This window comes from Leiobunum rupestre, chromosome 8, assembly GCF_980474605.1.
Source record: "Leiobunum rupestre chromosome 8, qqLeiRupe1.1.hap1, whole genome shotgun sequence".
NCBI classification, from domain to species: Eukaryota; Metazoa; Arthropoda; class Arachnida; order Opiliones; family Sclerosomatidae; genus Leiobunum; species Leiobunum rupestre.
The window spans coordinates 10971622-11043710 of NC_143391.1; the positions used below are offsets into that span (position 1 = coordinate 10971622).

At 36.1% G+C, this 72089-nt stretch overlaps 1 protein-coding gene across 2 annotated transcripts; it reads right to left on the reverse strand.

Moving 5' to 3' along the window:
• Window positions 1-18932: 18932 nt before the first annotated feature.
• On the reverse strand, window positions 18933-54279 carry LOC149932375 (glutamate receptor ionotropic, kainate 2-like). 2 transcript variants are annotated; one of them, XM_090157521.1, is made up of 15 exons: window positions 53570-54279; window positions 37567-37722; window positions 24534-24785; window positions 24040-24218; window positions 23881-23934; window positions 23646-23810; window positions 22792-22950; window positions 22613-22717; window positions 22436-22549; window positions 21873-22076; window positions 21109-21470; window positions 20625-20823; window positions 20204-20429; window positions 19819-20081; window positions 18933-19619 (listed from the first exon to the last, which is right to left on the reverse strand). In XM_090157521.1, exons 1-15 carry the CDS (start codon window positions 53649-53651, stop codon window positions 19455-19457), a joined length of 2685 nt encoding a protein of 894 aa, XP_090013647.1. In that variant the 5' UTR covers window positions 53652-54279; the 3' UTR covers window positions 18933-19454. The 2 variants fall into 2 exon arrangements, with proteins under 2 accessions (XP_090013647.1, XP_090013648.1); XM_090157522.1 differs by lacking the exons at window positions 37567-37722; window positions 53570-54279 and adding an exon at window positions 24857-25391.
• Between the last annotated feature and the right edge of the window lie 17810 nt (window positions 54280-72089).

A 72089-nucleotide genomic window follows, 5' to 3' on the forward strand; every position in this document is an offset into this window, starting at 1 on the left:
ATATTTGAGAAATTTGAAACATTTAAGATTTTACAAAACTTGATCAGGAATTTAAGTTTAGAAATTTTCAAATCACTGGGGTGTACGAAATTTCAAAGAGTGTCGGACCCCTCGAAAATTATATTATTATAGTTCTACTTAACCTCTTTGTAAAGCTTGGTGTCTAATTTAAAATACTCCCCCGCTAATAATTCAATGACATTGAACCATGTCTTCAAGCTCATTCAAAAAAAAATGTGCGCCTCACATTTTGGATATAAGTGGATTAATACTGATGTGAATTGACCAACAGGAAGCCAAGAAAATTAATATAAAAACACCAAGGTCATTAAGTAAAAATATTCAAGATGTCACGCTTAGGTGTTAATGGTTTAGAAAGTACTTGTGCTACGTCATTGGAAATTTCAAGACAAACTCATCCTGGTAAGGGGTATTTTGCTATGGACGTTCTGTTGACCTTGAACCATGTCTTTTAGGTCATTCAATATTTATTCGGATAATCTTCCGGTTTAGAAGGTCGTTTCTCAATTAAAAAGTGTGCACTTTCACTTTTCAGATACAAATTGCTCTGAATATCCAAGCTTAACCTATTCTTCATTTTATTTATTTAATTTTAAGTGAATATGAACTAAATTGTAAAATCTTCTGCTAAACGTAACTACCACCAACCATCCAAAGAATATTCCTTTTGAAGTTTCCCTTTCTAGCCTCAGTTAAACATTTAGCGACAGAAATTGGTACAGGAATTTGGTACCTCCAGAAATTCTTCCAAATGAAAATTCACGAGACAGTATTTGAATCGTTTTAATTTTGTGAAGACATACGTGTTAGAGTGAAATAATCTCGAAAAATATTATTTATTTAATAACTTTACTTTTCGTTCTCAAGTATAGTACTTTCTACCTGTATTTTCTGAAAAATTGAAACTAAAGATTTACAATGGTAGGAGTTCTACTACAGAGAAAGCAAGGATTTTAACAGTGAGTTGACATTTTAAATTGGACCTTTTTACTAATGATCTAGAGCCCGGTATTATTTCAAAGTGATAAAAATCTTAATATTGCAAAACCACGTTTAGTTGTACTACATTTAATACTACATTCTCATATACAAAACGTTTTCCACAAATTTAAATTTAATCAGGATATGAGGTTAATATTCTAATAGTTTTTTGTACTATCCCAAACATTGACAGCCTGTGTCATAAACGTCGTAATTTTTTTTCTAACTGACACTCTTGGGTATATGTTAAACTAAAATAATGAGGAGACTAGTTAAGCTCTTCCAACGAAAGATGGTGCTACGCAACGCTATTGATCTTTGTGTTTTATGTATAGTCTTAGAACCGTGCTCCGAAAGCTGCTGGACAAACGGGCAGGGTTAAAACTACGTCGAATGTAAGAAGTAGTACGTTTTTTATAATTTATTGTCTGGCGCCTCTGGAAGAAAATTTAGGAGACTCGTTCAGAAAATAGACTTACTAACAAATTAATTTGAGAAACTCCAATTTGTTCTGGCAATGAAGATCTTTATTTTCTTCACAAAACTGATCTAGTTACGCGTAAAATAACGTATTTAAATGGTTTTAAAAGAGCATAGATGGTAAGTAAACTTCTATTCGAGACGGGGCTTAATGTCGACTACGCGTCGAGTCTATAGCTTCATCATTGCCTATGTCATTATAATGGCCCGTGCACGGACAATTTCTTTAATTCATTTTTGGCTTTTTAGTTCGAAGTTCTGTCAACTAGGCTCTCTCGTATCAGCAAGGTTTCAATTTTCATTGTCAGGGAACACGACAAAAATGTCGTTGCGAAGTACAAACTGTTGCATTATTTCAATTTTGGAATGTAATTTAAATTTTTATCTTCATCAATTTAATGGGTTGTAATATAAATTGTTTTGTTAAGCCAAACGTTTTGAAAATCCCTTCTTCGTTCCAGATCAGAGAGCCATCTTTCGTGAATCCGAAGTCCAAAGAAACAAGTCTTAAAATGTACGACCCTTGTCGCGGGAGGCGTGCACGTCCCTTTATAATAACGTAAGCAACGACTTCATAGATTTAATAAAAATTGATACTCCTATGTGTTTCCAATGGACGCTTAAATAAAACCTGTTCAGCGATTAGCCTAGAAGTAGTGGTAGCCAGGACTTTCTTGTAAAAACTTTATACATGTATTTTAAAGAGCGCGCTGCTTAATATTTCCATATATTAGGCTTCGTTCAATTTCGCACGCGTCTCCTGAACGAAAAAAATGCGCGCGCGCTATCAACTTTAGCCTATAAAATAATTCTAACATAAACACGTGACTTTTTTATTCAGTAATCCACGCATGCGCGTAGGGGAGGACAGGAAAACAGAACGGCATTTATTGAAGAGAGTATTATGATCTGATAGAGCTTTCACTTACTCATACATGTCATTTGGACTAACAACTATATTAAACGTTATTCCGTTATGTTGAACCAAAAGTTATGACTAATTTTGTCCGGCATTTTCCAAGATGTCTAAGAACCTCAAGGATTTCAATTTTAATATAATTTAAAATTTTGTTCAGGGATCCTATTCTGTAACACAATCTACCATTATAAAATAAATATAAAAATATGTTAATTGTTTTACGACATGTATTGGATTTGTGGTCAAACATCCTTAATATATTTCCGAATTTAACGTTATCGTATTAAACGGTACAGGTTCCATAAAGGTAAAAAATAATAAATAGTTTTTTAATATAAAGTTTAAAAAAAATTATATATTATTATTAAGGATTGTACTAAAAACAAGGCTGGATTAACCATTAAACGAGATAAACGGCCGTATTCTGCATGACCCCGCAAGTAAGAAGGGAACCGCCTACTTACTTCGGCGCTACCATTCGACGAGAGCTCACTGATTTCCCTCTTCTTCCCCTCTTGCTTGGCCAATTGAAGGGCTGCAGTCACGTCACTAGTGTGACGTGACTCTTGATGACCCATGTTCCGGAAATAACGTTAAAACGCCCCCTACACCAAAATTAAGCGGACAGTGTCATCTAGTGTTATTTTAGGGAAGATAATTTGCAATGCCATCTATTTTTCATTTTTTATTCAAAAATTTTGTAATGCCATCTTCTTACAAACCCAAAAGTAATAGCCCTAAAACAATGCCATCTACTTTAAATTTCATTAACTTTAGAACAATATCTTTTAGGATAATATTAATAATTAAAAATAGCTTTCCATAGTAATCTGAATCTTGTTTGAAATTAAAACAATATATAATTATTTTTTACAATATTTTTATTACATATTCAGCTTTAGTGTAAAATTTATTGAATAAAATTTACATAAAAGTACAGCCAACTTTGACCACTCAGTTGCGCGGGAAAAACGAATGAAGAGCTTCGTGAAGTTACCAACAAGTGACGAATATTCTTTAGTTCGTTTACTTTATGTAATTAAATTCTAGCAAGAATTATGAACCTGTAGGCCATAAAAAATTATGCACCTATAAGCCATGTCGAAATAGGAACCTGAGGGAGTAGCGAACTAGCAATTGTATTATCAGTAGCTAGTAAGCGGCTGGAGCTCTGTTCCAACAGCGAAATGTAGGCGGTGTTGATCATTACACCTTTTATGTTGCTGTAATTATTTGTATTCAAATAGGGATGGCTCTTAAATCCACTTATGGAAATAACTGCTCACCTATTCGCCATCCCTACAGGTTTTTTTCCCAATCACCAAAATAAATAAAGTTTTTTAGTATTGTTTGGAATATGTGTAGAAATTTGTGAAATAAATATTTGACTCAATTCGGTTTTGTGAAATATTTTCGTAAGCACTAAGCAATTGTTTAAAAATGGGTAATGAAGACCCTTCATATACTGCGGAGGAAGTGGAAGCCTCTATTCCCCATCTTAAGGAACCCAAATGTGAAGAGCTTCAGCGCCAAAAAATCAGTGCTCATAACTATAAGCAGAATAATCGATGGGAAACAGTTGCACTCGTGGTTAATCTGCTTTTCTAGCCCCCAAAATTTCCTCATCTGATTTTAAAATAATGGAACAACCTAAAAACTGATGCAAGAAATAACATACTGGTGGCAGACATACTTAAAAATGAACCACTTAAAAGAAAACACTTGTACATATTATTGCATAAGTGTCGTACGCAGGAGTACCTTGTAGTATTTAAATCTGAATAGGGGCTTTCTGTGAAAAACCTGCAATATATAAAGAGTGGTAATGATGCGAGGAGATAATAGTTAATTGTTACATTCAGCCTTCTGACTGCATCCAGAGATAGTGAGACGTTCGGAAGATTAATGAAGCTTCTGGAGAAGGGAAATTTTTTAAGTAAAAAGCAATTGTGATAAAATAAATATTACCTTTAAGTATATTGCTAAGGAATTAACTGAGTTTAGTGCTATTGGTTGAAAAATATTCTTGCCAATTGTAACAGGACTTGGGGAATTTTTCAAAGCTCGAAAAATTATGCAAGAGACAGCAGGATAAAATTATATTCCATCGACACATCAGCCCTAACAGTAAATAAAAAAACATTACAGTACATATCATTCGTATTGACGTATTTTTAAGCCCCGGCCCTTGTGGGTTAGGACACTAAGCCAACGTCCAAAGATATCACCCAAATATACATGCGAATGTGTATTATTGATGTGCGCAGAGTTCATTCGGTAGTATGCATCTGCAAATAAAAATATTTGTATTTCCAAATTAATAAGGTAATCATAATATACAAAGAGTATTGTACCATTGGCTCTCCAATTGTATAATTTTGTACCGGAAAGTCGCATGTGATGATGAGCGTTACTGAACGTCGCCCAGTTTCGTGGTTACTAGACAAAACACGTTGAAAAGAGCCTAAGGTGTAAAAAATAACGCCAATTAAAACCTTATGTTCAATGATTGTAACGTACATATTAAATACCTGCTTCTCCAATGATGCGCTTAGCTAAACATTCTCAATTCTCTGCTACCTTCGTTAAAAATTTCTACTTCTTCCGCTAAGCCTATCGCTTCAATTCTCACGACAGCAGCAATAACTCCCATTGCAGTTTCGGCAAAATTCACTTTACAAATGATATTAAAAATGTCGGAAAATTTTAACCGGAAGTTGGGAATTCAAAACAAGTAATACGTCACACTAAAGCAGCCCTTCAATTGGCCAAGCAAGAGGGGAAAGAAGAGGGAAATCGGTGAGCTCTCGTCGAATGGTAGGGCTGAAGCAAGTAGGCGTTTCCCTTCTTACTTGCGGGGTCACGCAGAATACGGCCGAAACAATTGCTTAGGGCAACAAGAGAATTGGGGGCAACAAAAAAGTTTCTATTAAAAACAATTCCCAAAGTTACATAATCAAAATTTAAGAAAATAGAGATAATTTATATTCTCAAACATTGGCAACACTGTCTTCGAGGTTGAAGTTCGAGCAGTGGGGAGTAATCACTGTGTTTTCTACCTTCATATCCCGTCGCTCGTTTTCGCTGGGTGGCCAGGGCTAACGATTTCCACCATAGTCTCCATAGCGGTTTCAGCTGAGTCAGGATCCATTCCCTTTGTTCAGATGGCTTTTGGTATTACCCTGATTCTTTTAGTCGTTATTTTTGACTAAAGGATACTTGTAAGTACTTTTTCTTTCCTTCGTTTAAATATTTCATGATTTAAATCTCAACTTTCGTAAGTGACTGACAAAAATTCAATACAAGGACAGTGAGGGACTAATTTAGTAATTTTATCAACTTCATCATAGTTGGGGCACAGCCGTGGTTGAGGCTATAGCAAAAATCATGTATATGTTTTTTTGTTTAGACAATACTAAAGTAATGGATTAAATTTTTTTTAATAATGAAACAGGTGCGGGGTACATCAAATGCAGGATTTGGATTTAGTTGAACTAGTTGTTCCGGGAATACGGTTTTCTAAAGTCATTTAAAAAATTAAAATATAATTTTACTGTTTACTATTGTTTTCATTATTCCATAGGGGCATCAAAATGTTCAAAGTGCTTAGGGCAGAAAAAGGGGTTTATCCGCCTCTGACTAAAAATAAATATTTCATAGTATCGGAAGGATTGAATTACCTCCGAACTTCATAATGTGTCGACTGAGCGTCTATTTACAAGGGCAGACTTCATTTTCCGTTATTAAGTAATTCTTTTATCTTCCGCGAAATTTAAGGCTGGTCTACCCCCTCCCCCCGCGTTCCCCGTAGTACAGATATCCGTGAAATGAAGAGCAGAGTTTGTGTTGGCGCGGAAGTTCTGAACAAGCTCAGTATAGGCCCCGTCTGGGGATTGATAGTCCTTTTAAAATTTCTGGGACTTATAAGATAAAAGGGTCGCCTCTAACGACTTTACAGTAATGCCGGGCTAAAAAATGAGCTAAAATTGAGGAAATTCGGATGACTTTTGCGCGATAAATGATTACCGCGGGGAGAAGAATTCCAATGCCCGGAAAATGCTGGTCATTCGAATAAATCTTTGTTGCCTGGCCGCCTTCTCTTTTGTTTACGACTGGAAAAGCGGCAAACGTTTCAAAATGAAAATGGACTTTCCTCCGGAGGATTTACCTTTTGTTTTACGGTATCCATTTAAAACGAGCTCGTATCTTTTATATCGTATATGAATATCGTAATATGGTTTATTTAATTTCAGCTCCCAAAATTGTTTTTTAATATTTTTCTCCTTAAGGGGGCAAAGATTTTTACGAAATACTTCGATCTCTTATCGTTGCCTACGTTATTATAAAGGGTCGTGCATGGTAAATTTCTTCATTTAATTTCTTTCATTTTATTGCGACAATCCTGATCACTAGGTTATTTCGAATTCGGACCCCATTCCCTAAGCAACAGCAAGGTTTCAGATTTCAAAAAATTGGGATTTAAGAAAATTAAAGGTGGTTACACATTTCTATTTAAAAGATTTTAATACAATTTTTTTTGTTTTAATAGAAAATGTGAAGCCTATTTTTTGAAAACCTCTTATAAGGTATAGATCAGAGAGCCATCTTTCGTGAATCAGAAGCAAAGAAACAACTCGTCGCATCGGTAAAATGTACACCCCTCCCTTGTTGGGTTAGAATAAATCGATTAGTACCGGTATTAACATTTTACATTTGTTAATTTTAAAATTAATGTACTTGAAAATGTAATGGATTACGCAGTTAGGATTGAAACTATGTTCTCGGATAAGAATTCTTCAACATGTTGAAAAATAATTCGATTTGTAAATAATCTGTAAAGATCGAACGATGCCTTTATAAACGTAGCACTCCACTAACTCCATCTGTACGCCAACCAAATAAATACTCACGGTTTTATTTATTTGGTATTTAATCTGGTGTATGCTCCATAGGTGAATTAAACTATTTATTTTGGAAGTCAAACTTTGTGTTCTCTTTTAATTAAGATAACGTTTAACTGATTTCGCTCTTTTGGATCGATTCTGGCAAATGGAGTATTTAAACCTCGCGCGCTCGTATATTTTCGCTCGATATATTGACTCTTTAGCCTCTGCTTCTGGTTTCACTAGTGACATCTATGAACTATAACGGTTTATTTCGTTACATGTATAGTTTCTGTATATTTTCCGTTTTTAGCGTGTATTTAAATTGACTAATTTCAGCACTAAAATGATTTAGTTAAATAAGTAAAAAATAGTTACAAGGAAACTTTCAGGGTAATACTTGCAATAGATGGCCGTGCGGAGAGAATAGGCTCTAAAATGTCTTGGTTGCTGAAATATCTTAATTTAATTTTGAAATTGAAAAATAACTCAAAAATGCATTTAATCATAGACAGACAATTTACATTGAAATCGTTCGTCACAAAATTACAATAACTATTTTCACACTTGGGAGGAAAGTGTAGTTCGCATTTTCTAGTTTTTTCCTACTGATAGTTTATTTGCTCAAAATTCAAGTGTAATAAAAGCAAGGATGAACTTTTATTTGGTCTAATTTTGGTTATAAATACTATTATTACAGAATGTGTGTTATTTAATGAAAGTTAACCACGTTAAAGTCAATATTTATAGTTTAAATACGTTAACAAGATGCAAATAACTTGAGTAAGTGATGAAAGGATCGTTTTGAAACCTCATCGGACTTCGCTCGTCGTTTTATGAGCCACGGCGCAAAATGTATGTTCCACATTTCCAAAAACTGACCATTAGATTACAGTTTTCACTTAGCCTTTTCCGCGGTAATATAAAACCACTACAGGGGAATAAAATGGCTATTTTTAAAAGTTATTTAATCCTAAATTGTGTATCAAGTAGGTTACGCTTTAATTTGAAAATTACTAAATTATTTAAAAACTTTTCAAGATTTTGAAAATTTTAATTGTTCATCGGTAGATCTATGAAAGTTTTCAAAGATAATTTTGAAGAGCATGCTTAAAAACCTAAAAATAAAATTGGTTTCCACTAAAATATTAGGTTATGGAAAATACCAGTTTATACAAGAATGTCATAGCACAGCGAGTCGTTTTCATTGAGTTGGGAATAAATAGAGGTACAACTAAATCTGGCTGGCGCGGGACCAATTTCTTTCAATAAGAAAACTTTATCAACTTTATCGTTCTACCGTGGCGGCATCTGTCTCTGGTGGTGGCCACTATATGGCAATTGAATTTTTGCGCGAATCTGACGCGAAATTAAAATGTATGATTTCTCGTAACAAACAAATCTTTGAAGTTGTTTAAAACTAATTTTATTCTGTCAACACGATCCTTTTTAACACAAGTTACGGTGAGTTAGTTAATAATTATTTATTTTTAGCTAAATAACTTTACAAAATATAGATGGCGCGACCGCCTAATTATAAAGATGAATTTCGTACAGTCTTCTCAGAACAGGTCCCGCGTAACCATGGCAACCGAAATCGTAATTGTATTTCTAGCAGTATTATTTTAGAGTCGGGCTGTAGTCGAAAAGTCGGTTTTACGTTCAAGACCAAAAGCCGACTTAAAATGTCCTAAAATCGTTAGCAACGTATTTAGGACTTTTTAGAGTCGGTATGCCGACCCAAATTCGAGTTCAAATTACGGTCCATTTACCGACTTTAAAAAGGTTTATTTTTGAAAAATGCGCCTTTTACAAGCGCAGCGCCATCTAGGGTCCAGTTTCGTAACTATTACCCACTGTAGCACAAGGGAGTCGTTTTATGGTTAGATAGTGTTCGAATAGTCGTATTCCGTATTCGGGTCCACAACCGAAAAATGGCTCCAAAAGACCTTCAGATTTTAGAGGCGGAAAATGTAATGCACGTTTTAAACACTATTTAGTGTCGGGATTCTGACCTTTCGGTTCTTAAGTTCACATAACTGTGTTTTATGTCGTTCGTCTTGATTCTCGCACAATAGGTGTTTAAAACCTTCTTTACCAGTCAATGAATTATTATTATATAAGAACAAATTTACTCGTGACTTCCCTATGCTTCAACTTTTCTCCGTTTAATTGGATTATTAAAAGCCAAAGAATACGATTTTTGTATTATTCCCTCTATTAGAAAAGTCTTTATATTTCTTGTAATTAGACTCAGGTGATAATGTATGGGATTGTTTATACAGGGTGTTTCAAAAGGTTATGAAAAAGAGTGCCAGAGAGCTTCAAAGTGTGGCCTACTAGCCCATGGAAGTAGGCTGCAACCAGCGCAAAACCAAGCAGCAGGGACTTTAAATACCGTTTAAGTTTACTTTTTTTACGCTGGTTACCTCGATTCGTTTACAAAGTCCTTTTTTACCTATCACACGAACCCAAACCTTAATTTAAATTTACGACTATAAGTGGTCATTTCTCAGTCAGGTATGATAACATATGGAAAACCAGCCCGACGTCGTTCGGACCAGTTTACCGCTAAGACATTTCAACCCTTATTGGCCGACCTTGCTGTTTGACGAGTATTTTCGACGTCGGTCTTAATTTTAAGCATAGCATAATTCGGTATTTGGCAATATACTCAAAGAAATAGGGGTGTTTAAATGGTGTTCAGAAAGTGTTACACCTCGTTAACACCGTTTTAACACTTCCAAAAAGGAGTTTCTTTTTAAAGGTGTAAAAATAGTGTGACTTGACACTATACAAATGTTTAAATAAGATAAATATTCCAAGAAATTGGGATTCGTTTCACACCGTTCTAACACCATTAACACTCAATTTGATGAGTCAAACCCAGATTCAACACCTTAACCAAACAATTAAACCCGTTTTAAGCACTGTCCACAGTTTGTGAAACAATATATCCAATAACATGTAAACGCACTTTTAATCAGTTATGATGCGTCTTTTAAGCGTTAAATCACACCTTTAAAAGTGTTAATACGCCCTTTATTAAGAGTTAAATCACACGTTTATAAGTGTTACTAAGCCCTTTTGTTAGAGTTAAATAGCACTTTTCAAAGTGTTAATACGTCCTTTTTAAGAGTTAAATCACACCTTTAAAGTGTTAATACGCCCCTTTTTAAGAGTTAAATCACACCTTTAAAAGTGTTTATACGCCCTTTATTAAGAGTTAAATCACACCTTTCAAAGTGTTAATAAGCCCTTTTGTAAGAGTTCAATCACACCTTTCAAAGTGTTTATACGCCCTTTATTAAGAGTTAAATCACACCTTTATAAGTGTTACTAAGCCCTTTTGTTAGAGTTAAATAGCACTTTTCAAAGTGTTAATACGTACTTTTTAAGAGTTAAATCGCACCTTTAAAAGTGTTAATACGCCCCTTTTTAAGAGTTAAAGCACACCTTTAAAAGTGTTTATACGCCCTTTATTAAGAGTTAAATCACACCTTTATAAGTGTTAATAAGCCCTTTTGTAAGAGTTCAATCACACCTTTAAAAGTGTTAATACGCCCCTTTTTAAGTTTTAAATCACACCTTTAAAAGTGTTTATACGCCCTTTATTAAGAGTTAAATCACACCTTTCAAAGTGTTAATAAGCCCTTTTGTAAGAGTTCAATCACACCTTTAAAAGTGTTAATACGATCCTTTTAAGAGTTAAATCATACCTTTAAAAGTGTTTATACGCCCTTTATTGAGAGTTAAATCACACCTTTAAAAGTGTTTATACGCCCTTTGTTAAGAGTTAAATCACACCTTTATAAGTGTTAATAAGCCCTTTTGTTAGAGTTAAATCACACCTTTAAAAGTGTTTATACGCCCTTTATTAAGAGTTAAATCACACCTTTATAAGTGTTACCAAGCCCTTTTGTTAAATTTAAATCACACCTTTAAAAGTGTTAATACGCCCATTTTTAAGAGTTAAATCACACTTTTAAAGTGTTAATACGCCCTTTTTAAGAGTTAAATAACACCTTTAAAGGTCTTAATATGCCCGTTTGTTAGAGTTAAATAACACCTTGAAAATTGTTAATACGCCCTTTTGTTAGAGTGAAATCCCCCCTTTAAAAGTATTAATACGCCCTTTTTAATAGTTAAATCTACAACGCCTTGGCCAATGAAATTATCCATAACCCCGAATTTCACCATCGGTCGAAGCGTATCAACATCCGTGAATTCTATATAACAGAGCTGGTCTGAGACGATCAGTCATTACACCTTAAGTAATGTCTTCATCGAGGGTGATCACTTAAGAAAAATGCGATGAAGGTATTTTTTGTTTTAAAGCTATCAGAAAGGTTTTTTAAACATAAATTATCTCTCCGTCATTTTGTTTTTTAGCAGATAAGAATATTTTTTGTCGCGCTTGGTTTTCGGTATAAAACACCCCGACATTATTGCTTTTTGTCGCCGTTAAAATTACGTCTCAGGTGTAGCCGGTTCATTGTTGCGTTTTTTTTTTTAAACGTCTATTAGTAAATTGTCTCTATCATTTTACGGCTGCGCCCGGTTTGCCGTGCTGTAAACTTCAACACTTGTTTCAATAGTTTTTTTAACTAATAAAAGGTTTTTTTTAACACTTCAAAAATGACATAGTAACACCATTAAAATTGTTATTGAGCTCTTATAGGTGCAATGTACCTTTCAAAAGTGCATTTACACCTTTAAAAGTGTGAGTTTACACTTATAAAGAGTAAAATCACACTTTTAAAGGTGTAATTGCGCACTTAAAAAGATAAAAATTGCACCTGATGAGAGTTCAATCACACTTCTAGAGGTGTAAATAGGTTCTTTTAAAGAGTAAAATCACACTTTTAAAGGTGTAAATGCGCACTTTAAAAGATAAAAATTGCACCTGATGAGAGTTTAATCACACTTCTAGAAGTGTAAATATGTTCTTATAAAGAGTAAAATCACACTTTTAAAGGTGTAATTGCGCACTTAAAAAGATAAAAATTGCACCTGATGAGAGTTCAATCACACTTCTAGAGGTGTAAATAGGTTCTTTTAAAGAGTAAAATCACACTTTTAAAGGTGTAAATGCGCACTTTAAAAGATAAAAATTGCACCTGATGAGAGTTCAATCACACTTCTAGAGGTGTAAATAGGTTCTTTTAAAGAGTAAAATCGCACTTTTAAAGGTGTAAATGTGCACTTTAAAAGATAAAAATTGCACCTGATGAGAGTTTAATCACACATCTAGAGGTGTAAATAGGTTCTTATAAAAATTAAAATCACACTTTTAAAGGTGTAAATGTGCACTTTAAAAGAAAAAAATTGCACCTGATGAGAGTTCAATCACACTTCTAGAAGTGTAAATAGGTTCTTATAAAGAGTAAAATCACACTTTTAAAAGAACCTATTTACATCTCTAGAAGAGTGTGATTCAACCCTCATCAGGTGCAATTTTTATCTTTTAAAGTGCGCATTTACATCTTTAAAATTGTGATTTTATTCTTTAAAATGGGTTATTCACACCTTAAGGTGATATTAAACTCTTACCGGGTGCACTCTCACTTTTTAAAGTGCGCATTTACACCTTTAAAAGTGTAATTTTAATATTTAAAGGTTTTATATAACTCTTTAAAAGGGCTTTGAACTCCTTCACGGGTGTGATTTTACTCATGAAAAGGGCTCTGAACTCCTTCACGGGTGTGATTTAACGCTTCCAAGTTACAAAAGGACTCTTTAAAGGTGTGTTATTACACGGTTATTGTAAATATTTTGGTCACAAACAAAGAATGTTTAAAAAGTGTTTAAATAGTATGGAAAAGGAGTTTTAAATCTCAATTTTTACACCGTATTTTAAAGAAAAAAATTGTGCCGGTGTTAATACGGGGTTTGATAGCACCAAAAAGTGGGTGATAAAACATCCCTAACAGTGTCAAATTTAGACTCATGAAAAAGTCTACAAATAGTGTTAAAACGGTTTGAAACAACACCCCAATTTCTTAGAGTGTATTTTCCTATTGAATGATTTGCACAAAGGCCAGTTTTCATTTGGTATAAAATCTAAAACGTTCATCATTTAAAATCATTTTTGCTTGTTCCTCATTGAAATCAGTTTATGCAGTTTATTGGTATACTTTTTTTTTGATGAAGCTAATGGTAACGCTACTATAGAATCAGCCTCTGTGTAACATTTCCATAAAAAAATTTCAATGAGACCTTGTTTCACGTGGAACAAAAATCTTGTGATCGCGAGGCAAGAGCTAAACACTGCTATATTTTAGAATAGCGCGAGGAATTCTGCGTGTTTTCAAAGTGCCAATCGTATAGATTACTTGGAGTAGGACGTCAACACATTGACATGGAAGACAACGGCCGCAGGCTACGTTGTTGCATACTACCGTACAAGCATTAGGAGAGCGATGAACTAGGTATGGTGGATCCTTTGTGATCACAACTTTCATCCGGGCAGCCGAACTACCCCACTTCAAACTCATCATGATTGTGATAGTGCTTTTTCCGATTGATTTTTTCGTAAGAATTCATCGAGGAGAAAGTAGAAGAGCCTGATGATTTTCGCTCTGGAATGGTTGATGTCTTCCATCTTGTCACTCTCGATATGATCCAGTATTCATTTCGATTCATTTCGATACATTCTTTATAGGAAGACGGCGATGGTGTTAAAATACCGAATTATACTACGCTTAAATTAAAAACACATATGGTACATTTCCATCAGTTATGATCAAAGCTCCGTAAAAGCTATTGTAAAATATACCTTTTCCATACATTTAACTTAATTTTTACGTTTTCGAGTAGTGTGTTAATTTTCCGGAAAAATAAAATGCGGAAAAATTTTCGGAACCTTTTTTCCTCATATCGGAAAAATAAAAAATTTAAACATAAATTACTTTTTAAGAGTTTTAATTTTTTTAACTTTTTATCGATATAAAATGTCTAATATCAGTAAACATACTACAAAACATTAATAGCGTTACATTGTTAATCAGTTTAAATAATAATAATAATAATCAGCTAAGCTAATACCCAAGGCACCACCTTAGGCCTAAGTCATCAAGCGACTTTTGAAGCCATTAATTCAGGTGGCCGGGTTACAATGCGTAAAGTCTAGAGGTTTAGTTTTACTTTCATATTCGAAAAAATGAGGCGAAAATTCCGGTTTATATAAATTTGCAAACAATATATTAGACTAATCATGGAATGAAAAGTTTTTTATTTTTATTCGGAAAAAGGGCCTCAGTCATTTTGCGGAAAATGTTTCGACTTACAACACTATTTTCGATTATGCTCTTTAACTTTCTCTTTATCTTCTTTCAAAATCGTTAAACTTTCCTTAAATTTCCAAATTGAAGAGAAACCTACCTATTAAGTTTACCCGGAAATTTTCATAAGTTTAGGTTAAACACTTTTTAATCTCAATTTAAAAGTACCAAAATTAGTTACTTATAACAGTGATGATCAACTGGTTTTAATTTTGAAAAAAATAACTTTTTAATTATAGAAACGAAATAGATTTTTAAATTTGCGGGAGCTGTATAATACCAATATTGAAGGAAAGTCTCGAAAAACATCTTTTGAAGTTTCACTTCCATCCTAGGAAAGGGTACAGCTCGTAATTTCTTTGCTATAGTGGCTGCTTCGACTTTTTACAACATCCCACGCTAACATCTTTTGAAATTTGACGAAATAGTAATAGACAATTTTTTTTCGAAAGACTTTCCTTTTGGTAGCCTGTAGCACACTTTTTTATTTTTTTTCCTTCTTTTCGTGTTTTTGAGTACGTTACCGTGTTGGCCCAGGCGTGTATGAGAGAGAGAGAGAGAGAGGGAAAGAAGTTGAACATTTCTTTTTCCATTTATTTTTATTTTGTTGAGGGATGAAGAGGTTGAAGATATGGGGCGGATTTATAATGGGAAATTTTTCATCTTTTATACTTAACGTTTTCCTCTCGGATTTTGGACGTATCGCGGAGGCCAAAGAGACACACTCTCCACTTCCTTTATACGAACCATGTAGCGTTATTCACCAGCTACCGAAATATTGTCAATCGTACGAAAGGTCTTCTCCAAGTTACAGACACGAAAAAAAAATAAAACTTCTATTTAGTCGGATACCGAAATTTCACGGAAGACCCGGCAAAAAAGTTTGAAAAGTGGTCGAAACCCGGACCGCCCCTCGCATTTTTCGAGTTGTGACACCGAAAATAAGATTTTTTCTTCTTCTTTATCATTTTACAACTTCGTGAATAATTCATTTCTGTGTAGGATTGTAGGTCTCTCCCAGATTGATATTTTCATTTTTCTTATACTTTTAAGCCATGTTTTTTTGCTTCGTTCAGTGTATTTTTACAGTCTGTATTTAAAAAGTAAGATAGCAATGATAACCGTAATTCTTAAAACTCGTGTCAACTTTATATTGGAGGATTTTTCATTATGAGACGACGTATGAGAGTTTTAAAGATGAACAAGTTAAATATTTTTTGAAAGTATAAATCAATATCTAATCGCAGCGCTGGAGCTTTTCTCTTTATATCGATATTTTAAGATCTCTATCGATATCTTTATATGTCAATTAATAATTAATAATATCTGTGGATATCTATAGATACCAATTGATTCTTATTCATCTTTATCGATATCTATAGATCACAGTAGATACTTAATATTCTTTATCGGTACCCTGCAATATTAATTGATGTATGAAAATTTTAAAGAGAATCAAGTTAAATATTTTGTTTGGAAAGTATAAATTAATATTTAGTCTCATCGCTGGAGCTTTTATCGTTATATCAACACGTTAAGATCTCTATCAATAGCTATAGATCTCATTCGATACTTGAAGATCTCTGTCGATCACTATAGTTACCCTGTGATATTTATTGATACCTTATGTTCCATATCGATATCTTTAGATCACAGTAGATTCTTGATAATCGTTATCGATATACGTTGCTATATTTATGGATAACATATGATCTCTATCGATATCTATAGATCTAAATCGATACTTAATCATCTCTATCGATCCCCTGCTATAATTTTTCATACCATATCATCCCTATCGATATCTTTAAATCCCAATCGATACTTAATAATATCGATCAATCCCCTGCTATATTTATTGACACAATATTATCTCTATCGATATCTATAGATCCCAATCGTTACTTAATCATCTCAATTGATCCCCTGCTATAATTCATAACATATGATCTCTATCGATATCTATAGACTTTTAATGATACCTTATAACATTTATCGAAACATTATGATCTCTATCGATAGCTAACTACCTATATACATACCTGAAGGTGTCTAGCGTTTTTCATGATCCCAATGTTTTCGTGACAATATAATAATAATAAATAATCAGCTAGGCTAATACCCTAGGCACCTTCTAACGCCTAAGTCATCAAACGAATTTTAAAGCCATTAATTCAGGTGGCCGGGTTACAACGCGTAGGAGGGACAAAGTTATCTCTAATCAGTAAAGTTATACTATAATTATATTGTCGTTATGTTAAAACATTAAGTGATCTTGCATCTGGAAGGAGAGTTAAAAACCTGCAACTAACTTTCAAATATGTTTGTCGTATAGTTTATTTAACGTTTTATTTTAAGATCGATGCGTCGAATGAAGTTAAACAATTTTAAATTGCTCCGCCTGAGCTAAATTACTTTTTCGGAGAACTGCTTTGAAATTAAATAATGAAAGAAGCGATCAATAACGCTGGCTCTTGAAAGTGGCTCCTTTTCTTTTCCAAGAAAGTAAATACGTAATATTTGAACTATTTTCAACGTCCAATAAATATTTAAGGCATCTGGATTGGTCGTAATAAATAGTTTAATAATATGTAAGGCCAAAAAGAAACTTAGGAAGTCATTCTAGCGTAAGTAGATTTCGTAAGAAAACCCCTTCCATTTCGTAACGAGTTAAGATACAGCTCTCTTTCTCTAGCAAGATGCGAGTTTCCCCAACAGAAAGAGAGACTCGGTGGAAATGTTACGCGGCTATTTATCAAAAGGATTCGAGATTAATTCCCTCGCGAATAGGCCCCCTTTTTGTTCCGCTAGACTGAGGGTACGTTTTCTGCTTTCTTAATATCGGGATTACCGGCTTATCACCTGCAAACGCCATACGTTTCCTCGAAAGAGTATTTGTTATTCAAATGAAAGAAATGAAGATGTTAAACTGAAAAATAAAATTAAAGAATGTCTATATCCGCGTGTTTTCTGGTAAAAAGAATAATTAACAGATCGTAACTCAAATCGGCACCCTTTATCTAAATTCAAATTAATTTCAACCAATTTTTCGCTTCATTTATTTTCTTCCCTCATACGGTGTAAAATCGCGGATGCGTAACATAAATTCTAGTGCAAAGCACGTTTCGATGATTTTAAATTTAAATTACTGTTGCGCTTAGCTTATTGCGATGACTAGCTTTCAGCGAATGCATTATTTAAATGGAAAAGATCCGGTTTATAATGCTATTCGGAAGATGGAAGCGCTTTCTCCATTAGGTTTCACTTTTATCTCTCTTATCCAACGAAATCACGCGTTACCTTTATGATTATAGTTTTGAAATTAAAATTATTTAATAATTTGTTTTTACTAAATACGGGCTTAATTTTAATTTAAAGTACGTTGTAATGTACGTTATATTCACGACTTCCTGATATGGATCTAGGCCTCGCACGGTGTTACCGAGAGTCAAAAATAAGCAAATACAATTAATTAATTTAGTTTGCTCTCCGGCTATCTGCGCGTTTGATAAAATGGATGCTAATGCGATGCTAATTCGCTTCCGATTCGGTTCTGAAGCTAGTCCGTGCGCTTACCGATAATTCTCTTACCCTAATATATACATATCCCTATCTCGCTGAAGGCTTTCCTAGAAACCCAGATGATTTATCATAATTATAGAGGAAAATATACTCGCTCTTGATTTACTGTTGCTTTATTCGGGGTCTAAAAAACTGGCTTTCACGTGAGAGCACGGAAGATATATCTGGCGATTTTATTAGGAAATCTCCATTGCTGTCGGAGAGACGTTTTCCGCTCCAATGACCACCTCGTCGTCTACCCTCGGAATAAGTTTCGGCTACTGTATACAGGGTGGAAGCTTTAGCCGTGGTTCAGCCTCGGTACTTCTCCTAGTAGACCAGAGTGCTGCGGGTCGAACACTTCTACAGGCGCTGGTATTCCAAAAATAGACCAAATGGGATAACTAGAAGCGCATCTTTATCCAATCGCCCAAAAAAACCTTTGGAAGATGCGCTTCTAATTCTCCCATTGGTCTATTTTTAGACTAGGAAAAGTACCGAGGCTGGACCAAAGCTGAGGCTTCCAATTCTCTCATTGGTCTATTTATGGCCTACCAGCGCCTGTGGAAGTGTTCAACCGCAGCACTCTGGTGTACTAGGAGAAGTACTGAGGCTGGACCACGGCTGAGGCTTCCACCCGGTATGATTATCGATTGCTTTTCCCGTTGCTAACTTACAACGAATCAAATACGCTAATGTTGAATCGAGATGATAACGAAATAATACACATTATAATAACCGGTTCATCACTTAGATAAAATAAAGAAAAAAAACGCTATTTTTTTAATTTTTTATTTACAATCTTCTAACGTGGATTTTACCAACAACTTGTTTTTTCCCCGCTAAATACAAAACACTTATATACAACGTTTTAAATCTTTTTTATTAGCAATTATATATCGAAAATAGAGTTGGCTGTCTATTTAATTTGATTTCGAGGCATCTGTGTTATATTATCTCAATTGTTAACGACTGGTTTAAGCACTTATCGGCGATTTGAGTCAGTTTTTCTTGAGTTTTATTATTGTTTTCTCATCTTTTGTTTTATTCCGAGGGTGAGATTTATTGAGTGGAAGACATCGATTAGTCCTCTTTGTTTTAGCTGGGTGTCGATAGGGGTCGCTTCGTAGTCTCTACTGTTTTCTTATTGGGGTTTGTTTTTGTTGCGCGTTTTTAAAAATACAATTTTTTAATTTTTCATTTCTTCAAAACGCGGTATCTATGATCTATTGATTTCCTTCGCGTCGTTGTTTGTCCCTTCATTTTTTTAATACGAGCGACGGCGTTAGTGTGATTAAAAAAATCTGCTATTTTAATCAATTTTTTTTACGTAACGCGGTTAATGGTGTTCGCGTTGGTGTTGATTTTCATAGGCAACATTTTAACACTTTCGGTGACGGAGGCACTTTCCGATTTCGGGATGGGTCTTTCGGAGCCACGGAAGGTCATCACGAACTTGAGCTCTTTGAAGAATTCCGTACATATAGAGTCCTTTAAAAAAGGTGTAATTGAATTAAAAATTTTAACGTTTTTATTGATTTTCGATAGATTTGCTTTTAAGTTAGTAGCTATAATGTATTATCAAAGTTAGTAGCTACTTTATACCTAAGACGTGGATAAGCGTGGCGTTTTAGGACGGAATATTGAAGGATGAAAGAACGGGAAGGATTAAAAAATGTGATAAACTGACTCGAAATTCTCTGGGGATCTTGTGCGTCTTCCAGACGAATTCGCCAATGACGATGAAAATGGCCAGAACGACCCCGAATATTAGCACTACAAAGACGCCGCCGACGTTGGAAATTCCCAGCTCAGCCGTCGAAGTGGACTTGGCGCCGGTGTCGCATTTACCCCCTCCTTGGCCCTTCCACCACTTCTCTTTCAACATGTGCAACTTCCCGGCCTCCTGGAGTTTGATGATTGCCCGAGAGAGCGGAATACGATAAGGCGAACCTATCCATTTGGGACATTCACGCGCGGAAAAGGGAAAGAGAGTGAAAAACCTCATTAGCTCCCTTAAAGAACGGTCATTTCCACGGACTAGCGAGTCCGTACGAGAGAAAAGGACTTTTCACCTCGAGGCGTGGCTATTCCGTATCCTTTGTTGTCGAGAAGGCCCCCAATTTTTGTCAGCCGGCAGTCTCGTTCCATCTGGTAGTCGATGGTCGTCGACTCCATCAAGAAAGCGTAATTCCCTTTTAAAACCCTTTCTATTCCCTTGGGATTGTTATCAACAAAAACGGTCGGCCGCATCGACTCCATCGCTGACCACATCCTCTTAAAAGGTTCGTTTTTGGCGTTCTATAGAGATCAACGGGGAAATAACAAAAAAATGCTGAAATTGAGACTAATCCGTTTATACGAGAGCTTTTTTTGGGACTTATAACAGATTCATTCGGATAAAGAGTAAGCGGAGGCGAGATAGGCCCCGTCCGATACTTTCAATTGATCGTATCGAGCGAGCGAGGGAGTTTTCTTAAAGACTACTTTTCGTACCTTGAAGAACATTTTAGTTGATCCGGATGTGACGCAACCGTATTGGATTTTGTTCTGCTTGGCCAAGTCGTTGGCGTTCTCGATAGGCGTCGCCATCATACCGGCCGTCAAGAAAGCGGCCAAGTTGGCCGTGTACGTCGCTATCATGATGAGCGTAAAGAAATACCAAAAGAGGCCCAACAGACGGGTGGTCATTGACCTGGAAGAAGAAAACCCATTCGCGGCCTTCCCGTTAATGATATCGCTTTTCGGCCGCTCGACGCTATCCCAGGCGCCGATAACGAACGATTTCCGATTGAAGGCTTTCATCGGGCGACCCTCCCGTCGTTCTTGTATCAGAATGGCTCTTCGTATAATATTAAAGGGTCGGCCCGATCCACTTTGTACGCGAGAGCCGATTCTATAAAGCGATGACATCAAAAATCGTTCGCGACGGGAGCCGATGTTCGCGACCGAAGAACGGCGTACTAAAGAAAGCTCGTACCTGGGCGCGAGATCGGATCCCTGTTGCATAAGGGCGCCGATGGTGAACCAAAGACTGTTTTGTAAGTTGAATTGATTCTCCAGCTCTTCGGCTTCTTCCTCGCAGGGATGCGGATTGACCCATTCGTAAGGTGTGAATCGGGCCAAAAGGTACAGGAACAAACTAATGCCCAGGTACGCGGTGGCCATGTAGAACCAAACGTCGATAGAAAACGGCAGCAAGAAAGAAAAGATGTTGGGTGGCTTCTCGTCGGGTTTCTTGAAGAGAATCGTTATTCCCAGCGTCATGAACGGCATGGTAAAGTCCACCGTGTCGGCTCTCCCCGAAGTGATAGTCAGATCCGCGATGGCCACGTCCGCTTCCTGAAAACGTATAACGGAGAGTATATTGAAACGACCACGTTTGATCGCCCAAGCGGGATCATCGCGCGATCAATAAGAACGCTCGTTATTAGCTCCGCGAACAGCGAGACGTAAGATATCCGAGTTTTCCATTATTCAATCCAAACAACCGACGTGTACGCCATTAAATCTACTAGGAAAGTATTCGCTCGCACTTTGCGTCATTTTATATAGCGCGCCTTAAGTTGTAAGATTAATGACTGTTTTAAGAGAGCCGCCAAGATCAGTCCGGCCGATATTCCGCGTGAAAAGGGAATTTTCGATGACCTCTCGACGATTCCAACGGATAAGGGGGATACTTCGATCAGTTATTCGCGGGCAAGCACGCGTATCTGAGAATGAAAATTATCAGCCGGCCCTTACTCTGGTAATGAGCTCCTTGATCATTCCATTCCACTCTTGTTGGTCGTTCGGCGACCCGTAATTGCCGTCGCCAACCAGGTGAAACTCGTATTTGAAATTGAGTTCGTTGGCGATAGCCTCCATCAAATCCAAGTTGTATCCTTCGTAGCGAGCGTTGCCAGTCAGGTTCTCGGCGTCAGGCTTAACGATGGTGTAAGGGTGGTTCTGAGCGAGGGTTACGGGAGCGGAAAAGAGAAGAAGAAAAATATTTTGTATTTTCCCATCGAACGAAGCTATCCTATTAGCGTGCGTCGAAAGAGATCAAAAACTGTCTAGCCGAACAACGCCTCTGCTTAATTCTCATTCACTCTATAGATCCGAAGACTCGTCGCATCGCGAACCGATTCAAATCTGTTCCGGTCTAACGCGGAATTTTGCAATTGGGAACGATCATATTTTTGCGCGCCTTCGAATCGCCTAATTATTTCTCTTTTAAGCAAAAGACGACACATCTGCTCTAATTCTTACGTCACAAACGCAATTGTGATTGGTAGACGAGGCGCTGTCGCTGTCGTGACACTCACGACAAGGGTGGTCACTCGCAGAGTCTTGTTCTCCAGCGTCTTGACGACCTCGCTGTACACATCCGAGTACGACTGGGTTAAGTTCACCTTCCTCTCCGGGTCCCACGATCCAACCTGCGCCACCCGAGTTAGATTATTTTTAAGTTCTAATCGCGAATTTTTTCCCGAAGCACTCGCCTTTATCAGTCCTTCTTTTTTCAAATCAACCAGGTCGAGTTCGAAATACGTCCTCCTGCCCGTCCCGTTGAAAAGAACCAGACCCGTTAGTCCTTCGATGTTCGTCTACGTAAGAAAAAAATCGTCTTTAGGCTTAACGAGCGCGCGGAAAATTAAACGTAATCTGGCGTACGCGGTACCATGGACATATAATTGATAATGGAGTTTCCAGGAGTGCGGCCATCCTGTTGTCCTTCGGAGCAAGAAAAGGGTCTCAAGTTAATCGTCTGGCTTTTATCCAGGTCGTGCAGCGTTTTGGCCAGCATGTGGAGTGCGTCGAAGACTAAGGCAACGTTGGTCTGTCGGAATGAGCAGATGAGAAACGAGAGAAAAAAATCAAAAGGGCCGCCAGAATAAAAGAACGGTGACCGCTCATTCCTTTTTAGTTGATCTGGATAATGGGAAGTTCCCCTATATATTGTGGCCGTCCGCCCTTGGCCACGGTTGCCTTCGGTGTCCCTTTATTGAGACCCGCGCCTCCGATTAAAAATGATTGATGGCAGCCACCACTGTCCAGAAGTTTATTTTTTGCCTTCCCTCTCTATGGCTTTCTCCTTTTTCCGAGAGACTCTTCTCTCGGGTGTAACGTCTACACTCGCGGTTTCCTTTTCTACTTTTTGGGCCATTGCTCACTAAACTCTGTCTCGCTCGGGGTCAATGCAATAAGAAAACGATTAGTCGGCCCCTCGCATTTCGACAAAGCTGAGGAATCAATCCTTTAACCCACGCCGATTTCTTTTCTATTTTAAATGTTCCCCATCTTTTGTTTCCAAATAGCTTCCTTTGACCCCGTCTTTCGCGAGGCAAAACCCGAAAGGATATTAATTAGGCGCTCAACCGTTCTTGGCGTTGTTGGTGAAATACAATAGTTTTCGTCATCTTTTCTTCCGCGAACGAATTACCGGGAATCCCGGCGGAAAAATATATAGGTCAACCAGTCGTAGTAGGCTTAACGCGGCGGTCCTTTCCAAATGGAAAAATCCCCGAAGCTTACCTTAAGTTGTTTGTTTTCTTTCGGTCTTTGGCCGTGCTGAAGCATCGAGAACTCCCTATAGCTGACGACGTCTTTGACAAGCGGATTTTCGGGGTCGACTAATCTCAAGCCCGTGATATTGCTGAGAACCGGGCCAAGCCGATCGAAGCGCAGCGTATGGAAATCCTATCGTCAAAAAAAATTACGGTGAAAAGGCTCTCCCGGTTTAGAACGCATTCGCGTTAAGGCCACTCACCAGGGAGGTTACGAAGTAGTTGTTGTACTCAGAAAGCATGTCCACATCACCTGCCTTCGATTTGTAAAAAGATATTAATCGAGTTTCATCCGCATTGGATTAATTAACAGCCGTAAAAAGAGACACGTCGGCACGTGACTAAAGCGAAGGTATACTGACCTCCCTCAGTACGTCGATGATTTTGTCCGTTGGTATGTTGAGGACGACGTTCGTCTCTCCACTTTTGCCGATATCTTTGATAAGCTTCTTGTACGTTTGGTCCTGCTGCCGTTGGCGCAGCGAAATTTTCACCTTGGAAAGCGACGGCGCTTTTAGAAGATCTTGAATCTTGATGAGGTCTGTGGGTACAAAGTTTTATTTCATCAAGATGAAATAAACGACGCGTTTCTAGTATTTAATATTTCTAAAAAGGGCTTATAGCGTTAAAATAATCCCGAGGGGACAAAAGATTTAAACTAAGATTGTAGGAATTAGGAAGATTACGCGGGCAGGAGGAGGGTCTCTTTCGCGGGTTGTTTTCATAGCTAGCCTTTGTGGGAACCTAATTGTTTTCGTTCCATCCGAAAGACTAGACTAACTCCCTGTTTCCGGGACGATAAGGAAAGAGGTCGTTTTTCGGCAGAGGGTCTAAACTCCTTTTATCGACGTTTTACCTTCGCTTTCCTCGTAGACGATGGTGAAGGACTTCCATCCCTTGTTATTGACGACGTCCAAGTAGGCCATGCTGAGAGTGGCGGCGTCCGGATAAAGGTTAATGGTGCGAATGTTCCCGTTGGGCCGGTACTTCCAGTGTCCTTCCAAATGAGGAAAGTTGAAAGTCTGGCACGTCGATTCCACGAGCGAGCTACTGGACGGAGTATATGGCCCAAAAATCGCCACCACGCCATCTTCGAACATTTTACACACTGCGGGAAATATTCAAATTGAACGCGTTAATAAAACGTTATTATAGGTATCTAAAAATGCTACGTCGTACATTAATTTGGGCGTACGCGTGTGAAAACGCGTTGGCTCTCGTCCCAAATCCTGTATAACATTTAAGCCGTGATGAGCGGAGTGGAGAGAGGGAAAAATCGATAACCCCTCTTTGTGGTTGTACAAAGATAGCTTTAATAACTTTCCTTCGTTTAAAGGCGGCCCACCAGAAACAAAAGAGGAGATAAATGGATGAGAAAAGTAGTCAGTTGTTTTATTGGTTACGCAACGCCGGAATGATAGCCAACAAGAAGATCTCCCGAGTTTCGGATCCCAAATGGGGCGTCCTATAAGCCAACTAGTCTCACATGGCTCAAGCACGTCTTTAAACGCGGCCTACTCGTATTATCTTTACGACAAAGCATCAGCCGCCTGTAGGAAAGGATATTAAGCTCTAGTATCCCGTTGAAACTTCTTTACGTCGCCGTTTTGGGACTCGCACTTTCGCAAAATATCGTAGCTCCTGCCGACTTTCTTTTACGAAACAAATTTTAGCATCGTACCTCTGTACAGTCACCCGGCTCGGAGATCTCTCAAGCGGAAACTACTATCATTTCACGCGGGCCCTCCTCGAAGACTAAAAATATCACTTTTCAGAGAAACGTTCTTTCAATTCCCAACATTCCAAAAAAAGGTACGAAAATAACGGCATACATTTCGTCGAGTTATATCCGCGCGTCAGTTGCCCTGGTTTTACAATTACCAATTCCAGTTTTCGTACTCGCACGCGCTGTTATTTCTTCCGCTTATCTCGTTTCTCATCGGCGCCGCGTTTTCGGAATTCAAGGAATAGCGTTATTTTCGTCGTTCTCTATTTTTACGCGGATACGCGTAGACCTCGAAATAACACTCGAAACATTAGCATTTAGAAGACTGGCCGATCTTTCTTCTTTGTTGAAGCGGGAGTATCGTATTTGCCCTTGTTCAAATATTGAATTTCGAAGACACTTGTCGAGTCAACGTGGTCGCCCGTCTTCTTTCAATCCGCTTCGACGATGGTTTCGCGGAACCGATATGATGTTTCCGACTGAACTTTATTCGTTGCCTTATCAAACATTGTACCTATAGTTAACTACACGTCCAACAATATAAATTGCCACGAAAAACGAGTGTACCGTTAGATTGTTCGCTGAAGAAAGTATTAACCCTTTCTATTGCTCTAACTGAACTTTATTTTCCCTCGTACATGATTGTATGTTATTTTTCGCAGTTTAACCAACCGCTAGCTCCGTATTGGTTTCGGATTGAGACTTTATACGATTCTACGGTTCTCTTAGGAGGATCTAGCTATATATGTATTTCATTCTCTTAAACATATATATCTCTCGGCTATATATATGTTTCAAAAGTATATATTTCGACTCTTTCTTCTAGTTCAAAGAGTCCGGTTATAAAAGGGGCGACCCATTTTTTTCTTTCATTGCCTTAGAATTTCATATTTGGTGAACGGGATAAAAGTATATATAGTTTTAGGGAGTTTCGAAGCCCCTTTGCTCACCGCTCAAAATTTATCCCGCGCTTTCATTTTGCGAACTAGGTGGTTGCGTATTAAATTAGCACGTACGTTAGTACAGTCGACGCTGCTTTAAACAAATCAAGATAAATAATATCTTTATTAATCGCTTACTCGGGTGGAAGAGTGATATTCATTTTGGTGGTTCGATAAACCCGCACTGAACCCGGGCTAGAGGATTTAAGTTAAACCCTATCACTTCCAGAGATTGAAACTCTTATCACGCGTCTTACACCTCTTGTTTTTTTCTCTCGGTTCCCCCCCCCCCCCCCCGCGTTTATTTTGCACGAGCATTCTCCCTTCGTCCATCTCAAAATGTTTTAAACTCTCTCTCTCGAGGCTCGTCAAAAATTCGGCAAACTCTCTTTAATGTATGTAAAATGAATGTCGTCGTGAACGGGCCAGGACCTCGTGACAAGGCGCTTAGCTTGCCACTTTCGCGTCTTGGGGGGATATCGCTCCGTCGCCATCCGAAAAGAGATTCGCCAGAAGACGAAGGCTCACCAACAGACTACGCGCCGAATTCTAAAGATAGTTGTTTTAGGCGGGAGAGGAAAAAAAAGGTAGATCCGTTCTGTTTTTTATACTTTTTGGGTCCATCCCGCTGCAACTTTTAAAGCTTTGGAATAAAAAAAATAGTACGTGAGTTATTTATTTAAAAAGGGTACGTGGCTAGGTTTAGGCCAAAAAATTCCAATTTTGCCGCGTCGTATTTGAAATTTGATGTATTCTTTATACCCTCGAAACAAACCAAAATATGTCCTTATTTTTCTTTTCGGTGCGTATCCTTAGGGGGAATGGGGCGCGTATTATTCCCGCCCATTTCAGTCGGTGACCCTTTGAATACAAACGTTAACTATTTAGTGAAAAGCCCCGGAAAACCCTTGATCCCAATTTCCGGGAATTCCTCTATCGTTCGATATATATCCCGACGCCGCGAAATTTTGACCGGCGGCGGCGTTGATCCAAAATTTAGCGGCGGCGGAGTGGAGCGGCGTTTTAAGGAAATTTCGCTTTCATTGTAGGACGTTATAGAAATCCCTTTTCTAGGTCCTGATCCAATCGGGCGATTACGAAACACGAAGCCACAGACGCGATCAAGAAAGAACTAGACCTTTTTGGTAAAGCTGCAAAGAGACTGATATCAACGGAAAAACTGGTAGCCCTGTTTAAAAATATTATAAACCATCGGCGGCGCAAAACAAAACAATCGGCGTCGGGGTCTAGTTAGATAAACCGAGGGGCTAACCACTCTTAGAAAGTCTGTACACCGGACTACGCTTAGATTACTACTACCAAAGGCAGGGACTTCAAAGATTACGCGTAGTCCCATTAGTACAGTCAAAGGTACGGCTCTGTACACCGATTACGCGGAGTGATCAGCCCCTCGAGATAAACATTACACAGTGTAGGTCATTTTACAAATATTTGACCTCACTTTGGATAACGTATTTTATCGAAGTCAGGAATCCATACCTCTACTTGGAATGCTTATCGTGGCAGATTTTCGTCTCGATGTGGCCGACGGTTTTTTTGACATAACTATGTTAACTCAACAAGCAACTACCAGTAGCGGTGCCAGCATTAGGCCGGGGTAGGCCTGGGCCTACTTGAAATTTTGGTAGGGCCCTCCAAAATTTAATATATGGGCCTCCAAATTATTTAATATCAGAAAATTCTGTAATTTATTTGCGAAATAATTTATTTATTTATTAATTTTTTAATATTCAATGTGAGTGATTCGCTTAACGACACTGCTGTTTTTATTCCTTTCAAAGGTACGAGTAACTTTTCTCTGACAGTAGTTTATTTTTTAGTTTTAAGTTTTCGCGAGCGCTACAATATCCAAATTGTTTCTTTAATTTTATCGTTACAAATAAATGGTTCTTAAACTTACTTTACTTGGTGTACCTACGTTCATTCATTTTCGTAAAGTTGTAAGTTCTGATGTAAGGGATGAACATGCGAAGAACCGAAGGAATTAATGTATATTGATAGACTGGAATTCAGTAAACAACCACTCAAAAAAAGGATCATAATTAGTTGTAATTTTTTCGTCGCGTACGCATTTTACCCAAAAATAGCACCACTTGCTAAAAAAAAAATTAAATAATCCACGTGGACGGTTTGAAAAAATTGTGGTGGAGGAGGCTCCATAATTTTGTAGGGGGGGGGGGCTCCAAATAGTTGGCCTACCTCCCCAAAAATCCTGGCGCCGCTACTAACAACTGCGTGAGAGGGGAGCAGATGAGATTTTTTCTCTCGTAGGCGAAGCCAAAGCCGTCAGTGTGATCTTACCATAGGCGATACCGCAGGATAGGCATTCCAAGTAGAGTTATGAATTCCTGTCGAAGTATGTTTTAACGAAATTGTTTCTCGGGTGTAGCTAGCTGCCAACCCGTTCGAAAACCCTGAAACAAATGTCAAAGTTTATTAGGGTTATTTGAGATGTCCTTGGAAGCGTCATTTCGTTGCCCAAAGGAAGGGTTGTTTACGCGGGGATCAAATTCATGTTTTATTTCGAGAATCTATTTGGTCCGAGATTCGCGTCTTTTGGTTTGCTCGGAGACCTATTGGTACAAGCTTTTTGTAAGTTTTTAAATTTCTTCAAATTTGTTTAGGTTTTAGCTTTTTTATCCTTTTTCATTATGGACTATTCTACTTAAGCCTGGTTTTCACTTGGCGGAAAATCACCGACAGAAAGTTTGACGTCGGCGATATGGTTTTCGACGTTTCGCTCACTGTCGGCATTTTAGCATTTTCACTTGGCGTTTTTTAGGGGGGAAATAAAGCGTTTTTTTCTGGCAGCGAGTTCGTCGGTTTTCGTCTGAGACTGATAGTGGAGATTTAAGCCTAGGCCTAAAAATGGATGATTTATCTAATCATAATAGTGAACTATTGATTAAAGATCATGTAAGCATTTTAAATTTTATGTTATTATACATGAACTATCGTGTTCAAAGAGTTATGAAAGATCGGTTTGGGTGAAAGAAACATTCAGGAAAAGAAGGCAACAAGGGTATCAAGAAAAAAAACACGTTCCAAAATTAACACAAAAGCACGTGGCCGAGTTCCGGATGCTAGAGGCAGGAAATTAACCATCCACCGTGACGTCACAGTGCCCTTTCGATAATGATTTTTGATTGGTTGAAAAAGAGCGAAATCGCCCAACTGAGCGAAAAAATAGAAATGAAAATCGCCACACAAAACCGAAAACCGACGGAATTTCCGCCCGGCGTCGACGGAAATTTTCGCCGATTTTCCGTCGACGCCGGGTTTTTTCGCCCAAAAACCGCCAAGTGAAAACCAGGCTTAATTCGCGTTTTATATAACGGTTTGTTGTAGGCTTTTCACTTGGTGTAAATCACGGCCTTATTTCCCGACGTAAAGCGACAACCGAAAAAAATGGCAGTTACGACGGGCCGAAATTCGGTTTAGCACAGCAATATTGGATTTATTTTTGCTCGCGGACGACGATAAAGCTAGGTTTCCAAGGCGCTTGAAATACGCAAATCGCGACCTTCTGCCGAGTGTCGATCCAAGTCGCTGCTGCTATACAAAATCTCCATAGAAAAAGCTCAGCAAACTACCCAAGAACACTTTTTTCCGAGTATTCAAGCGCCTTTGGAAACCCCGCTTCAGGCTTCGTGCTATGGAATCAGCAATTATCGCTAGTAGTTTGAATTTAAGTTTGAATTTCATTTTTTATTTCATTTTGAATATCATTTTTAATTTCATTTTTAATTTCATTTTTAATTTCATTTTTAATTTCATTTTTAATTTCATTTTGAATTTCATTTTGAATTTCATTTTTAATTTCATTTTTAATTTCATTTTTAATTTCATTTTTAATTTCATTTTTGATTTCATTTTTGATTTCATTTTTAATTTCATTTTTAATTTCATTTTTAATTTCATTTTTAATTTCATTTTTAATTTCATTTTTGATTTCATTTTTAATTTCATTTTTATTTTCATTTTTAATTTCATTTTTAATTTCATTTTTGATTTCATTTTTAATTTCATTTTTAATTTCATTTTTAATTTCATTTTTAATTTCATTTTTAATTTCATTTTTAATTTCATTTTTAATTTCATTTTTAATTTCATTTTTAATTTCATTTTTAATTTCATTTTTAATTTCATTTTTAATTTAATTTTTAATTTAATTTTTAATTTAATTTTTAATTTCATTTTTAATTTAATTTTTAATTTCATTTTTAATTTCATTTTTAATTTCATTTTTAATTTCATTTTTAATTTAATTTTTAATTTAATTTTTAATTTCATTTTTGATTTCATTTTTAATTTCATTTTTAATTTCATTTTTAATTTCATTTTTAATTTCATTTTTAATTTCATTTTTAATTTCATTTTTAATTTCATTTTTAATTTAATTTTTAATTTAATTTTTAATTTCATTTTTGATTTCATTTTTAATTTCATTTTTAATTTCATTTTTAATTTCATTTTTAATTTCATTTTTAATTTCATTTTTAATTTCATTTTTAATTTCATTTTTAATTTCATTTTTAATTTCATTTTTAATTTCATTTTTAATTTCATTTTTAATTTAATTTTTAATTTCATTTTTAATTTCATTTTTAATTTAATTTTTATTTTCATTTTTAATTTCATTTTTAATTTCATTTTTAATTTCATTTTTAATTTCATTTTTAATTTCATTTTAAGTAGTGAACGTCCTTCGACGATGTTTCGATAATGACCGATTTGAAAATTACGTTTTTGAGCGCGACGAAAACCAGTGTTTCTAAAAAGCTACCTTTTTGAGAGAAAAGTCCAGGCCAGTGGCAAATAGTGTAAAATTGGAAAATAGTGGTAAATAATGGAAAATTGGCCAAAAAGGGCTAATAAAGAAAAATTGCATTTCAAAGCTTAAAAATGTAATTGGAATTAAATTTTTAAGACGTTTATTGTAAAAATGTTTTAGTTTACACTGAACTTACAATGTTATATTTTATTATTCCATAAAATCAACAGACTATGCTAACGTTAATCAGAATCCGACCATTCATATGCATATATATTTGCCTTAAGTAGCCCAAATCTGAAATTTCTGTGTAAAAATATTAATTTATTATTATTTTATAATTTTCTGTGGTAAAAATATTTACTGGCCACTTTTGGCCAGATTGGCCACTAAATTCACCTTTGTCCAGGCCAGAATTTTCCACTATTTTCTACATTATTGTCCACCTGGAGTTTTTCACCTCGTAACACTGATGAAAAGTCAACTTAAAGGAGAACTGTCACTAAAACCAAAATTTACGAGGTTTTTTTACAGAAAGATAGAAAATATATTAATAATTATGTCCCTAAAATTTTATAGTTGTTGTAAAAGTATTTAAAAAGTTACGCTACTTTTTCCGCAACCTGCATCAAAAATTTCAGAAATCGCGGTTGAACCTACGTGCAGCGCCAAAAGAATGAAGCGGCAAAAATTTGAGAAAGGGCGGCGCGTAAGTCTTATTAAAAAGACGATTAACTACAATCTACCAATATAACTAGGTTAAAAAGCCAAGGAGAATGTCGTAGCACACGGCATTTCCGACCGAAAAACGATAAAACCGGTGGAAAAATATTTCATTCACGAGATGGCGCTGCAGGTAGGTTCAACCAAGCGGTTCTGAGATTCTCGAGTCGGGGGGGGGGGGGGATAAAACACGAAATTTGGTTGCTAATAATAAATCAAATACTGACAATATTAACATGAAATTTTTTGTATAACCATTAACGGACGTCCTCTATCCATTTAAATGGTTTTTAACCAATTTTAGGGTGGTGACAGTTCTCCTTAATCTCTCTAACTCAATTGCCATCCTCTTCGGCGAATCGTGTCCTTCAAATATGACGCGCGTCCCCCAAAGGGAGGGAAGAATCATTCCTCTGGATCAAAAGTGGACAGTCGTCTTTCGCTGTCCTCGAAGCTGCTACGACGAGAGTGAAAGAGAGAAACGGCGCGCGTTTCATTGTAATCTGACGCGAGAAGAACAGTTAAACTGCTTCCATTTTCCAAATCGAATAAATCTTCGTTTTCGGGATTTTCCAGCAATCTTTCTTCTTTACTTTCGCGTCTGGCCTTAGCTCACCACGCGCTCTTTCCTGACATTCGCTCTTCGTCTCTAAAGCTATTGTCTAGATGAAATCAGCCCAATAATAGCGCCGGCCTTCGCTCCCGTTCGAAAAATGATCCCTTTAACCCCTTTCTTCGAGTTCTCTCCTTCTCCCAATTTTGTTTTATTTTTACCAAGAATTTCGAGATTTACGACGCGTCAATGCGAACGGGACGTTATTTACGAGCTGCCTACCTAATTTAAAATCTTCGCACCTCCCCACAAGCCCTTTTTGGTTTATGGAGAAGAAAATATGGCGTGAGCAGCGTTTTTATTCCTTGACAACCTATAGGCTATGTCACTGGGTTCATAAACTTAGGTAAATTCCAACGTCAACAATCGTTTATGACGTCATTTTTACACGGTTCTTTAAAGTAGGTTCTATTTTGCTGGTGGTCATCATTTAAGGAAAATCTGTATAAATCGTAACGTTCTTCGTATAGATTTTCTTTGAAGGAAAAATCTTCTCCGAAAATCTTTGACGTTTTAGATATTAGATAATACGGATTAGACCAAGTATGTAATTATATATTTATTAAGGGAGAACGACTATGCCGGTAGTATTTTACCCTAAGAAATTTCAAGAATGACTCTCTCGAATAATTTCTACATTTTAATTCTCCTTAATAATAAATAAATACATAAATGGTTAAACTAACTCTTTGTTTTATTTACTATCGAAACATGACAGAATATGATCCAGTAGATCAAAAAAATAGACCTGCCCCTGTAGAAGTGTTCCAACCGCCGAGCCCCGGTGTTCAGGGTTAAGTAACCCACATGTGGTACGGTATGACCAAATACTATTTTGAGAGATACAGTTATACATATTTTTAAACTCTTGAGAATGCAATTAAGTTGTAATTAAATGAAATCTTCTTAAAAGGAACGAATAAATAAAGAAGATTCTCTTTCATAACGAGAAAAACATTATTAATGATAAAACAATTTCAAAGTTTCTTTGACATTTAGTTTTGGCAAAGTATTCTGAGACACCGGTTTACTTTTTAAATTTTTAACGTACTCCTATATTATCTATAAGTTTCGAGGGATTTTAATTATTTCATGTTTCTTGACTTACTAATGCGTTTTTAACAGAAACTCAAATAAGGTCGGGGATTTTCCTATATGAAGAAAATGCGACTTGCCTAGTATTAATTTTTCACTTTCTATCTATATGTTCGTACGTGCCATTAAAATTTAAAGAGCATACACTAGAAGATTATTTGCTATAAAATTTTACGTTTTTATTTTTGACGAATTTGACCGATTATTTTTACCTCTCCGAGGGGACTAGTACATAGGAGGGGTATTACAATCACCGTGTCTAGCGGTCTGTCTGTGGGTCTGCGAACGCTTACGCATTTTCGGGGCAAAGAAATCACCGCGTTCGCAGATTCTTGGAATTAGGGAGATGGTTTTTCCAAAAGAGCCCTCTTTTTGTCATTGGGTGTAGTAAAATTTTATTTTTCGAATTGCGATTGTACGTGATAAATATTTGACTTATGGGACAGACTGAGTGCCGAAGATTACTGTAAACGTCTCAACGTCCAAATGGCAGGGTTTCCACCAAATGTTCACAGTATACGTCATAGTATCATCTGGCAATCGTATCGGGCGGGTTTCGAGCCCTCCAGCATGACAGGCGAGTGTTCTACCACAGAACTACCGATTCTTGTTACGTTAGACTGAAAATTAGAAACTCAGCTTAAGTGGAAGAGTATATTAATAATTTTAAAGTCTTACATTTTTTTATGTATGAAATTGTAAAGTTCAAATCTTGTTTTAGCGCAGTCAGCAGAGATAAGAGGGTTAAAGGGTAGAACCCGTCGGTGGTCCACATAGTTAGTTTTTTGGCTATCGGTACTTTTGAACCTTTAAGGGCCATTTATGAATACAATTTTAAGTGGTATACAACGCGCTTTTTTCGTTTTGCTTAATTTACTCGTTACTTCGTAATTTACTTTACGTGTTTTCTTATCGGCTTTAAATGTGTGATACATTTTCATTAATGAGATTACGTTGGTTTTATTTATTTTGAGATATGCGCTGTTGTTTAGCCTTCACTATTCAGTTAAGGGTTTTTTTGTATGCGTTATAAGCCGGGAATTGTTAACGGTAAGGTGTTTTTGGTTTTTCTATTACAATTTTCATTACCGTGGGTATATGGATTGACTTTTTCTGGTTTTCTAAGTATTGATTGGGTTATTATTATTTATTTTTTATTGCATATTTCTGCTAATATGTAATGTTTATTACTGTGCGTATTTAGATTGACTTTTTCTTGATTCCTAAGTATTTTAATTAACTTGTTACTTGGTTGGGTTATTATTATATATTTTTCTATTGGTTATTTTTCTTGTTTTATTTCGTCTATCGAAAGTGTTGATAATGTGGGGTAGAATTCATTTCTACGATTTTTTATTTGCATTGATTTTTATCGGCTTCGTTGGGTTGTCGTCATGAGCCCACGCAGTTTTTATTAGTGCTTTAACTTATAGTTTTGGATTTCGCTTTATCTTCTGTTTTCCATATTAATTTGATGCTTTGAATATGGTGAAATATCGTTGAGTGCCGTGGCCAGTAGTTAATACGCTCAATGGCAAATTCTTCCGAGGAGAGGTATATTTTGGCCGGCTTGCCAACTTGTTTAATAGAGCACGCGTTTTTTCTGTTATTTGATTTTACACCGTGTTTACTTTCAATGTGTCGTTGTCAAAAATGAAATGACCAAAAGGGTATTTCATAATTTATACTAATTTAACCTAAATCAGCGAATTACAAACTAAATTTATTCGTGATAATAAACGATAATCCCGCTATTAAGGATGGGTATGTTAATTGAGTCGTAGTAGCTTGGTCAAACTCTGATAAACCTTTCATAATATGTTTAGTTTAGGGTCGAAACTAGGAGTCTTAATTCTTTAGGGTCCAGGGAGACTGAAAACTGTCGGCTTAGACGCTGGAATTAAGAGCGAATGTGGGCTTTCGTTGACGATTTGTTATCGATCTTTGGCGATATTGCCCTAAATGGGATTAGCGTGAATCTGGTCGGGAATATCATCTTGGCCGCGTACTCGTCGCTAGAAAGCGCTGGTGCGCGCCCGGAGTTCCAATTTCATTGACGCCGCATTCGAGTTTAAGCCTCGGTTCAAACTTAATGGAATTATATTATTAATGAGTTAGTCGGAAAGTCTAACGAGGAAGTCTCTCTTCGCTTAACAATGTATTCTAATCGGCTTCGTATAAAGCTCCAGATCATTTAGAAATTCCAATTTAACTCTCTTTTCGATCACTGCTCATTTGATATTAACAAATGCAAAATTTCAGTTACCCGGTGACTTTTACATAACGTTCTAGCAGAAGCTTATAATATGTTTCTTATAGATAAGTCTTCATTGTCCTATACTGCTAGTATTCATTTTCCTATACTGCTAGTATTCATTTTCCTATACTGCTAGTATTTATTTTCCTATACTGCTAGTATTTATTTTCCTATACTGCTAGTATTCGTTTTCCTATACTGCTAGTATTCATTTTCCTATACTGCTAGTCTTCCTTTTCCTATACTGCTAGTATTCATTTACCTATAGTGCTAATATTCATTTACCTATAGTGCTAATATTCATTTTCCTATACTGATAGTATTCATTTCACTATACTGCTAGTATTCATTTTCCTATACTGCTAGTATTCATTTTCCTATAGTGCTAGTGTAATTCACTTTGATATTTCGTAAGCTCCCGTATATCAAAATACGTTTCGGATTAAAAAATAATGTGGAGAAAATCTTCATTATATATTAAATTTTATAAAACTATAACGTAGCAAAAATGTGGTTAATAAATAAGTAACTATCCCTACTAAATGTAATTTTAAATTTAACATTTTATTTATTTCTTCTTTATATATTAAATTCTTTTAACTCTAGTATACTATATAACCTGCCGGCTTTTATCAGAGATATTAATTTGAAGACTGCTATAGCTTTTTACGTTCAATATAGGATTTGAAAAGTTGGTTTTACCATTTGACCTTTTAGATATAAGCTTAGCAACTTTCGTAAATACTTAATTTCATTCGGAACTACAGCCTTTGCTCGAATGAGCCCTGAATTTACGATCCCACTAAGATTCTCCGTACGGTGCTTTCATTAATATTTCAAGAAGCATATTACGTTTAAGGGTTTAAAGCATCCTCTTTCATGATATACGTCAACATAAACAATTCAATAACTATATCTTCGTACTTCTTTTCAATCGCCCTTTCCGCGGCTCATTATCTCGCGAGTGTATCCCTCCGCCGCAGCTTCTCGAGTTTGAAGACGCGATGATTGAAGCAGCTTTAAATGACCCTCAAGTATGCACGCGCGCGTGTAATTTATATTCAAACTGCGAGCGTATAGTAGCGAGCGGAAGCGCCGAGGTATACGATTTATAACTCCTCCGATGCGAATGATATAGCCCAATCTTCTAGGTGGTATACAGCTGCCGTACCTGATCATTTTCTTGGTAGTGTTTCGTTAATTCGACACTGTCTCCGTTTCTATTCGCGCTTTGTTCTCCCGGGAAATCTCCTTTCATTATGTCTTACTATTTTCGGTTTTCCATTTCGCTGGATTTCGAGTGAAGAAGCTTCCCCTTCCAGCAACTCCGCAACGAGTCCTTCCTACTTCCGCGCGCACCTGGGCCCCTCTTCTAAGACGAAGGACCAGTTCCGGATTGGCTCCGTTCGCGTATCCGTATTACAACCCCCGATAACGCCCCTTCTCCGACATAAACCGAAGCTACTTTGTCGAGATTAATCTTGACAAGCGAGCTCTCGTTGTTTGACTAAATTTCGAGCAATCTTCTTGGTCGAAATTACGTGATTCGGGTCGTTTTCGCGGTTTGCGGTCTGCCTCTGGATGTACGACACGCGTTTTCCAACATTAGCTCCGTAAGGAAAACGAGCCGTGTTAATTCATCGGCTTATTGCGTGTGAATTTTACGAGACAAGTTGAACCTCGTAAATTTAGGAATCGGGAAGGCGGCTATGGTGGTATAGTTAATTCCAGCGACTTACCGACTTTCGAAGCCTGAAAGCTGTTGTGAGGTCTGAGCACTTCGATCCTGGCTTTCAAGCGGGATTTCGGCAGGAGGGAATCGTCGGCGTTGATTCTGTCTATGGCTTCTCGGAAAGCGTCGACGACTTCGTTGTCTGAATTGTCGAATAATCCTCCTGCCAATATAAACAAAGGGAAATTGCGTTAGCTTTACATTGTTAGAAATAAAGGTTTTATTTTAGACCTCTAAAGTGATTAACACTTTTTACAATATTTAAGACCATTCAGGGCATTGCCACATAACATATTTAAACCTTCTGCTCTCCAATTTCAGTCCTTTGGTGGAGTGTAAAGTTCCTATTTTACACTTTTTAATCCATTTTACTGCATAAACAGTAAGAAGTTAGAACTTTTAAACTCTATTTTTAGTACTTTTAGGCCCTTATTTATTTCCATTTTTTAAATTATTTAATTCGGCTCAATATATTAAATATTAACATGGATAGATTAAGCTGAATTTTGCCCGGGGGCGGTAGTCGAATTGGCGTCCCTGAAGTCGTGGAACAAAGGAGGGTTGCAAAACGTAAATTATCATTTAAGTATTTCTGTATTCAATATAGATATAACCATAATTCTTTGGCGTCCCTATTTGGGTACGCGTATAGTTTGATTCAATTATTAATATTCCCTATATTTAAAATCTGTGAAAGTATTCAAAAAGGGAAAAACGTAGTACTTCAAATACTAGTCTCGAAATTGGAAATTTAATGGGTATTCAAAAGGATTAAATGTAAGAACATAACTTGTATATACCTTTACCAGAAAGACGGGAAAAGGTTAATCTTAGGGCTACTTCCCTTTCATTACCCCAAAAGGTATTGTATTAAACTAAAATAAATTATTCGACATTTTTTAGTAGTTAAAGTGTCGGTTGCACGAAATATTAGCTATGGCTAATTAATGATTCATTAGAAAGAGCAAACATTTTATAGCAAGTACAGAAAATTTCATCAAAATCGGTTAAGTGGTCTTTGAATTATTATAAAAAGAAGTTGAAATGGTGGAAATCGAGTTTTTCGGCGAATTTCCAGACTTCTAAAATTCTTCTCGGCACCCATGACGTCAGAAAATGCGAAGCGTATCATTGGCTAATTGTCTGTAATACATTTCTTTACATCTGGGATTAAAAGCAGGTTGATTTAACACCCAGGAAAAAGTCCTACGCAGTAGTAATTGAAATAGGCATACACAAGCCTACGTAGTAGAAAAACGATATGAAACCGAAGGCTCCTCGTAAATTCTTCTCAAAACGTCTAATATTCTGATTAAAAACCTCTGGTTTGAAAACTTCTACAAGTAAACAGAATCCCTCCACTTCAGTTCCTTCTATTTTAGGAATAAAACTACAGCTTTGATTTGCCCCAAATTGCTCGTGCTACGGAGGAGAGAAATTCGCGGAATATTTCAGGATTTTGGGGAGCGAAAAATGTCAGTTTCGGACTCAAAGTTATTACACTTAGGCTTGGAAATTTTTTTCGACAATGACAATTTTGGTAAGAGAACGTCCTGGGCTTCAAAACAAGCCCGCATTCATTCGTTTTTATTACTATCGATTTTTCGTGCAACCAACAATTTAAATGATTCGAAATAAATTAAAAGTCCAATTTTAGTCGTTCTATAAACCTTTATTTTTAACGGTGTTTTAATAATAATAATAATCAGCTAGTCTATTACCCAAGGCACCATCTTAGGCCTAAGTCATCAAGCAACTTTTGAAGCCATTAACGGGATATGGCGGTTCGTGGAAGCTATTACGAAGTTGGATAACGCAAATAATGTTTCGATTGAAAAAAACACGTTGAAATCTTCCATTTTAGTCTGAGTAATGGTTTGTTAAATGACGTAAGAATCCATCGATCCAGCGTACAAATTCGGATGCAAGACACATTCAGATGGAATCCTATTATTTTTGGACCAAATAATTTTGATCAAAAGCTGAATTTTATACATTGTAATCGGATGAATTATAACACATTTTCGATTGAATTCTGAATTAAAGTCGAATAGCTGCTAGCATAAATTCTTATGTCCTGTTCAACTTGTTTAAAAGTTCCACGCGCTCTTTAATATTTAAGCGTAAAAGACTCGCGCATTTTATTAATTTAGGGAACTCGCGCGAAATCGTTCGAGTCCGTTTACGCTAAAATATCAAGACACGCGTGGAACTTTTTAACAAGTTGAATAAGACATAGAGTTTCCTTTTGATTTTACAAACCCCTTTTGAAACAGGGGTAGCTAGGAGCAACAAACACAGCACCACACTCAAGGATAACGCAACCCGTCAAAAGTCATGCATTTTCATGTGTACAGTTTTCATTGGTTAGACGCTTTAGCGCCTGCTGCCGTCGAAAGGGGAAAATTGAGAAATTGTCTTCCTCCCCCACCCGTAAAACGTTCAGCGTAAAGGCTCGTCCAATGAAATTTGTACACAACCCTGCGTTAGCGTGTTTAAAGGCTAGCTGCGTTCTCCTTGTTTTTTTTTGCTCCTAGATGCTAGCTAGGAGCAACAAACACATAAGGAGAACGCAACCCGTCAAAATTCGTGCATTTTCCTGTGTACAGTTTTCATTGGTTAGACGCTTTAGAGCCTGCTGCCATCGAAAGGGGAAAATTAAGAAATTGTCTTCCTCCCCCACCTGTAAAACGTTCAGCGTAAAGGCTCGTGACGCTCATCCAATGAAATTTGTACACAACACTGCGTTCGCTTGTTTAAAGGCTAGCTGCTTTTTACTTGTGTTTGTTGCTCCTAGATTTTACATACATTTAAAAAAATGCTAGCGTCTATTTGTATCTGTCCAATTTTGGAATTTGATCTACAATTTTCGTAAGGGAAAGAAGCTTCTAAGACCAATTTTCCGCGATAATTGGTCTATAGGTCGACGTACCGTAATTAAATTTGCGCCACCTTCGAAACAAGGTTACTTACAGGGTAATTCTTTAAAAGTAATTACCCAATAAATACAATGAAGAAAGGCACAAAACCTTAAGTGAATGTCGGAAAAACCGTTCGTTATTTTCCTTTTTCAAATTGACGAAATTAAGAGTCGTTTTTGCGTTTCCCTCGGTTCTTTGTTAAGGGTTGCAATGATAAAGTAATAAAATAGAAGAGTAAAATAAAGGGGTGGCTGAATTTTAACTTCCAATTACGCGACAATCCCTCGTCTTTCATTTTTTTTCTGCCCGTCCTCTTTCTTTGATTTAATTTGTAAAAATTTCGCTTGGAAATCTAATTACCAGTTAGAAGTCTGTTCTAGACAAGCGCCACCCGATTCGCTCGCCTCGCTCCTTCTCTCGCATTATCTTTCCGTTTATTTTTTCGTCCCGAATTTCTTTCGCGACTAAATGAAATTTATACGGATATAGAGTAAAAGAATATTATTTTTCCATCAAGTGGGCGGAGTTGGATCGCTCTTATAAGGGCCGCCTCTTTATTCAGAGCCCTCTATGAGCCGTAACCTTATAAAGCTCCTTAATTGCTTCACGAAGGAATATTTTTATCTTAAAAGAACTCTAAGGAATAATACCCATAAGCGGAGCTGGCTGCGGCGGGCTTTCGCCCTTCGCTCAATTAGTTCCTATGTGTTTTTGCTATTACTAGATAGACGCGCGGTATCTATATAGGGGGAGCCACTTTTACCGTTTGAAGATAAACAGGCGACTGGCCAACCTATCGATCGGCGAAACCCGCTCCTACAGCGTCTCTCTCGCAGTGAAGGGTGTTTTTATTCCAGGCATGGTTTTCCTCGGATTTATAGGAAATAAGTTCATTTCCGGACAGGAAGAGTTACTAGAGATATTAAACTAAGGGTTGCGGCAGATATAGATTATATATAAATATATACGCCGGTCACATTGATTCCTGATCCCCTAATAATACGCCTCATATAAGGCCTTATATTACCGCGCCGCGAGTTGGCCTCCCCAGTCGCGCTGCTCCTTATATTGTTATTATTACCCTAGAAAAAGGAAAGATAGCATCTTGAAAGAAAAAAAGGAGAGATAAAAAATTTTTTCTCCTTTTTGGCCCCCGAGGAATTCTCTCGCTTTACTTCACTCGATTACCCCCGCTGAAAGATACTGACTATCCGCTTTCCATTTTATTATTTATAATAATATTATCTAAAATAACACCGTTGATAAGTCCAATTTGATTGAAGACCATTGGACCGAAATCCCATTCGTCCGAATGTACCATTCAACCGAATTCCAATCGACCGAAAACCGCGTTTTGCGCGGTTTTCATTCAATATACCGTTAGTGATACATATTAATATATCGTAGGTTACGTGACGATAGTATATCTAATTTGGACTAAACTATGTCTTAAATATTTATTATTTCGTACCGACGTGTATTTTTAGACCTTTTACCCTTGAAATTTGATATTTTCCGGGTTTAATTTTGGAAAATAACCTTGATAAGACCCGACGTGAAATAGTTGCCTACCATATCTAACCCAACCCAACCCAACCTAACCTAACCCAACCTGAACTAACCTAACCTAACTTAACCCAACCTGAACTAACCTACCCGAAATGAAACCGAACCAGATTTAAATTTCCCATTCAACTGAATCCCGCCATGTTGGGCTATAAACGAAAATACTTTTCGGTTCAATGGGATTCGGTCAAACGGGATTTGGTCCAATAGTATACAACCGTCCAATTTTCGCGGATAATAATTTATAATTTTGGTTTGCCTTTTATTTATTTTTTATTCTTACAATAGTTGAAATTTTTAAATTATAATACAATAAGTAGCTCACAAGGAGACATCCAGAAATTTAACCCACAGATTTGGTTCAAACTCGGGGGATCGGTAGACCTTCACGTAACTTGGAAAATCCTAAGGGGAATTTATTAAATGGGCAACCGATTTGCCATGGCAACGAAAAATGTTTTTGACAACAAAAAATTGAATATTTTCAAATTGAAAATCCAATGGGATTCTGACCCATTCTGTGAAAAATTTTAACAAATTTAAAAAAAAATTAAATACCAGGATTGAAAAAATAGATAAAAATTGACGAAGTAAAACAAAATTAATCAACTTTTGATCAATTTGAACAAAATGGGTGATAATGAACCAAAATGGCTAAAATTGGGAAAATGTGAGAGAAAATTTAAGTAGTACAAACATTGAAAAAATATTTCAAAATTGTTTTAAATAAATAATTTTTTCAAAATTGAAAAAAAATAATACTAAATTGAATTTTATTTTATCAAAAACAGTAAATTTGATCAAAAACGATTATAATTGATAGGAATTGATTGAAATAGATTATTTGTAGAATATCGGAATATTATATAGATAAATTAGTGTATTAAAAAAAAATATTTTGGTCAAGTTTGACCAAATTGATCAAAATAAATAACTTTTTTTCAAAAAACAGAATTTATGTATATATTAATACAATTTAACACAACTAGTAAATTTCAATTAATTCCTTCAGTGTTCATCAAAACTACTGCTTTTGATCAAATTGATACACATTTATTCAATATATTTTGGGATTTTTTTAAAATTTAGTCATTTTTTATAAAAAAAAATTATTTTAAATTTTGCCCATTTTGATCTATTAATTCACATTTTGATCATTGTTGACCAAATTGACCACAATATATTTTTAAATAAACCAATTTATCTATATTATATTTCGATATTTCACAAATAATCTATTTCAATCAATCTATAACTATAATCGTTTTTGATAAAAATAAATTAAAATTTATAAATTTTGCAATTTTGAAAAATTTATTAGTTTAAAACCATTTTGAAAGAATTTTTCATTGTTTGTACTTTTTTTAAATTTTCTCTCACATTTTTGCAATTTTAGCCATTTTGGTTCATTTTCACCCTTTTTGTTCCAATTGATCAAAACTTGATCAATTTTGATTTTTTTCGTCAAATTTTATTTATTTTTCTATTTTTGGCATTTTCAAAATTTTTAAGTTTGTTAAAAATTTTCACAGGGGGTTCTTGGAATCGGTCAGAATCCCATGTTATTTTCAATGGGAAAATTTCAATTTTTGTTTTCAAAAACATTTTTTGTTGCCATGGCAAAACGGTTGCCCCTTGAATAAATTCCCTTTAGGAAGTTTCAAGTTACATGAAGGTCTACCAATCCCCCGAGTTTGAACCAAATCGGTGGGATATCTCCTGTCAGTGTGCCGTATCGAAACATAAAGATTTCCAGTCAACGGAAAACCACCACGATGAATTATATTGCCATTGGATATCAGAAACTTTATTTAAAATCAAAACTACTTCATTCGCCTGAGGATGAAAATTCAAATAACCCCGGACAGAGATTGGGTATCCGTTTGAATGCTGCTACCTTTGGATTATCGAGATTACAAATTAACATAACTCGAGTAAAATCGTTCGTGAAAAATATAGAAGATACAAAAAACCTCAACCGATTTATCGTATCGGGTCGAGGGGTCCGACATTTGCAAATTTTGCGTACTGGATTTTGAGTCTTTAAGTGATTTTAGAAATCAGAAACTGCTTTTCGTGTTGATTTCTATTTTATTAGGTTGATTTCGCGATTTTGGAACTGATTTTCGCCCAGTTTTCCAAATTTCCGTGTTGATTTCTAAAATAATTTTTGAATAGAGGATACGGGATTGGTACGAATGTCAGACCTTTTAACTTCCGGTAATGGTATGAATTAAGCCTCTCCTATTGAAATATATATGAATTTCCGATTCATATATATTAACCCATTAGTTTTAGAAATTCGAAACATTTTTAAGGCTATATTTTCTATGGTTACAATATAGCCGCGTTCACACTTTGTCTTGATATCGATTCAAACAAAACGTTTCGAAGGGGTTGTGTGAACCAGGCTAAATCGTTTTACACCGATTCCAACCGTTTTCTACCGCAAGTCTAAGAGTGTGTGTTAGATTCTCGGGGGATTAATCGTGCAGTACAAATACTATACTTATAAAGATATATCTTGTGACGTAAGAGCAGCAACTTATTTTATTTTATTGAAAAATCAATGGTACATTTATTTATATTTAGCAAGAATGACTATAGCCGCGTTCACACTAGACACTTTGGAACCGTTTTAAAACGGTTTCGAAAGATCAAACTGTAAAATTTTGCTGTTGAATGTATTTAACGTATGGCCATTAATACAGTTGACACCGAAAATGTTCAATTTTATCTTTCGAAACCATTTAAAAACGGTTCCAAAGTGTCTAGTGTGAACGCGGGTTTAGTTAGATGTTTCCGTAAAATGAAACGATCAAAAATTAAAAGTAAAAAATGGTTTTAACCGCACCACGAGCTTAAGCTATTTCGTACTTTATTGGCACGCGCGTTTCGCACGTGGACTTCAAATTTCAAAATCTTTGTCGACTTGAGCGCGTGCTCTCTATCTTCAATAATTAGTGACGTAAAAAAACCTATTGGTGGGCATCATTATCTCTTTTCCTAAGACGTCAGTTTTAGTGAACCAATGAGATACCAGGCTGTTTAGATTTTTTAACGGGGGAAGGAGCATTGCAACCCGGCCACCTGAATTAAAGGCATTAGAAGTCCCTTGATCACTTAAGCCTAATTATTAGCCTTGGGTTTTCAAAATAACGGTCAAAAACGCCGCCGATCAGTTTAGTAAAATATTTTCGGCGGCGTAATCGTCGGCCATTTTCGGTATGGAGATACAGGCCGGAAGGCAGGCAAGGCTGCCAGATTTCGATAGACCGAAAACGGCCAACTCTCTCAAATGTTTTCGTATTCAAAACGAAAATTTTGCGGCGTAGCTATCGACTAAGACTATCTGATAAAATGAGGACTTTTCGAGCACGTGGGGATTGGGAGCAACATTGAAAACTGTCTCCACATAATCATTATCCTTGAATTTTTTTTTTTTTTGAGTTATGGCTTTATAATATTTAAAAAGTTTTTCTTAAGATGAAAGTGACAAGATACTTCATGACTAAAAGCTGTTTATTTATTTAAATTTAATAAAATAATAAATTTAATAAATGAAGTTACATTTTTATTTAAATTTTAATAAATAAACAACTTTTAGTCATGAATTATCTTGTCACTTTCATCTTAAGAAAAACTTTTTAAATAATCATTATCCCTAAGTAGAAATTAATACATTCTTACATCTACTAAAAATCACTTTTCTCGCGCTATAAAACGTATCTCAGGCTCTCAAGTAACTGTTACAATTAATTAGTTTCTAAGGGACAAATTTTTTACCCAATAAAATATCGTCAAACATGATAGGAAATATAATGCGTAATATTAGAAAAAAATATTTCTTCGTACGTGGTGATGCGGTCATTTATTTCTTTATCCCCACGAGACTTTCGGAATTTGTTAGAAATCTAATTTGTATTGGTGAGAGAGCCCACGCCTGTTCACCACCTCATTATTCACCGTTTCGGAGTTGAATAGTCAGCGCGGTAAGATAGGATTTTTATACTCCCTACCAAATGAGATGTTTTCGTTATACGAGGTTCGCAGGGTGCTCCCCCTGCATATCCGTAAAAGCGAAGGGTATAACAAGGATCCGTGAAAGAACATCCAATATGATGGCTCTTAGGATCGAATTGATCTTTGGGACAGTGAAAAGACATCTTTACAGACGGGTGAGAGGCAGAATCAGGGTGGGTTGCGGGGGTAAAGGGGGAAAGCATTTAATAGGAAGATGTTTTCGCCTTTTGATATACGTATATATAAAATACAGTGCTAGTCACAAATTCCGTCGCAGCAGCCATACGGTATAAGTGACGAGTCGCGTGAGCCACGGGCTAAAGAACCTTTCGGAAGTGACAAAACTTCCATCCGTATCAAACTTATCGCCCACGTACGCAACTGGACTATACGCGCGGGTGATATTGCTTCGAAACCACGATCAGAAGTTGCTGGGATCGACGAGTTTAATACGTACAAATTCGCTTCCCTGCAAAATCTCCCCCTAGATATCTCTTTTTTACTTCGCCCAGCCAAATATTTTGCAATGGAAAATATTTGGACGAGCGCCAGATGTATTTTAACAGGAGAGGTGAAATAGCGGATCTCCCGCTTTAGGCGCGCTGGGGTGTATGCCCTCGTAAAAGTCTATCTTTCGTTTCGTTCGTTGTTGTAGCCGGCGAGCCTCCATCCCATCCCTGTTTGCATCCCGACTGCTTCTTTCCTCGTATCTCTCTCCCTGTAGCCGCCCCTTCTCCGCAAAGTTGACTCTTTTATGTCGGTGTACCTTCGAAAGAAGGCATAATACCCCGCTCTACGAGTGACATCGTTATTTTCTAAAAGTTTTCCTAGATCCCCCGCCGTCTCTACGTCTTTTTCAAAAGTTAACGTCTGTTAAAGTTAAGCCTGGCTGAGCTTCTAGAAATGCAAAAAAGAAGGAGAAATAGGGCTTTCCCTTAACTAGGAAGCCCTCGTCTTCCGTCGCATTGCTGAAAGGGGCTCCTTCCACCGTCACAATCGACAAACTTTTTCTCCTTTGATGTTTCGTTGTCCCGTCAAAGGACAGCGAAATTCAATTCCCGGTGAATTTTGGCCGTATATATAAGATACCTTCATTATTATAGTCGACTTCATTCAATTATACAAAGACGGAGCATTGTGAACGACCCGCTCTGCTATCAGCGGAAAAGAGAATCTCTTCTTCCTCTCTGACCCCAATCCTTCGCCATTTTGATTTTACTTCTTCAGACTGTAATTAATTACCTGCCGGTGTAATCTTTCAACCCGAACTTGACAATGGTCCAACAGATTTATAATTAAATTATCTCACGAAAAACCTCGTTTTTAATTGAAAATAATAAAAAATATTTAAATATAGTGTTGTAAGTTGGAAAATTTTACGTATTTTTCCGCAAAAGAAACATTCCATGATTAGTCTAATATATTGTTTGCAAATTGAAATAAAGCGGCATTTTCGGATCTAAATGTAAAACTAAACCTCTAGACTAGTTTAAACTGATTAACAATGTAACACTATTAAAGTTTTGTAGTACGTTTACTGATATTAGACAATTTATATCGATAAATAGTTAAAAACATTAAAAACCCCTAAAAAGTAATTTATGTTTAAATTTTTTACTTTTCCGATTTGTGGAAAGTTTTCCGCATTTTATTTTTCCTGAAAATTAACAACACTAATTAAATATAAATTTTTAAAATTTTAAGATACATTAGACCCGATTGAATATGGCGGCACAACGTTTTAAATTATGACATAATAATTATTAGCTAGGCTAATACCCAAAGCACCATTAATCCAGGTGGCCGGGTTACAATGCGCAGGAGGGTGGTGGCAAGCACTTCATGCCACGCGAGCCAACAGCTCCCTACACCAACTATTACCGTTAACCTATACAAGTTTTTATGGAAGGGGAAACCGAAGAACTCGTGGGAAAATCCCTTAAATCAGTGAGGAGAGAACTTGCAAACTTAACGCGGAAGGAGTTGTTACGAGTTTTCACCCAGTGCCACAAGCTGGGATTGAACCCGGCTCTTCTTCCTGCAAGGTGAAAGTGCTAACCACTCGCCACCCCACTGGGCCATTCAAAATGGCGCGTTAACGCGCACCTTTTCCAGAAATTATCTACTTTATTGGGAATTCACAAATTGAATAGGCTAACTTCTCTTACCCGCAGTGCGAACGGAGCTTTGGCCTTTCATTGTTCGGATGTAAATCTTTCTCAAACTTTTCGACGCTACAAATGAGACTATACCGCGGGTAATATTATTCAAACAAACTTAGCTGGATTTAACTCTGACAGGTTGAATAAAATGGCGACTCTTTTGTATGAAAATCCTTTCGGGACGGTTTTATCATATTTTGTCCTTTTATTGTCTAGGTATACTAAAGCTAGATTTTTCCTTCACCTCTTTTTTACAGCTTGGTCTCGATAGATGCCCCGCTAGCGGGAACATTTGGACATCATCGTTACCTCTCCCTAAAGCTCCTTTCTCTCCTTTCGCCACTTTTTTGCATCGCCATTCGCGCAACAGCGTTGAAAAAAATAAACGCCAGAGATGGAGAAGTTTGTTAATGAATAATCTCATTTAGGCCTAGGCTTGAACAATTCAGCCCACACGTTTTTATTTAATAACTCTAGGTGTAATAAGGAGCATTAATCAGTTTTTATTTTCTGGCGTTAGAGCGTTTGCCCGTTTAACGGCTCTCCTTATGAAACAAAAAGGTTTCCATTCGTAAGCCTATTTCGATGCGAGACCATCTTTAATTTAATTCAAACTGTTTTTACGAGCTCCTTTTTCACAGAGTCGCTTTTGGCAACGTTTTAGACTCGTCGTAAGTGAGGAACTTCATATTATATTATCCAACAAATTTCCTTGGAATAGCGTTTTGTTTCCATCGTTAGAGTCTCTTCCCTTTTGCCCCGAAGCTAAAAATAGCAAATGTTTCGCGATTTTTTTGTATGAAGAACGATTTTTATTTTTAGTTTTCTTCAGCTGGCGCCATTAAAATTCGACGACCCCAGCGGTACTACCTCCTGTGGTGAGGTCACTGCAATTTATATTGTAAATAATAGTACTCAACTAATGTTTTATTCTTTATTGCTTAATTTATTTTAATATAACTATTACGTCAAATGTAATAAATTCCCTTGTAAGATCATGTTTAATGACGTATAACCCGAGTATTTAAAACCCCGCAAAAACGAGCGGATTGAAAATAATAAACTAGTTCGTTTGATAGATATCAGAATGACTTTTTTTGGTGAACCTATTTTGAAATTATTTTATTCACCGCGAGATGATGTGAACAGGCGTGGGAAAAGGAAGAAGTTACTAGTTTACAAGATTATATTATAAGTGTATAGAGCGGTGTAAGTCTAGGCTCGGGTGGAATTCGACGGGGGAGTTGAAAAGGAGAGCCCCTGTTTTAAAGGAAATCTGACGAATTCGCAGAGTCGTCCACCAGCTGGTCACACGTCTCTCCACCTTTTGCTACGTTAATTATGAAATGTACTTTTAAATTTCTCAATTATGTCGCAAAATATTCACGCTTATTGTCGTCATAGTCTAGAATAATTTAGTTTCGTCTATTACCGTCGCGTATTAAGCCACCACCAGTGTTAGTAATTAAGAAATTGAGCCCCGGGTCGTTGATTAATTGGCATAAACTTTACGTCATACGTCTTAATTACGGAACGAGCATAAATTAAACTGGGCTAAAATTTAATCCCGCGTTATACGGTACGTAAACTTCACTTTATTACACTCTAATTAGAGATAATTTTAGCTTTTATGATCCCGCTTAATGCCAATGTTTTCGTTCATCGCGAGGTCTGATGATATCGAAGGAAATTAATTATTTTAATGGCTTTTGTCCGAGTCACACGGTCCTCCTCCCGCTATAGAACGACACCAATTTTTATCGTGGAATTTCGGTGGGCTCTCCCTTTAATTAAAATTGGGGGTATTTTGACACCAACAGCACCCCCTGCTTAGAAGACAAATTGGAGGATTACTTTTGAATACTAATAAACTAGTTAATTTCAAATTTTCTAGATGAACAAAAATAACTATGCTGTTTTTATTTTGAGAGTAAATCTAACCACATCTTGTAGGTATTTGAGTAAAGGGAAAGAGACGGTAAAGTTTGTTCAAGATATATTTCGCGTGCCTGTAAAAGAGTAAACTTTACCCACCCTTCTGTTTATTGTACTGCTATCAACATTAACGGGCAGATGTGAACGTTGAAATTTTCAGTTGGGCTTAGGTTAAATTAATTTTAAAAATGGTTAAATTTAATAAAACTTAAATGTTCCTGTTAAACCGTAATTATTTTTGTCATCTTTTCCCATTACAAATAACTATTTATACAATAACTTTTTATTTCTATTTTCTACTCTTTCATTTGCTAGCTAGATCCAATTAGCGCGAAATAATTAGACCGGAGATAGTGTACCGATGATTTCATCTCAGAAGTTCGTCAATCCTTTCACATCCTCGCCATATCAAAGGAGTTTTAGCGCCCTTACTAAATTTTAAGTGAGTTTCTCACTTTTAATTAATGTTATTCGTAATAATTTCCAAAATACCACTTCCAAGTTATGATGATAATAAATTGCGCGTTGTCAAAGTTGAATATTTAGTGAACTACATTACCCGGGAATAATTTTTCTCAACGGGTCTAATTGCATTCGCTTGGTCACCTTATGTCTCACCTTAGACGCTCTGCATTGCTACAAAAAATTATGATTAACATTTGTTATGGTCACAAAATTCGTAATAGAACAACGCAACAAATCGCTACCTTAGAGAAAATTTAAACAATTGGAGATACGTCAACAAATCGCTACCTTAGAGAAAAATATGGCATATTTATTCGAAAAAAAGGGTACTTTAAATTTAGATAGAGGCTGTTCAGAAATAACTAACTGAGGTCTACTTAATTTTTAAAATTATATTTGTATTGTAGTATTTATTCCATTTGGTATCAGTTTTGTTTCACGTTCTTCCTTTTATTGTCACACATGTGCCTCACGCGACATGCTTTAAAATCTCGTGTTTTTAAATTTATATTGATAAAGGGCCACGGCTCGAAACGTCTCCAAATAATAAATTTATACCGTGTGATCTTCTCCAGTTTCATTATTTTCTTAATATACTATACCATGGTAATTAATAAGTTCAATATCTAATTCGAGATACTTCAACAAATCGCTACCTTAGAGAAAAATTCAAACAATTTTAGATACGTGACTTTTTAAATAGAAATTTTAAATAAAAATCGACTATTTTTACATAAAGCTGACTCTTAACTTAATTTTTAACATTTGTAATTTATTTTATTAATTTTTCCTTGTTGTTATTATCGAGAGATATAATCAATATATAATATGGTAGGGTTTTGGCTCCCAGATAAAGAAATTCGGTGCTGAAGCCTTAAAAAGAATTGTAATTACACTGCATAAAGTAGGTCAAAATGGAATAAATAATATACATGGCTACATTGTGGTTTCGTTTTCAATTTCGAGGCTGACTAAATTTTAGCAGGTAAGTAATATGAATTCTTAAGTCGATGAGGTATGGAAGTTTCATTTCTCGTTTAATTTTTAATTTTAGCTCAGGAAAGATTCAACTTTTTACCCCCAAAAGAAATTGGTATTGAAATAAATTGAAGCTTCGCGGAGTGGTTCCCACACGCTGGTGTGGCCTTCAAGCACGTCTTCATTAAAATGGCCGTTCTGAAAATTAAATTTCTTCAGAATCCGAATATTAAGTATAAAGAAGGAAAAACTCATACGTAAAAAACTAAAAAAACTAATGAAATGGAATTTGAAATGTAATCGTAGAAATTATTTACGCAAGTTAACAGAGTTTTCTTTTACCTTTTTCCCATCGTTAAATATCCCATGTTCAATGCCAGCATTGTAATGACACCGAGATCAATTTTTATTTTCCTCTAGTTGGGAATTTTACTTAGAGATGACGCTGTTATAGAATTTAAAATAATAATAACCATAAAACATATACGTAATAATATCTATTTCTTACGGAAAACTCAATAAATCTTAAAAACTTTGAAATATATACAATTACAACGTGATAGGTACAGCATCAACGTTGGGACACAACGTTTCGGATTTTGAAAAATCCTTTGTCAAAACATATACGTTTTAATGACTGTGTCAAAACATGAAACTAAATTTTATTTTTTGTTGACAGTTTCTGAATGCGTTTCCAGAATATTTTTACGAATATGTGTTTGAGGATTGATGCCGCGTAGTTTCCTCGAGAAAGCGGAACGGATGCGTAAGAATGGTAACGGTGAAGGAATTCTTAATCCGTGGGTATTTCCGTTACCGGGATCATACTAGCTACTGAATCGGAGAAGGGTGATCTTTTGTTTGAGTACTACCGCAATTGCCCGGAAATAAGTACTAACGGGAAAATCCGGATATCCCTTTCTTGAAAATCCAGGGCCGTTTATTTCCGGGCATTAATGCTATAGACCTTATCTACTCTACTTCGTGTCGGGCGTTGGTCGTATTCTTCGAATTTCATGATAATGCAATCGGGTTAATATTAATTCATTATTTGATTATATCGCTATGTTATTCTTAAAATGTTAATTTTTTACTCATTGAAAAATGGAAATAACAAAACCAAATTTTGTATAGCGACTGAGGAGAGACCAAGGTCCGAAATTTTTCGCTTATTTTATAATAAAATATTTTGAAATTCACAAAGTAGCGGTTCTTTTAATTAAATATACCTTTAAAAGTTAAACATGTACTTTTATTCCAGGTTAAAAATGGGAAAGTGGTGAAATAAATGTATAATTTCAAATTTTGTTTGCGCATTTTTGAAGAAATTCGGCATTAACATGAAGGAAAACGAATTTCACTGTTATTTGGTGTCTGGGATGTATTTCAATATACACAAATTGAGGAAATTTTCAAAATCGACTGTCTTATTTGGCTTTCAAATGGTGAAAGTGGCTTTCCACTATTTCCTCACTAAATCTATAGTTTCGTCACTAGGGTTCGCAACGCTTTCGCAACTGCATTATAATAAATCTTATAGTGTACACCGATTCAAAATATGTGAAAAATACATTGAGAATTAATATCGTAAAATGGCTCTCGGCACATAGTGAGTAGTCAGTGTAACGATGTATGCCTTCGGTTTCCCCTTTCGATAAAATCTTGTAGAGGTTAACGGTTATAGTAAGTGTAGGGAGCTGTTGACTCGCGTGGAATGAAGGGTTTACCACCATCCTCCTACGCGCTGTATCCCGACCTCCTGATTTAATTGCTTTAAAAGTCGCTAGATAACTTGCGACTAATGTGCCTTGGGTATTAACCTACCTGATTATTATTTTTAAATGATTGAACCTTATCAAAAATGTTTACGGTAAAGATAATGTTGTATGACGTGACAGGATCACGTAAATATTCACGGTAGAAATTCTGTTCCGCGTATTGAAAAGGAAATGAGACTCACCGACTTTGATGACCTCGGGTAATCCCAACACGGAAACGTAACTGGTCAAGGCGACCAACGTCCAAATTAAAGGGAATCTCATTTTCCAGTTGATTTCGCGTAACGCGGGTGCTTCTCTCGCGGGGATTCGGAAGAAATTTCTTTCTCAGACTCTCTCAGTAAGAATCGTCGGCCATCTCTTCTCGCTCCAGCAAATCCTTAATAGCACTCGCGAATGTAATCCTTACAGCCCACGAAACCGAGTGCGAAGTTGCCGTCTCTAGATCTGGAAACTTTTTCCTCGATTGATTTATCGGAGTTTCGGCTCGCAATTCGCGCCTAGACAAATATTTCCCCCTTTTTTACTCGGTTTTTTGAGGAATCGCCCTCCTGGTTTTCTATCAGAAATTCTCCTCCTCTTCTTTACATTGTGTATTGTTTCTTTTTAAAGTCAAGTCTGTAAGCCGTATCTTTTATCTTTGTCCAGTTTGGTAGGCGGGCGGGGGGTGGGCTCGAATTACAGTTGGCCTGAAACGTTTTCCGGAACAAGAAATCGCGTCTTTCTCCAGAAGTGCCTCGGAAAATGCGACGTAGACTCCGCGCGCTGATGTCTCTTTTTTACCCGAGTTTCCCTTTCTGTCTCGACGCCAAACCTCCTCCCGGACCGAAAGATGCTGGATTCGGGATGGCAGGGTGACGCGACTAGAGAAGAAAAATACCGTTGACGAACTTTCCCGAGGAACTAAGTTCGGGATCCAAAATTAGAGAGAACCCAGGGTGTTATATATAGATAGCCGTGTTTGCCTCGGGAAGCGGCTAAAGAGGAAACGTCCCGTTGAGAGTGGGTGACTTACGGATATATGAAAGGCGCGCTGGGAGAAAGAAAAAGTATTTTCTTCGCGTTCCCCCTTAGTTCCTTATAATATTCGCTATTTATATATAAGGATCGCTGTTTTCTTGACGCATTACGCAGTTTCCACGCATTTCGTGGGCGTTTAATTGCGAAACCGCCATTTTCCCTTCGCTGTTTCCCGCTTTGCGTTTACAAATTTTCTACTGGAGTGAGCCCCCTCACGCTTTGGTAAATGCCGCGTTGGAACGGGCGTATCAGGACTGAGTCGACGACCGTTTTGCATCTATGACGGCTGTCTCCATTAGTTAAATTAATATTTACCCGTGGAAAACGTACGGGGAGGTTCCCAACCCAGTTAATTCTATCCTGGCAGTATTAATTGAAATTTCTTCATGTTGTAAAGTCTTCGCTTCTTTCTAGAAAGCGACTTTCGCCGCCACGCTTGACAATCATTGTTTCTATTTAAAGCCGTAGCGCGAATTAAATTTACTTTTTTGCTACTTAAGACGAGCCGCCGAAATACCGCTCTTCGCCATTGCTGATAATGTTGACCACGTTAAGAGGTTCACTTTTCCCGCAACGCCCACTTTATAACCTCAAGTTTGTTTGTTATCGGAATAATTAGGCTCGTTTTGACAGTATACATATTAAAGGCGCGACTCGGAATTACGCGAATGAACTTGCTCGATTATTAAAGGTATCGGAGAAGTAGTTTGCCTAAATTCCCCGGCCTACTGGTTAAATATTTACGACCACTTTTATCAGTTGAATCGTAGCTGTAAATATTATCATCTTGGGAATACGAAAATTTTACGAGTTTATATTTTGTACGCGAGTGTAAAGCGTTTTATCAGCCACTTTCCTAATTGACTCGCGCCAAAATGTGGACGCCATTTTGAACAAACCATGACCAGCGACACTTTTTACGTAATCTTTGTGTACCAATTTATAACTACAAAAATTCATATTTCATTCTTAGGTTTATCAAGAATGTATTGAAGTTCCTAAGAATATTGGACTACAGGATTCTGATTCCCATCCTCACAGTCTTTGTATAGCTTAAATTTGTCTGCTTTCCCATTCAAGTTTGCTATATAGTATGACCTTGCACGCGCCTTAAATGCAGACGAACTTTCTCCACAAAAGCTGTGAGGATGGTACCAGAGGTTAATGCTATGCTGATATATTCTTAGTAACTTCAATTCATACTTGGGTTTATCAATAACTACTTCGCCAAGCAGAATTTCAATTAATATTAATTAGCTAAGGTAACCTACGTGAAGAGCGTATATTTCAAAATATAGTATTGTTAGAAATATAATTTACTACACAATCAATGATATATCGTTATGTTACTAAATACAATTGTTCGTTTAAAAATTTAATCAATAAATGTGTAAGGTTTTGCACTCATCATTTAATCATGACCAAAACTTCATTTCTTCATACTCAAGAACTCTAGCGGATGCCTGTAGGATGACTCTACCATTATGGAAGGAATTTTCTAAAATTACTACCCAAAATCACTACCAGGGGATAGGGTATGGCAGCGACAATAAGAAGTAATAGCGATAATGGCGAAGGCCTCTTTTCGGAGCGAAGCAGTCTATAGTTATATCGGGCTCTTAAAAAGTCCGGAGGTTAAAAGTGAAAGAGTAAAAGAGGCGAGCCTTCTTTGAAGTTGGCGATTGTAAAATTCCCGGGACCGTTTCCTTTTATATTTTTATCGAAATCCCCTTTTTTCTTTGTCTTAATGTTACACATTCTTTAGCCAGTAAACTTAAGCGCGGTATTCCTTAAAAAAAGATGAAAAGAAGATGGGGGGGGGGGGGAGTTACGTCTAAGGCCACCGCCCACTCGGCATTATTAGCTTCGATCCTCTAGCCCCACTTCGTCTTAACCCATCTACTTTTTTTTCTAGCAACATCTTTCTACTTTAAGAAAAGTTTTAAAATCTGCTCCCCCTTTAAGAGAGCGAAACCGGGCTTCGACCCCTCCATCCAACTAAAAACGTATACGTTCACCTTATATCACGCGGCAGCCGAGGATTTTTAATATTTTTTTCTCCTTTCTGGCTGTTTCTTAAACCGTATCTCATCGTCGCCATTACATTTTTTATTATTCCTCGCCATCTTCTCGGTGTGAAGGTTGCGGAAAGGTCATTTCGGAGAAAAGCCTTCTCCTTCATTCCGAGGCTGGCCTCTCTTAAGCGCCCTTATTGAAAAGAATGGGACGAAAAGGAAAATTTAAAAGAAACGGTGGGGTCTCCTTGTTACCCCGATAGAACTCTTCTATAGGCGCGGTTACGTATATTCTTCCTGGTTCAATATTTACAGAACGGTCTCCGCTGAGATAAAAAAAAGCTTGCTCTATTCTCCAGAAAGACATTTATATATAACTGCTTCACGGAAAAGAGCACTTTAATATCAAGTTGCTTCCTCGGGACTGATAGCCCCGAAATAACTTGATGGCTCTTACTTCCTCGCGATTGTTTCGATTCACGAATTTCCGCCGATAAGAGTGTCACGGCCGTCTTCAATCCTTTTAGCCCGATTTTCTACATAAACCCAGTACATTTTGTTTGTTAATTTAAAATCTATATAGAATTTTTTTTATAAATATTTCAATTTCACATAGAAAATTTTGGGTTATCGAACAATTAAAATACATGTGTTTAATGTCTCCACGATCTCTTTCGCAGAGGGGACAGACATTGCTGAGGTTCAAAAGTTTTTCGGCTAGAATCGGTGTTGTTATACACCCCAATACTGTCTTCCAAAGAACATTGTTTTCTTTTGGGAAAAAACTTGGATGCCAAACGATATTTAATTTGGGAATTATATTTTCACTGTTTGTAAAATTTCTAAATATTCGGTAATTTAGACTTTCGAATTTGGGAATTATATTTTCACTGTTTGTAAAATTTCTAAATATTCGGTAATTTAGACTTTCGGATTTGGGAGTAACAAAATTTTGCCAGGTGAGTTTGGAAATTTTTTCAATGGGGATAATTTGATTGTTTATATTAATTTGAAGGTTATAATGATTGTTGATTTCTTTGTTGGAATCCTCGATAGATTGTACTAATTCAAAGTTTTGAGTGCATAGTTCTACAATTTTTTTATACTGATTTGTTAGCGAACGTTCTGTTTGGGCCCTTAAGCCTTTATTTAAAAATGGATTTTCGAAACACATATATATGCGGTTGAAAATATCATTCAGGAAACGGAAGCCCGGAGTTTTCCATTTCGGGTGATAGAAATCGATTTCGAGGAAAGGGTTGAAAAGAATTGGCAGATTTAGAAGATCGTCGATAACGGTAGGTTTTTTAAGACGAATCGGTAAAGTGTGCCAGAAATTAAAGATGTCCGCGTAGTATCTGGGTAAGTAGTCGTAATTTAACTCTATTTTCGGCATACCAAATACTTCGAAACTGAAATTGAAAATGTTTGTACTTTTGAGATAATGATGAACGAAAGCGGCCTCTATTGGATGACACCTTCCGCCAATTAAATTTTTAAATTTCGAAAAAGCAAAATTTTGCCACTGCGTTTTTACTGATTGAAGACCAAGACCTCCGCAAAGGGTTTTTTGTTTGATGTCTTCGGCATTGAGCCAATGTTTATCTTTCGCCCAAATTACTTGGGTACAATTTCTTGACAATTTGTCTGAGAGCTCAAGCGGACGCGGAATAATTGGTAGAATGTAATACATTTTGGATAGAAATATATTACATAATTGCGCACGCGTTCTATATGACAGTCTTTCGGACGTTCTCGAAAAGATAGTAAGTTCATCTGTAATTTCGTTGGTTAAAAAGTCAGCATGGTCTTTAAGACTATTTTCTTTCGTTGTAAAGGTAATTCCAAGTATTTTTATTTGATCCCTACTCCATTTCACGTTGATTGGAAAGTCCGTTCTATTCCTCCAGCCACCAAGCCATAGACCATTGCTTTTTTCTAGATTGAATTTCGCATTACTGACCGCGCTATACGTTTTACATTCGTTATTTAAGATCTGGAAACCGGTGTTTGTAGTGACGAAGGGATTAAGGTCATCCGCAAAGGACAGTACCGTCAACGGTCTGGGTAAAAATGGCAGGTTGATTGAATGTTCCTTTAAATTTAATCTAAGTCGACACAGTAGAGGTTCAATTGAGAGACAAAATAAAAAACTTGATAATGGGTCTCCTTGTCGGATTCCCTTTGCGATTCGGAATTTCGACGACAATGTGTTGTTTATTTTTATCCTAGCTTCTGCTGAGTTATAAACAGCCCGGATAAAATTGGTAATAGTATTGCCTAAGCCAACGTGTTCCAAAATTTCAAATAAATACGTGTGCTTGATCCGGTCAAAAGCTTTGGCTTGGTCTAAAGATATTATCGCTAAGTTGTCGGTTGACTTGAAGCTAAAATGATGTATAACATCCCTAATTACATTAAGATTAGTAAGGATATTCCTATTGGGAATACTTGAAGTTTGGTCTGGGTCGATTAATTTGTTAATTTTTTGTCGGATTCTGTTAGCGAGGCATTTTGACAAAATTTTAAAATCACTATTTAGTAGGGAAATTGGTCTCCAGTTGGATAAGGTCTTCGGGTCTCCATTTTTGAATATAAGGGTGATAATCGCAATGGTAAAAGAACTTGGAATATAGTTGGAGTTTAGGATCGATAAAAAAATGTTGAAAAGCGTTTCTCCAATAATTGGCCAGAAGTGCATGTAAAACTCATTTGTTAGACCATCCTTCCCTGGTGATTTATTTGTTTTTAAGTTCTTGATTACGTTATCCACTTCCGTTTTAATCAGTGTGCTATTGCATTCGTCCTTATCTTCTTGATTTAATTGTGGAAGGATCTTAATATATTCGCAACAATCTTCAGTATTTTCATCCGAGTAAAACCTTTTGTAGAAATCTACTACCTCTGAAAATAATTCCCTCTGGGTTGTCGTTTCTACGCCATTGGATTGTTTGATGCTCGATAGCTGGTTGATAATTTTATTTTTTTCTTCTAATAACAGATCTCTCGATGGATATTTCATGGCGACAGTTCTTTCAATTTTCATCCGGGTAAGTACACCTTCGGCTTTTATATTTTCGATGACTTCTAACCTTTTTAACATTTCAATTTTATTTTTCCCAGGTATATTACGGTCTTTCAGAAGGACTTCAGTGATTTGTCTCGCTTCGTCAGTTATATTTACTCTGGATTTGTAAGTATATTGTTTTGTGATGCATTTTATTAAATATTTGGTTTTCTCCCACCAGGTTAATACATTCTCTTCCTCACGGCGATAATCGTCTAATCGTTTCTCCCAAAAAAAATTGAAAATATTTTCATAGTGTTTATCTTTAAGCAGGGCGTTATTAAAACACCAGGTGTCGCTGACGTTTCTGTTTATTTCCGGGGTATCAAACCTCAAATCTAATAGTATGGGAATGTGATCTGAAGAACTTCCACCTGGGACCACATTCACGTCACGTACCATTGGCCAAATGGTGGGCGTGACGTAAAAACAATCCAGGCGTGCCTTTTGATTTGGGACGGAGCAGCTTTGCCACGTTGTGGCTTTACTATCAGGATATAATTGGCGGTGAACGTCGATTAACTTGTATTTGTCTAGTATTTGTTTAAGCTTGTTGCGTATAATAGTACGAGACTCGACGGTATTTATTCGGTCTAAATTAAAATCTATTGTACAATTAAAATCTCCTAGGAGTATAAAATTAAAAACATTATTTTTTTCAATGTGATTTAAAATTTCTTCCAATAAAAACATAGCTTGCGTATTCGATTGAGGCATGTAGATATTGTATATATATATTTGAAAATTTAGGTTCAAAAAGTTTAAAAAACAGCATTGTAAATAACCACGAACGATATTTAAATTTTCTATTTGAATACTGTTTCTCTCAACAAACCTTTTATCAACTGTTGTTGAAACACCAGCTTGATGGTTGGTAAGACCATTAAAAAAATGAATAAAATTATTGTATGGAACATTTAAAATTGGTTGTTTGTGTAAAAAAGTTTCCTGCCAAAAAGCCAGGCTTGACTGAGTATTAGAGATTAAATTGCATTCTTTGACAAATTCCAATTTGTTATTTAGACCCTTTGTATTGTGCGATATTATTTTAAGTTTCATGATCATTTAAGGTTTTTTTAGGTTTTCGATAAGTTTTGTTAGTCGGGTTCTCTCTACGCCGTCTTTTTCCTTAGACAGGCGCCCAGAAATTTGATTTACCAGATCGATCATATTTGTTGTGTATTTTTCCGCATAAGTTTTGGGAAATTTTTTATATCTCGCTTCTTCTAAAAATTCGTTTAATTTATTTGGTGGCAATGGACCTTTTGTTGGATTTTGTGTAGGATTGGGACTTTCTTTGGATTTGGTTCTTCGTCGCTTAACAAAGCTCTCCTCAAGATCTATATTTTCCGGGGGGGTTTGAAAAACGGAGATGGATCGTTTTTTTCCTGGAGATGTTTCTAGGTTTGATTTTACTAGTGTTTCTTCACTTGTGTTTTTTACAATCAGGGAAATTTCGAATATTTCAGAATCCGACGTATTTAGATTAAGTGCAGTGGGTAGGCTGGGGGGAACCAAATCCGCCCACAGTGTGTTATAATTTTCTGGAAGTTTTTTAGACGTGGTTGGAACTTCCGGATTTACAGCGTTAGCATATGTATTTTCCTTATCTTTAGGTATTTCTTCATTATCTGTCCTATTTTCTATGATTTGAGCTTCGCCTGTTTGTTTTTCTCGTTCATCTGATTTTCGTTTGTAGCAATGGTCGATGTTATGACCCTTTTTTTCACAATAGGTGCAAAATTTGCTGTTGGCTTTTTCAAAAAAGATTACCTGCTGTTGGCCTTCATATTTGAATTGTATACTTTCGGGTAGTTCTCTTTCTAATAACACGTATACTTGTCTTTTAAAATTGTAAATAAGTCCTCCAAGTAGAGCTTCCTGTTCTGTCGTAGGGGTGGTATAAACTCTGGTAACATCAGAGGTAATTTTGGCAAATTTGGTAATAATAGGTCTAATATACTCGTTTGGGATTTCTGGCAAGATATTTGAAATAATAATTTTTTCTGAGGATTTGGATACTCTTTCCACATTAATTTGCATGTTTTGGATTTCGAAACCAGACATTGCTAGCTCTTCGGCCATCTCTGGGGTTCTTAAATAGGCTTGGACTCGGCCTCTTGATATTCTACTACAATATATAACATTTGACTTACCAATTACCGAAGTAATGGCGATGGCGTAGTCTATGGCGGTTATTACTGGGATGGAATTTAAAAACGACAGCGTGATCTCTGGTCACAACTGGAGGTGTTGGTCTTTGGTAGCGATTCTTATCTGGTGGGTCCTTTCCTTGGCGGACATCACCGTGGGGTTGATTAGACTGCGACATCGTCGCAGGGAGCGGAAAAACACAAAGCTAGGCCTTTGGTAGCAAGGAAAACTATGCACAAGAGCGGAGCTTCAAAAAAACACATCTGTTCGCTACGAGAGCTAGAGACGATTTTATTTTATTTATTTATTTTATTTATTTTATTTTATTTATTTTATTTATTTTATTTATTTTATTTATTTTATTTATTTTATTTATTTTATTTATTTTATTTATTTTATTTATTTTATTTATTTTATTTATTTTATTTATTTTATTTATTTTATTTATTTTATTTTATTTATTTTATTTATTTTATTTATTTTATTTATTTTATTTATTTTATTTATTTTATTTATTTTATTTATTTATTTATTTAATTATTTTATTTATTTATTTTATTTTATTTAATTATTTTATTTATTTATTTTATTTATTTATTTTATTTATTTATTTTATTTATTTATTTTATTTATTTATTTTATTTATTTATTTTATTTATTTATTTTATTTATTTTATTTATTTATTTTATTTATTTATTTTATTTATTTATTTTATTTATTTATTTTATTTATTTATTTTATTTATTTATTTTATTTATTTATTTTATTTATTTATTTTATTTATTTATTTTATTTATTTATTTTATTTATTTATTTTAATTATTTATGATATCAACAAAGACTAAGAAGCCACAGTAGGCTTATGTTCGGTTAGTTACAATTTTATAAAAGATAGATAAAAGTGAATATACATGAAAAATTGAGCTTAGTATAAATTTAATATGAATAATAACAACAATATTATAACAATAAAATAAGATTTTTTGAATTTGGATTGGAGAGCCACCTTGTGATGGCCTTTCAGAAAGCAATTTTGGAAGAAGATTGCAGAATGTCCGACGTTATTGCATTCCAATCATTTATGACACGGCTTGATAAGTTACGATAACGCACAGTGCGTTTCACTAAAGGTTTAATATACATATTACGATATATCCATCTCCCTATACCATTAAAGCTATTGGCTTAAACATGGATGGTTTTCCAAATGACGTTTCGAAAGATAAAACATTTATGGCAAAATTCTTAATTGAATTGATTTTCTAGTACAATTTCATCAGTAAAATATGGTCTCTAAGTGTGTATTTCTACGAAGGGTAATCTTTATATTTCACAATGTTATGCCAAGAAATACGCGGTAAATTTACAAATCCACGAATCGGCGGCGAGCCTGTGGATATCCTAGGTCAGGGTTGGCACAATTTTGCCAAGGGTTGAAAAAACCGGCTGGAAAAAACTAGATTTTTCCGCGGTTTTTTCGACGTATTGTTTTCCTGTTAAAAACCGTGTGGAAAATCGTACTTCCATGGTTTTTTCCACCTCTAGTGACAAAATTCAATAAATAATAAATAATAAAAGCAGTATATTCTTCTATTCTATTTACTCTTCTTCTTGCCTTTTTTTATCTCTCCTATTGCAATGACCAAATTAGTTACTTTATAGATATATCAATGATTAATTTAGCATGAAAAGAGTTTTTCCACTTTTTCCGGTTTTTACCAGTTTTTCCCACATGTGCATCTCTGACAAGAAAGAATACAATAAGTTTGTGATATATTTTTGAGGTCTTGTTTTAGATAATCCACGCGATAGAAAAACCGTTTTTCTCAGTTATGTCATCAGTTTCCTTCACACCGAGTCTGTACATAAGAATGGCTACAAGAAAGTAAATATTTACGTTAGTAAATGCAACATAATAATGCTGCAAAATATAGATTGACGATTTTTTGGGTTTATTGTATTCAAAATAATCTGAATTTGGCAAAGTTGCTATCTATTTATCGGCGGTCTTAAAAACCTTTGCATGACACCAAAAATGATGGTCGTTTGTTTCGACAAAAATTGATCCGTAGTCAAAATTTAGAAATTCAGCTGGGTTATTGATTATGACTTCAAATCTTTTTGAAGTTAATGATCTTCCTGTTTTATTATTTATCATAATGGGGCGATGTGTGCTAACTACTTAGAGGGACGCCATTCGAAGTCTATTAGCGTGGACTAGTCTCAGACCATGTTTTGCGATAACCTATGACCTTTCTACTCGTCACTTTATTACGCTACTGCTGTTATTTTTGTGTTATTGGATTTCCACTAATAGGGACCCTATGTTTTGGGATCAAATAAATGTTACTATTATTATCAAGAACATATCGAAGCAACTGGGAACCAACAAACATAGCCTCTACTAGTTATTTTTCTGGCCTCACCTACCTAACATTTCGTGGCGCCCTCTGTGGTCTGAAATGTAACTATAGAGGTTTTTTTAAATTGAAGTGTTAAATAACGTATTTATATTTATTAAATAACGTATTTTTATTTATTAAATAATTTTAATATTTAACGTTGATTTAAATTATAATTAATGGTAGATTTATCAAGATTTATATATTATTTACAAACTATAAATATTAAACATATTAATTTGAATAATATTATTATTATAGTTTTAATAATGTAATAAAGTTAAATATTATTAAGAAATAAAATATTATATTTAATTAATTTGCAATATAATTCTTTTGACTGTTTGTAAATATAGTAGTATTATTGACCCACAAATGGCGTCTACATATATCAAGTTCCACAAAATAACAAATTCCACCCACCAAAATTCGTAAAAGAGTGCGTCATGAAAACGTCGGATATTCGTTTGGTAGTTCTCATTTGGTTCGATCCGATCTGGCTCAGTTCATTACTATTTACAAAGTCGTCAACTTTTCGTATGTATTTTGAGTACCTCGCCAAACCCTATTGACCAACTTATCATCGTTATATTGTTTTATTAGTTACAAATAAATGGTATTTCTATAAATGCGAAGCCTACAAAATAGAGCACTGACTTATCGAGCGGTAATTGGCAAAAGCCGGAATTGATGACAAACGACGTAGCTCTTATATGTAAGATTGGTGAGCGCGTTTACTTTATTGGAGACTTTGTTTTCAAACTAACGTTGCTCTTTTCCGGTGATTCGTCGACGATAAATGAGCTTCAAGTTATCGCGACTCCATTCGCTATATGACATAAATAGATAGTTATTGAGTTATTGATAAATTATTTCTTTTATTTTGGGGCCTGCGTTGAGATGGGACCCGATGCCGGTCCACTTAATCTTCTCGCACTCGCCAAATATACAGTTTAAACGCGCGATAAGGGATGACCCAAAATTCAATTCGCACTTTACGTAATAAGCGGCTTGTTAATCGGCCGATAGCGTATTAAAGGATTATTAAATTGCTTGATATATTTGGGGTTATTTGTCTTCATTATGACACCTGATATATTCGTAACGAAGGACGGGAGCTATCGTATATCCGCTTATATATACGCCGGAACCGGGACTGGGAGGGGGCGAGCGTGGAGAGCCATCTATCGGGTGTAATTTAGCCTGTTCAGTTAGTGGCAGTGGATGTTAGATATTAGGAACCGTGATATTAGGGCGTATAGAGCCGGTTCGAGGTTATAGATCGATCCGAAATGAAGCCCCGTCCTCTCATCACGGCGCGTCTTGGCCCCGCTCTTTGGGCCCACTGGCGTGCCTTACAGAAATCCCGGAGCACGGTTGGACGCAATTACGGGCATCTCGGAAGTTATTTCCAGTTTCCCGCGTAATCAGAGAATGTTTGCTTCCAGCTCCTACCTTCATTGGTACCGATATAAACGGGCAAATTTTTGGTAGAGTTACATTTTACCTTTCGAGCCCGAATGGTATTGCTCGTTTTGTAATTAGAGACCGAAAACACATCGACGAGAGACAGCGAATTGGAGCAATGTCCGTTTCCTGGCAAATTAAAGCGTAGAATTAATTGTTAAGATCGGCTCATTTCTCGTAGTTGAATTGATGTGAAGAATTTAAGTGTTTTTCGTTGAAATAATGTACCACGCTATAAAATGTGTTCTTGCAATTATTACAAAAGGCTGATTGAATCGACAATTTGATAAACGATATATTTACGTATGACGTATTTGGAAATTTAATCGAACTGGCGTTATCGTTTTAATTTATCGTTCGTCGCCGTCATTTGAACTAATATCCATCACTCATTTATACAAATATCGTTTCTCGCCGTCAGTTGAACTAATATCGATCACTCATTTATACAAATATCGCTTCTCGCCGTCAGTTGAACTAATATCCATCACTGATTTATACAAATATTTAAGCAAAAAATCAATGTTGGGCAAGTACTGGCCCGTGAGGCATTTGTAAACCGTTGCGTCTTTTTATTTGGTCCGATATTAAGCTCAAAGTGTTATTTAATAATTGTCAGTAGAAGCGCTTTAAAGTATACAGATCAGATAGCTAATAAAATTTGTTTGTTTAATTTTGTCACCCGTTCGATTGCTTCAGATTCTGTAATTCGTGCACCATCTAAACTAATTACCCCTTACAAAAAATGCGTTATTTAAGGGAATTTCCCCAACCTCTTCGGTTTCCCCTTTCCATTAAAACTTGTTAGGGTTAACGGTAATAGTTAGTGTAGGGAGCTGTTGACTCGCGTGGTATGCAGGGCTTGCCACCACCCTCCTACGCGGTATAGCCCGACCACTAGAATTAAAATTTATCATTACCTTTTTAAAAGTTTAAAAAAAGTGATTTCAATTATAATTATGTCCATTATAAAGTGTTTTAAACAAAATTCAAATATATTCAGTAAAATTATGCGAAAAGGTTGAAAATTCAACGAACAGGTTGAAAATTCCACAATAAAAAGAAGCAAAAAAGGCTAAGCCCTAAACAAATTAAAATTAAAAATAAGACTTACCAGATACTCGGACCAATAGGTCTTTGGGAATAAAATGAAAACGTGAAACTCGGACCAAAATAGATCTTCGAGTCAAAAACAAATTGAAATGGAATTAAAATAACCAGAATTTCCAGTGGTAGACCGGTTTCACCCTATTTGGAGCCCATCAGAGCGCTAAATGATACGGATTTATTTTGTATATTTTTTGTGATAGGCGAAAAAAATAACTATTGAAATATACCAGAAGTAAATGAACCGAAGTTATCGAAATAGCGATCAGAATCGGAGGGCGTTTTCCTTATGAAAATGATGAGAAAATCGAGTCAAATAAAAGCTAATTTCCATCCCCGCCTTTTGAAGCGATAAATTGCACTTGGCAATTGTGGGTATAGCTATTTATATGTATAAAAAATGGTTTCATAAATTTTTTTTCGGCCTAGAAGCGCGCAAAATTTCAAATTCGAGGTAAAAATGTAACTCCGTAAGGAAAACGTCTCCAACATGGGGAGTATAGCAGTCTGATAACTTCGGTTCATTTACTTTAGAATATACGTAAACGATGTTTTATTCTGATCACGCCCACGTAAGGTTTTACACAATACTGATGGTAATTATCTTTGATTGTCTATTGGATCAACGCCTTTTTCAGAATGTCTGTAAATATTTCTTTTGACCTATTTATACTCAGGAAAACTGCTCTCGACATCGTCTTGAAGGTTGTCTTGGCTTTCAAATCTTTAAGTAATTTCTGCACAGGCTTCTGTAGGCGAAAGTTTTGGGCGTCTTAATCCTTGGGTGCATCTCTCGTTCTAACTTCAATGACTCTATTTTTGCGTTTAACTTCGGTACACACTGAGGGTGGTCTCCTTCGTTCGGATTGGTTGTGATCGTTTCATTACTTGCATCATGCCTAACGTAGAGTCTTCTAACTGGTCCAGAAATCGAACTTGATTTGGCTTTTTCGCAGGTTAAGCCGCTCCACTGAGATTTTAAAACTTCACCGACTTTATAAGGTTGCTTCGTACGACGAATTAAAAATTGGTCAAATTAGACGGAATGACAATTCTTGAAAACTTTCGTTAAAAAACTATTCGGAGCTCCAAATTCCATTTCGCAATGTGGTTTTTACATCATAATTTTATAATTTACGTATTTATGTATGTAATCATAAATAAAATGAATAAAACAAAAATCTAACAATGCACCCGGAAAAGGCATTTTTTTGCGGCACGGTATAAACCATAGTTTGAACAATGCGCGCAGAAAAGGCATTTTTGTACTAACAAGGAGAGTACCCGAGGTGTTAATTGCTGATTTTGTTCAAAGTCTGGCGTAATGTAGATCTATGTGATGTATGAAATTTCCCAAAAGAGACGTTGCACTACCCATTCGATTTGCCATGGCAACCGAAAGTGTCTTTGATCACTTAAAACAAAAACAAGATTTTTTCCTTATTTACCCAAAAATTGTTCCAATTTACCCAAAAATTATTAAATTTACCTAAATGTGATTTTCAATTTGTTTTTAAATTTTCGTAGCTAGGACCCTATGAAATCGAGAATATCCCATGCTTTTTTAAATGGAGATTTTTTTGTTTTAAGGGCTCAAAAACATTTTCGGTTGTCATGGCAAAACGAATGGGATATAGCCAGGGCTTAAGAAAGTTTAAAAAACAAAAATATTAAGCATATAAAATTAATAATACTTTGAAATAATTAAGTCATTCGATCGTTACTTTAAAACATCACAAACGGTCAATAAATTACAAATAAACAAAGAGGTAAAAAGATACCATATTTTAACATTAGTTACGCGGCACTTCAAAACATGTCATTTTCAGGCTAAGAAATAGCTTAAAATAAATAAGTCATTCGTATCTTTGAAATTAATGGTTTCATTTTAATTTCAATCTTTATTTTACGCCGATATTCAAAATAAAATAGATGTTGTACCATTTCGTTGTCTGGATCAGTTTGATCTAGGACACAATAGGGGGTTTTGTTTTGGGGGATATTGTCCTTATTCCTCGTGGTCTATCTGCTATTTTTCGAATTGTATGACCATTGATCTGAAACTAAAAATTTGCCAAGACTTATGAAGTCAAATGATATTTAATAAAAAATAAATTAGACACACTAAACTATACAAAATTGAAATCCAGTTTTTTAAAGGACACAAATCTAATTAACTTGCCCTTTAGTAACTTAGGCCAAAAATCGGACATGTATTCGGAAACAACGGTTTCGTGCCAGTCTTCAAGCCTATCAAAAACAATTACCCAAATTACGGCGCCACGAAAAGATAAAATTGAAACCCTGGAAAAGCCTGGCATTTATTAAATAAAATGTACGTGTGAAATGGAATAAATAGGACAAACACGAAGAAATTTAATAATGCGGGTAAAAGAACATGAAGCGGACATAAAACATAAAAACTTTACAAATTCGCATTAGCTGAACATATGTCCGAACCCGGCCACGACATAAAATCAGAGGAGGTCGAGCTTATGATAGAGGTCGGGGACGGTTAATCATTATCCATGTTTAAATTGATTTTTTTCGGGAAAAAAAAGTAAATAAAGAAATTTACCGGTTAATATTTCGGAAAATGATTAAAAAACATTTGAGCTTTTTATCGAAAAAAAACGTCGTTTTTCCGATTAATTTTACAAATTTATCAAAAAATTAATCGGATAATACAGAAATATAAATTACTTGATCAAAACATTTTACGAATAATTTTGAGAGCTTTATCTATTGAATAAAAGTTAACCATCCCCGACCTCTAGCTTATGAGAAGCCTAAAAAATCATATTAAACTCAACCTAAGGGAAATAATTAAGTTAAAAAACAACGATCTACTAATTAATCGGGAAGATGGCCCTCTACACAATCAAATAATACCATATAAATCTGTTTAATTAGACATCTACATTGATCGAGTGCCTCTGTATATATTTTTTCAATATGTAATTTGTTGTCGGGTTTGTTTAAAGTTTAAAAAATATTGTTTGTCGCTGCGATTTCTAAGACCGTTTTAGTATACACCTGACGAAGAGACGCGAGGGTCGTCTCGAAACGGCTGTAGTGTTTGTAAATAAATATTTTTAATTGTACAATAGTGGAAACTCTTTTATTTTTATTTTTATTGTATGTACAAGCGAGCCGGTAAAAAATCTTTTAAATAGATATTTCACGGTTTAAAATTAAAAAAACAAGCTTTTACCTTTAAAAAACTGGTGAATATCGTGTACAAAGACTTAGGAAACACTTTTATTTGATATTATCTAGTTAAATAATAGCTAAAAAAATGTTATTTTTAGTCTAACTACGAGTAGCTTGCTAATCCGGAAAAATTATCCTTAGACCAGACGATAATACATTTTTTATATCCCGTGATTAGCTATAGTATACGGAAGGTTCCAAAATGTCGCCACTACATAGTGGTAACGTTGATCAGGCATATGGCTAGTCGCGGGCTAATTCGTTGCTAATCCTATCTTCGGAGATCTGCTTTGATAACTGTTGTTAACGATTTTTAACGATATGATGGTTGCGACTGTTTCATCTGGAAACGTCATAAATTTCCCGTTAATCGTTATTATGGAAAGACTTTGTTTTAAGATTTGTAGCTTTGAATTTTACACGTTAAGGATCATTTTCTAATTGCGGGATAGAAATGTAAAGCGTTAATTACTAGGCGGCTGTGAAAACCTCTGACGCGTGTACGTCTTCTCTACGAAGCGTGAGGTTTAATTAAGAGCTTTCTTCGTAAATTATCTCGCTAGTGGGTAAAAAAAGGAAGAGAGGAAATTTACGTCGTATAACTGTCCAATTAAAGCTCATTACTCGATAGTGTTTCAGAGTAAAGCGCATCGAAGAGAAAGAAATTGGAGCGAAAGGGGGTTTCCGCCGGATTAAGAGCCTTGTAATCCGCGTCCCCGCAATAAGAAATCGGACCGAACGCGCCATTCGGCCAAATTCCCGGGGCGTGCGAGAGCCCCGAAGCCGTTTTTGCTTTATTAGCCGTCTTTACTGGCAGAATAGATTGAGGGGTCCGGGTCTCGGACTCCAATTTTAGGCCTTCATACCGGCAGCTTCTCTGTATAGCTATTGGGCTTCAGAAACTGACTTATTATCTGACAATATGACGAACGCTAGAGGGCGAAGGATAAGGCACCTTTCCCCTTTTTGGACCGAGGTGCGAGGTTATTCCAAACCGAAGAATGTGGGTATTCGGGTGTCGCCCAATATACATCGTCTAGACGTTCGTGGTAGAAGGTTTCGCCTTCGTTGCCTCGCGGTCATCCGTCCGTTTCCACTCCGAAACGTATCGTCGGTGCCCACCGCTAACAAACGGACACGCGTGGTCTCTTAAATCTCGTTCTTGTCGGAAAAGATACGTTTCGAAGTTTCGCGGTACTAGTGGCTTTATACTCGGAAATTCATTCTTAAGAGCTTTACGGGCTCTGATCTTCTTTGCTAAGATCCTTAAAAAATACTGTAAGGGGAAGGCGGGGTGCAGGAACAGAAACCGTTGCGTAAGATAGAGAGAGGAGAAAAAATCCTAGGGGCCAAGATCTATGCCCGAATGAGAAGAGGGGTAAGCTTGCCCCTATATTACTCTTTTTCTCAAGCTCCGCTAACCTGGAAGAGTGGTGGTCCAGTTTAGCCTATTCTTCAAGGCGATTTGAGATACTTTGCCGCTCTCTTCCACTTCAAAGTATTTTCGGCCCTTCTCTAGTCTGACCTCTTATATACGATCGACGTCTGCGGAAGCTTCTTCCTCTTTACGGAAATCATGGAGAGACCAGACTTTTACGGGGTCCATATCATTTCCTTATAGTATCAGACAGCCGGGCTTTTTCTCTTTTCTCCAATAACGATCTTTTATATGTAAATTTAAAATTTTTCTTGAACGAAGTCTGAATTTTTCGCCATTTTTCGCTTTTTATATAAATTTCTGACTTTTTTGTGCCTTTTCAATTTTTTTGACGATGAAAGACTTAAATTATTATTTTGAATAGACGATCTTTTTGATATAACCAAATGGACGATGCTAAAGGTATGGCTCATAAAAACAAATCAATGCTACGTGTACGACCCAGTTATCGAATTTTCGATGGTTGCCATCTCTATTTGGCTAAAGCGACCATTGTTCGCGACAATTTTTTTTAACTAATATTTATTGATTTTAGCTAGTGCTATGACTTTACTTAACGACGTCATTGTCTTGCGAAGTACTTTTGAAACTTTAGTTTGTTGACTCGAAATGCACGATTATGCCCTCGTAGAGAGCGAAAATAAGTAATCATTTCTGTGGGTGATATATCTTCTCATCCAATTAAAATCTCATTAAATGTTTAGCGTGTGAGTATGGGACTAAATAGGATATGTCAATTAGAAGTAGATGACGTACGTCTAATTTTGATTATCCGACTCCACGCTACAAATACAATGAACTCTGGGTTTTGTCAGGCT

Bases quoted from the DNA above. Each gene is read 5' to 3' on its own strand.
- LOC149932375 (XM_090157521.1), bottom strand. From the start codon at position 53,651: ATGAGATTCCCTTTAATTTGGACGTTGGTCGCCTTGACCAGTTACGTT. The intron at 22,077-22,435 runs GTGAGTGTCACG...ACCCTCGCTCAG, and splicing joins TGCGAGTGACCACCCTTGTC to AACCACCCTTACACCATCGT. The intron at 21,471-21,872 runs GTAAGGGCCGGC...ATACGTTTTCAG, and splicing joins TCAAGGAGCTCATTACCAGA to GAAGCGGACGTGGCCATCGC.